The 72,089-nt window shown below is 38.1% G+C and overlaps 3 protein-coding genes and 1 non-coding gene across 6 annotated transcripts; 2 read left to right on the top strand and 2 right to left on the bottom strand.

The window, feature by feature from the left end:
* The first annotated feature begins 12,283 nt into the window (after positions 1 to 12,283).
* On the top strand, positions 12,284 to 16,555 carry LOC143550291 (uncharacterized). Of its 3 annotated transcripts, none has more exons than XM_077040980.1 (4): positions 12,284 to 13,119; positions 13,150 to 14,777; positions 14,925 to 15,428; positions 15,494 to 16,555. In XM_077040980.1, coding segments are annotated over exons 1-4 (2,718 nt in total). In that variant the 5' UTR covers positions 12,284 to 12,534; the 3' UTR covers positions 15,495 to 16,555. The 3 variants fall into 3 exon arrangements, with proteins under 3 accessions (XP_076897095.1, XP_076897084.1, XP_076897090.1); XM_077040975.1 differs by having other exon boundaries at positions 12,304 to 12,370; positions 12,450 to 14,777; XM_077040969.1 differs by having other exon boundaries at positions 12,284 to 14,777.
* A 6,126-nt stretch (positions 16,556 to 22,681) lies between these two features.
* LOC143549800 (LOB domain-containing protein 1-like) lies at positions 22,682 to 24,712 on the top strand. Its single transcript, XM_077040608.1, has 2 exons — positions 22,682 to 22,946; positions 24,132 to 24,712. Exons 1-2 carry the CDS (start codon positions 22,707 to 22,709, stop codon positions 24,456 to 24,458), a joined length of 567 nt encoding a protein of 188 aa, XP_076896723.1. The 5' UTR covers positions 22,682 to 22,706; the 3' UTR covers positions 24,459 to 24,712.
* An 11,759-nt stretch (positions 24,713 to 36,471) lies between these two features.
* On the bottom strand, positions 36,472 to 36,553 carry TRNAS-UGA (transfer RNA serine (anticodon UGA)). Its single transcript has one exon. It is a non-coding gene; the product is annotated as a tRNA-Ser (tRNA).
* Positions 36,554 to 37,554: 1,001 nt separating this feature from the next.
* On the bottom strand, positions 37,555 to 41,164 carry LOC143549195 (protein IQ-DOMAIN 3-like). The gene is made up of 6 exons (XM_077040162.1): positions 40,933 to 41,164; positions 40,531 to 40,843; positions 39,784 to 39,842; positions 39,470 to 39,697; positions 39,255 to 39,374; positions 37,555 to 38,274 (listed from the first exon to the last, which is right to left on the bottom strand). The coding sequence occupies exons 1-6, from the start codon at positions 41,014 to 41,016 to the stop codon at positions 37,555 to 37,557; spliced, it is 1,524 nt and encodes a 507-aa protein (XP_076896277.1). The 5' UTR covers positions 41,017 to 41,164.
* Positions 41,165 to 72,089: the final 30,925 nt, after the last annotated feature.

Here is a 72,089-nt window from a genome sequence, read left to right as displayed (position 1 = left end):
AAATCTTCAATAATTTGTAATTTATTTATTATGTGATATTAATATTAATATTTAATTTTATCATTTCTGGTTATTGATCCCAACTTGATATAACTAATTTCATGTATTGAGGATTGTTTGATAAGCTGTCTTTTATTTTTGTTTAATATTGATGTATATTTCTGTTACTATTCATGTATTTATTTATTTTTAACAATTTATGTAATTCAAATGATTATTATATAATCCAGAAAAGAAATTTAGTTAATTATTATATAAGACATTAAATTATCTATGGTAAGATAATTAATCTTATACTGTTGTTAGTCAAAGTCCAATTAAATCACCAATGTCAACGCAATTAAAACATTATTATACTTTCCAATGTTATCTTACTTTACATTTTTAGATTTATACACATTTAATATGACATTAAAAACCGATTTTCCCCATTCAAATGTCATACATACATATATATATTATATATATATATATCACTTAATATCCAAATTCAATTCTCACCATTTATATGAAATTTATAAAAATATGTTAAAGAGTTTTACTTTTACCATATGTTAAAAAACTGAATTTGAATAAATTAACGATTTGACTCAATTTGACCATTTATATTGAATAGGTTTAAATAACATTTACATATTTAAACATAATTCTCATTTTAATTTGACTAATTTTTTTCAACCCTTTTTAATTTTTTGATTATCATCCATAATTATGAACCCATTTCATAAATATTCAATATCCATGCCTTAAATAAATAAAAAATATTAGTTTATTCTAAATGTTTCAAGTTATTATGAATTTAACGTCAATTTTAACTAAATCCCTTAAGTGAATAATAAAAATTATTTATTTAAACCATTTTGAAATTCGAATTGTTGACCACTTATATGAAGTTCACAAAAATAGGTTATACAGTTAATAATTCAGTGCTCACGTACATTATAGAATCTTTAATATATTTGACCAATTTAATATGTCTTTATTATAAATTTTTTAATTACCACGTTTTAATTAAGGTAACCAATAATTTATTATTATTTTTATTATTATTAATTAATTAATTAATTTACGTTTATATAAAGATTCTTATAATATATATTTTAATCCGGTTAACGAAAAATTAATTAGTCATAAATTAAAGTTTTGTTTTCAGTTTATTCAATTTGATAAGTTTCATTTTAATTTATTTTGTTTGAAATTAAAATTTTGGCTTCTTTTAGTAATCACTATATGTTATGAATTTGATTGTTGATCTATAAAAGTTTAATCACTACATTTCTAATTCTTATTCTTATTTATTTTCATATTATTCTTCTGTTGAACACTTTGTCATCTTGATTTACATAGTTAAAGAAACAAGTTAATGAGTCATTTAATATTTGCACGTTTAATTTTAATTAGTGAGCCTAACATTTAATATGATACCATAATTATGTTAAAATTTCCATATATATTTTGTAATAAGACTAATTGTTTTAAAAGTCTGTACATTCTTAACAAATTAACAAGTCAAATCTATTTATGAATTTTGAATATAAATTTTGAAATGCTAAATGTTGTTAACTTAATTTTGGTTTCCATTTTTGCGGTTACAAACAAGTCAAACCTATTTATGAATTTTGAATATGAATTTTGGAAAGCTAAATGCCGTTGACTCAATTTTGGTTTCCATTTTTGTGGTTTTGTATGCCAACATTAAACATTTATGTTCATATAAAATTTGATGCCAGCACATGAAGGTATTTATAATGTTTATGTTTTTACACTATGATGGCATTATGCTCATAGATATAACTTATTTCATTACTATATTGATGAAGTTACGGTCATCAATTTATCCCATTTCACTTAGAAGATGTATTACTTACATGTCATATATAAGATGTATTTATGTTTGGGCAATTTGGCTTCCATGACAACAGGAGACTCAAAGGAGTGAAAATACGAGTGAATGATAAACCATAGCAACAATAGTAACCACCATTCATGTTAATTCGATTTCACTTCTTATATTTCCAGCCTTGTAGCGCACGGGTTTATGACTTTGACTTATGTTCTTTATGGTCACCATTACTTACAAGATTTATTGGAATTTTTTTAAGTTTTCATAATCATCAACATTTCTGAAATATCGATCTTTGGATTTAATTACATACAATTATATTAATTGAAACTGACAACACAAATAAATTATGCTATGTAATTGGATTTTGTATAATCATGAGTTTTATTCTTGTTTGTATTGTATTTTGAAGGAACAAATTTGAGGATGAATATACAATTAACATAAACATGTAAATACACATTATTAGTGAAAAATTTTATACTTGAATAGTTATATAAATAAAAAAAATACAAATCACTTTTGGATAAATTATAGAATTGAAAATGAACATTGTGCATAACACTTTTGATTCATTGTTATATGTTTTATAATACATAAATTGAGTTCTTTGCAAGTTTATTTTGTTAGATATTATTTTATTGCTTGGACTAAACTATACATTTCTTTTTTATTATCAAGATCATGGTGGTTGTCTCAATGAATTCAAGAATTCTTATTTTACTGAAGATTATATAAACATGCTTGGTTCCTATAATATGCAAGTTATGTTAGATTTCATAAGTAAAAACAATAAGATAATAAGCCCGTTTTTTGCTTTTATTTTTTTACAATGATTCTGTTTTTTCAGCAAATATGAAAGAAAATATGTTGCTTCACACAAGGATGTCATGGAGATAGACGAGACCCAAAGAATCTTAGCACCATGCAACTTATTACAGAATTGAAAATATCACCAAAACTTTGCTAGAAGATGCACCATAAACTAATTTGGCATACGGTACTTATGATAGTGCGTCGATGATATGTCATATGAAACACGCTTAAATATAAATTTTGTTGACAACCTTGACTTGCTTGAGTCCAATTTCAGAGCTTATGGAATTTTAATTAAACTGCCAAAAGCACCAGTGAAGACAAGTGTGCACAAGAGGTATGTAACCATTTGTTTTTATTTTGACATAAAATTTGAACCATCATAATACTTTGTCAACTTTATGTTTATAAAACTTTTCCTATTATTTCGAAAACATTTACATAAGAGGATTATAAAAGTATGTTATCATCATACACTACCTGAATGTTATTGTTACTTGCAGCCATCCAGGACTTGGATAAAATCTATCTCTTGCAACTATTTCAAGATGTTTCTTTTTCAAGCAAGGATTCAGTAGTGTAAGTACCATCTCCAACTTTCTTAGGGGTGGGATAATAGATTTTGGTTTAGAGATCTCATGTTATATTTAAGTACTTAACACATTGGGTGTTTGTCGTATCACATGTATAAATATATGATTTTGCAGTAACATTACTTGAGGAAGATTCAAGATTGGTACAACTTGATAGCCATTTGATATATTGGTAATAGCTATTATAGATTCTACTTTTTTTACAACACGTATACTTAACTTAAATGGTTATTGAGATTGAAGCTCACTGATGAAGATTTTATGATATAAACAAATGTCTTTTATGATTGTTTTCCTTCCCATATATGTTTCTTAAATATACTGTATATCATAAAACACATGACAACCAGCCTAAGACAACAAAAGTTGGGCTAGCTCATGGCAATGGATCGGGTTTGGGACGGGTTTGGGACGGGTTTCCCAAACCCATACACGATTAGTAAAGCCCATCCCAAACTCGACGGGTATTTATCGGGTAACTACCCGTCGGGTTTCGTGGTTTTCAATCGGGTTCGGGTTTCACTGACATCCCTATAACCCATACATTTGAACAACTATGAACTAAAAAATACTCAACCAATTTAACGATAGTTAAATTTTGGAAATTTAATTGCTTCATGGATATAATAAAATTTATAATTTTTGTACCATACATTTATGTTACATCTAAACATTTCTTAATCATCATAGTTATGTAATTATAATTTTCATTGTGTACATCCAGGGTGGCAATTGCGATAGCAAAGTTCTTTGCTACTGTATATGTTAAAGCTTGAGTGTTTTACCTTCAATTTTCTAATATGTCACTTGGGTTGGTTATACTTTTTTCTTCGTCCAATGTAGGAATGGGCGTGGCTTTTGGACTATAATCTTACTTTTCGCATGGAATTTCTTTTATGATACTGTGATGGAAATTGTATTAACACTTGGTGTCAGCTACCTTGCTTATTTTATGGTATGTAGATTCTTAAACTCACTTGCTTTGAAGGTATTTACTGTTACAAACATTAAATTATAATTTGTTCTTCTTTAGTATACAACTTTTAATGTGTATGATATTCATTTATATATTTATTAATAATATGAAATTTATTATCTTATTTATAGGATTCTTCAATTCCTACCGATGACTAGGTCACTCCTATTTTCATTTCTCAAGATGTTGTTGTAGATGTTCCATTGACTGATGAAAATGGTGAATCCGCTTCTGTTAAAGACGCAAAGCTCAAACTAAAGTTAGTTGATACATATGATGCTGATTCTGAAACAAGTATGTCGGCTACAAAAAGCAATAGTGAAGAAGGAAATGGAAGTTTGATTGTGATGAAGGGGTTATTCTTGTTATCCGAAAGTTTGAGAAGTGATGCCTTTTAAATGATGATAATAAAAGGATGCTTTCAAGACAATAATTGTTTTAGGTTTATGTTTGAGTTTGTATTTTGTTTCTTTGATATTTTGTTGATTTTTTTTTGTCATAGCTTTAGAGTTTTCATTAAAATTTTATGTTTTGGTTTGCTTTGATATCATTAAATTATATGAAGTGCAATTAAATATCATGTTGCGGCCAAATAACAAATTCAAAAATATGTTGTTTGAAATTATTTGTCTATTGAACGATTTATATTTTTTCACCCGTGGCGCCCACGGGTCAATAACCTAGTAAAATGATAAAAAAAAAACTTTGAATAAAGAGTATTAAACCTGGCACTACGACGGTTAATTAATAGAATCCCAACTTTGGATCTTTATTTTGTGTGAATCTTCCGTACAAGAAGTGCACTTGACAGATGTTGAAGTTCAAACACGAAAGGCGAACTTAACCCCGCTCGATATATATAGAGATAGAGATAGAGATAGGTAGAGATATAAATATATGACCGAAATGCCCTTGCTAGTTGCTATTGAAACAAGTTATATTATACAAATGTAATATATAATTTTTTAATTGAATACTAGTTAAAACTAAAGTAATATTTTCACATTTTATTTGTTTTTTTCTCTTAGGCACAAGTCATTCTCGTACCAGGCTTGGACCATGTCTCCCGAACAATCTCAGTACATATGGCGCAAGACGATTCCACATATCGAGGTCGGAATGGGATCGGGTGTTTTCACGTCTCATCGTAGTGCCCGTTTTGTCTTGATTTCCGATTGATGAACAAGAAGGAAAATGGAATTCTTGGATTTTCTGACTCGCCCCCGGCTACATGCCCTTTGGACCCTTCACGCATAATCTTTGGGCGGGTTCACGTACAGGCCCGGCTCAAAGGGAGGGCGAAGAGGTTGACGGACCCAGGTCTACTTTCTTGAGAGACCCATAATTGTTAAAAGAATATTTATATTTTATATATCATTTTGTTTTAAAACAAAAACATGAAAAATGACTTATTGGTTGAATGGAAAGAGTTCTAGACTACGGAATCAAATGTTATGGGTTCAATTCCTACAAGTAGTGATATTTTTTTTTATAGACAAACTTTCATTTATGTTTTATATGAGTTATTTTAATAGCTCATTTATTATTTTATTTTTTTGTTTTGTTTAATTTTGAGTTTTAAAAAGATAACCTTATTGATAAAATTATGTATCACATAGGTAGAACACGATTCTAGGGCATCATCTTTTTAGTTGCCCTAGGCCCCAAAATGTTAAGAAGTTTTTGTATTTGATCCTGAAATCATAATCCTATATGTTTAGGTATTTAAAAAGATTGTTGAATTGAAGAATCACAATGCGGGAAATGAAGAAATTGAACTATGTCGGAGTAATCTAATAGGATAAACCCAATTGAAATTGAATTATGTGACATTCGTCATTTTCGGTTTAACTTGTATTTGTATTTGTATCGGAAACCCGACCCATTTTGTCTTTTGGATTCTTCGTTATTAATAAAATATTGGGTTTTATGTTTCATTTATGTTTCGCAATTGTTGGATCAAGAAAACACCATTTATGGTGTCTTAAAACACCCTTTATTATTAAAAACGACTTAAAACGAACTTCAGGGACCCAAATCGGCAAATAAACAAAGCTAAAAGGGTGTTTTAAACTAATGGATAACTCTTACTTTTTCCGCCACCATCCACCTAGTTTGACCATTTTAACCAATCAAAATGCATACATAACTCTTATGGGTAACCTTTGTTTTTTCCACTACAAATGCAAGTCTGATGCACCCATTTTTGTTGCTCATTCTTCCTCAAAACTCTCCCAATCTAGATCTAAGTATTCATCTTTCAAACTCTTGATAGTTTGACTTCTCAGGGTCAAACTAATGCTAATCTTTGTTCTAACTAATTATTGTTAACTAAAGCTTGTTATTATAGTTTGTTTAAAACATATTTCCCTCGTTTCCTTGGCTTTCCCTTCTCCGGCCATGGTCGGTTTAGGTGTATTGATAGGCAAAGCTACATTGAGGACTATTATAGTCCTTGTTAACACTTTAAATTTGTTTAAGCTTATTATAATTGTTTAGTTTCTAGTCATTTTAGTTTCCAAATCATTTTAATAGTTCAATGGTATTTGGGTACGTGACAACCATCCTCGGTTTCATTCTAAGTCAAGAACCGAACCAAAACCGAACTCTTGTTTAAATACTTTATTATTAACATTTTATATGTAAGACTTGAGTATTATCATTTCTAAATTTATTATAAGTTCCATGGTATTGGGTATGTGGTAACCATCGATCTTATTCCGATTCAAGGACCGAACCAAGACCGAAGTAAACCGGGTTCACTCGCTTAAGACACAATAGTTGTGTTTTGGCCACCAAATCTCGTATTTTTCTCTAAAACTATATTATAAACTAATTTTAATTATTTTCTCAAAACACTTGGCATGTTGGATCCAACTTGGTCTTATAGCAAGTTTGGACCAACAAAGCCAAACACCCGCTTAACGGACGTTGAGGTTCTTCCTAACATAACTACACACTTGGTTATGTTATTTTACTTTAAAGCTTTTAAGACGATCTACAAACTCAAGACCCTCTTAATCTAGGTCTTGCTCTTTGAACTTGCATTTCCTTTTATTCGCAACTAATGCTTCAAGTTACTTATACTTACGTGAGTACATTTCATCCCCCGTCTTCACTTTTATACTTTGGGGGTAACATGCATACTTATTCAAAAAAAGAATGATTTAATATACTCGATCCTCAAACCACAAACTCTTGGGTGTATGATACTTAGAATTCTTTCTCTATTGTGTGTTATATGTTTCATATGTTTTACGTGCACAAGTGTTTATTTTGTTGTTGTTGAGATAATACGCACCCCTAACTATTTAGCTTTGTGCTAGTAGAATAGGGCCTTGTTATCCGAGTATATTGGTTGTTACCGATTAGAAAAGATCCTCATTTATTTATGATTTATATACCGCTTTGTTGCTTTTATTTATAGTTTCATATACGAGTTGTGGATTTTGCCTCATATTATATGTACTCAAAACTATGAAATTGCTCACCAACATACGTGCTGACAAATTATATATTATGAATTGTTATAGGTTTGATTATTGGTTGATTGGAGTTTGGAAGACGCTAAGTTATTTTGAGACCATTTAGATTATTAGAAGAATGAACAATTTATTTCTTGCATTTGGTGTTATTTTGTATGAACGATGTTGTGCTACTTTTGATGATTAAATGAAGTGAATGAGTTGTTTAAATATAGTCACTTTAATAGTGTCTTGTGTTATTGAGCAATCCGTTGCACCCCGACATGTTTCGTCACATTTGGTCGGGATGTGACAAATTAGGTAGAGAAATTGATTGAGAGTTGTTGTGGAGTTGTATTCTTCTTCATCAAAGGATTGCAATCATTTATAGAGCCCTCGTATTTAAGTAAAGATGGTAATCTTCCATCAGAACTGATTGGCGAAGGAAGACAATCGTTATTGATGGAGAGGGAGAAAAAAGAAAGAAAGAAAGCAACATCGAGATGGATGTAAGTCATTGTTGATTAGATCCAATTGTAGCTAGCGAACAAGAGAAGCCAGTGGTGGGAAAGATCCAAAGAGAGTGGATGATAAATAGGCAAGCCATTTATGATCAGATTAATAAGTTTTGATTTAGCCAATTGAACGGAGATAGTCCAATGAAGCTCCAAGCAGTCCACATAAGAAGAGGAGCGTGGGAGTAAATAATATTAGAAAATATTATTAGGTATGTTAAATTAAATTGTAATTTGAACATAGGTTTTGTCACACGTTTGTCTTTTAGTTAAACGAATGTTAAAATCAGTTATATGCGTTAATAAAACTAAAACTCTCTTTTTTATGCATTAAACAATAAAAATGCAAATTTTATGAAGAGTGACCACGAAAAACATTTGGATATATTTAAAGCAATACAGTGTAGCATTTCATTTCCAAGTGTAACATACAGTTAAGTATGTGTATTACTGAGTGTGAAAATATTCTACATCAAGTTTTAGGGACTTTTAATATAATAATATGATGAAACGGGGGTGGGTGGAGTTTCCACATTATCAAACTCATTCACTACACTCGAAAGTGTGTTCTTGAAACACATGACGGGAGAATATAAAACACCAAGAATAGGAGCTAATCCGAAAAGTTGGTGGTGAAAAGTCCAAGAATATGAAGTCACATGATCATCCACTAAAAAATTGATAGATATATGATTTCTCGGCGTGAGAAAAAATCGAACAAAAACCGAACCGTTTACCTAAAAAAATGACCGATATTGTCCATAAGCAATCAAGGTTGGCGATTATGGTTACGGTTAATGTATTTCGTTAACCGACATTAACCAAAACTGAACCAAACCTTGTATGTTTATAATCATTCAAAATTTTATAACTACATTTCCATCTTTAACACCATAACCGAACAAAGGAAAAAATATATAAATATATAAAATATGTTGGGAAATTAACCAAACTTAGTCAAAACCGACCCATAACCGATCTCCTGACCATTCAGTTCTGAACTTATGGTTATGGTTATGGTTAAGTCCCCTGATCGAACGATTAAAACATTGCACACCCCTAGAGATGTCTAGCCTTAAAAAGCTAAGTTTAAGTGTTCTTGAGTTCTTTACGAAGATATGACAAATATATAGATAGTTGTTCTTTGGGTTGTCTTTAATTAGTATAAGTACCTTATGAAGACTATAAATTTTAAACTCCATGAATGATGATAATTTCACTAGCTGTGCTTGGGATTTTAAGGTCTTGACGTATATGTGATAACGAGAATGGTTGAGTAAAATACTTGTAACTTGATGCATGATGATTGCTGATTTTGTTTATTGAAAAATACAAGTATTTCCATAGGCACTTTGTAGCAGCAGGTACGTGACTTGAAGTCGCCGATATTGGTTTGATCCGTATGGTATAATTTTGAGGCAAAAGTTTTATCACCAAAGTTGATGAGTGAAAAAGTAAAGATGTAAGTTGAAAGGACAAAAGTTTCATTACCAACATTGAATGACCACAAAGTATATATGTAAAACTTTTGTGACAAAAGTTTAATGAACCAAAATTTGTAACTAAAATTAAGGGACCGGATAGTATATATACCAAACTTTTGTGACCAAAGTTTAAGAAACATAACATAATACATTGCCACTTAATTGGGGACAAATTGTATATTGCCAATAGTATAAATACATAGTAAGGGACCAAATGGTACATATAGCAAACTTTTGTGGTTAAAATCTTGCAAACAAAACTTGGTAACTCCTTTTAAGTATTTATATAATATGGTCAAGACTAATAATTGGGTGATGGAGAATTGGATGTCTTTCAGTCTTTTACCTAGCTTAATGAAATTGCTCATATTAAAATAAGTTTAATCCACTATAAAAGGATGGGCATCTTCGTAAAAAGTATAAAGATGTGTCAATATTAAACAAATAGACTTAAATGAGTGAGTTTTCAGGCAAAAGACATCATCAAAACATGTTAATAAATAAGTCTAGTGTTGATATTAGATGATGGTGAATGAAAATAACCAAGATAAACTGTGAAATCAATAAGTTAACATAAACATGTGTATTGGAATGGTGATGTATGCCAAAAAGCTTGGTTGTTGACATAGGATAAGCTTGACTTCAAAAAGTCTATGTGAGTGGTTTATGTCCTAAATTTAGTAGGCGTAGGTAGAATTTGAAACATGAGCGGTCAATTTATTTATTGTTTAATATTGATTATGAACATGATTATGTCGTTTGGCCATGTTAAAAGATATGTCTTACTAAGTTGGATTTCCTTAATGGAGAACTGGTGGCATCAAAGACAATATATGCATATAAGTAAATTGATGAAAATATACGTATAGAGGGTGTTTGGATTTCTTATACAACTTCAAAAATGTTTTTTTTTTGTTAAAAGTGTTTATTGACTTATAACTTTTTCAAAAGTAATTTAAAAAAAAAGGTGATAAGATTAGCTTTACGTAGTTCTTCTTGAGCGAGTTCTTGCGTGATTGACCAGTGACCACATTCATATGCTATTACCATATAGCGCTTTTGAGAAATTAAATAGCGTTCTTAAGTGGTTTGATTAAAGTAAAAGATGCAATAATTATATAGTTGGAAAATTTTTATAAATACAGGAAAATTATTTTCTTTAACTTTGTGTATAAATAACTGTATTTTCATACCTATGTGGTAAATAATAAATATTTCAGTTTTTTCTGTGCTACTATGTGAGAGCTTCACAACGAATCAAACCAAGTTCAATACGAAACTATTGTAAACACGATATCGATGCTCGAAACTTGTCTAGTTTTTTTTTGAACGGCCAACTAAGTAACGTCGGGTACCCCGTACATGGCCCCCATTGGCTAAAGGTAGCCCGAGCCGGCCACTAGTCCGGACGGACGGAGCCCCTAGCGGTCCACCTGTTGAGGGATTCACCGGATAAAACCCAACCTCCACGCTCGCCAAACGGCACGACAACGAGGAGCCGGTAAAACCGAGTGAGATCAGGACTCGAACCTTGACAAGCCATGGTCATCCCTCATATCTCTCATATAAGTTAGTGGTAGTGAGATTTGATCCCCTACCTCTCACTTGTAAAGTGAGTGCTCTGCCATTGAGCCACAACTAGGGCTGTAAACGAGCCGAGCCAGAGTGTGCTCGAGCTCGAGCTCGAACATAATCGAGCCGTCTCGAGTTCGGCTCGTTTTTCTTATCGAGCTGAAAAATCGAGCTCGAGCTCGGCTCGGCTCGTTTAAAGCTCGAGCCGAGCTCGAGCTCGTCGAGCCAGACTCCTTTAATTTTTTTATTTTTTATTTTACAAATTTTGATATATAAAAGACAAAAAATATAATTTTAACATACATATTATATAAAGATTATAAATTAGAGAATTTATAACTTTATATGATTTATTTTATTATTCTTTTATAAGGTTTTAAATATTGAGGGACATAATATATGTATAAATATGATATTATTATATTGTAGATATTAAAATTTAGGGTTTAATCTAAACGAGCCAACGAGCCGAGCTAACGAGTCGAGCCAAAGCCGAGCCACGAGCCGAGCTGACCCTGGCTCGAGCTCGGCTCGTTTAGAAATCGAGCCGAGTCGAGCCGAGCTCATTTAGAATCGAGCTATTTTCAAGCGAGTTTCAAGCGAGCCGCGGGCTTTTTAAACAGCCCTAGCCACAACCAACTTTGAAACTTGTCTAGTTCACTCTTAACCTAAGACCATGTGTAGTCGTAAAGCTCCACATCCAGGGGTTATGCGCCACGTGGCGCCCAGTCAGAGTTATGGTTTTGTATAAAAACAAGTGTAGTCATAAAGTTGGCATAACTTGGAGGGGGGCGGTGTTTCCAGAGTTATACCCTTGTGTTTTCAGCGTTGTATATGAAACGCTTGGAAATTTGACTTCAACATAACGCAGGGGGGCAGTGTACCCCCCGCTTTATGGCTGCCACCACTACACATGGTCTAACAAGTAAACCAATAAAACATATCATTTTCGATAAAAAATAGTTATTGAAAAAGGAAGCTTTTTGTTGTAAAACTAATTAAAAAAGTAGGATCACTTCACTCCTCACTTCCAAAGTCTAACCCTAAAAAAAACCCATCATCTCAAGTACTCTTTAACAACTTGAGCTTCAGCACAACATCAACAAGGTACGCTACATATATATATATCTCTAGGGTTACGTTTATTTCTCTTACCGATCACTTGATTCTGCTCCGTGCTCCTTAGATTCGTACAATTCCGGTTCATAATTAGGGTTTGCTATTCAATCAGAAGTTAATTGTTGCCGATTATAGCTGATCTGTTGTTAAGTATGAAAGAAAACAAGGCTGATGTTGTTGTTAAGGAGACTGTTGATTGTACAAAAAGTGATGAAAAGATAGAGGCGATTTTTGGTGAGAGAGAGTCCGAGGATATGGTGGTGGATGTCGATACGGTCGATACGGTGCCTTCGGATCGTGTTATGGAAGATGCGGGTGCGGGTAAGGAAGTTGGAGTGGTTGTTGAAGAGGTTAGAGAAGAGAATGTTGTGGTTACGGTTGTTGAAGAGGCGGTTGAAAAGGCGGAAGCTGAAGTTGAGGTGAAAGAATCGGTTGAAGAAGTGGTTGTTGAAGAAACTGAAAAGGAAAGTGAGGTTTTGGATTATTTGAAGAGTACGGAGTCGACGGAAGGTGATGATAAGGTGGTTGGTGTAAGCACGAAAAGTACGGAAGTTGAAGTGAAGGAGAGTTTGGAATCGACGGTTGAAGTTGCGGATTCTCGAGAGGCTGGAAATGTGGACGAAGGTGTGACGGAGAAGGTGGTTACGGAGGTTACGGAGTCTGTTAAAGAAGCGGACAGTGTGGATTGTGTAATGAGTGAAGAAACTAAGAAAGATGAGACTTTGGATGATACGAAGGTTCAAGATGCAGCGTCGAAAGCTGCTGAGGTGGCGGGAAAAGATGAAACTCGAGATGGTGAGTCTGAGGATCAAAGTAAAGGTGTTGCCGAGAATTTGGACCAGAAGAATAAAGAAGAAGGTTTAAAATCGACAATAGATGCTTCGGAATCTGGAAAAGAAACGGAAATAGAAGAGTCTAAGTTGGTTTTTGAACCTGAAATCCTTATAGAAGAAATAGATGTGACCGATAAAGTAGACGATGAACAACCTGTGAAATCTGTTCAAGAAGTGGTAGTTGAAGATCAAGAATCATCAAAGGTTCCACGATCATCAATCATGGCTAGTCTTGGATTAGAGGAAGCTGATGTGGATGTTGTCGACGAGGGTACAGAAGAAAAAACTGAAGATAAAGATTCTGTTTCTGTGGAACCAAGTTTGGTTAATGCTGAGGTAGTTAATGTTGGAACGGGTGAAGTTGACCAGAAAACTGCAGTTGACTCGACAAGCGAAACAGTTAAACCTGATGAAGTGGTAATTGCTGAAAAGGAACCAAGTTCGGATATGCAAGTTTCCAATGAACCTGATGTGGTTGCATATATTGAACCAGAATCCGCCACTGATAAGGTGACAACTGGTGATGAAATCACAACGTCTCAAACCGAACATGTAACTGCAACAAATGCAGAGTTTACATATGAGGATGTTCATATGGAGAGAGCAGAGGATGTGGGGATGGACATAGACGAAGTACTCGGTTGGAAAGATGAAATACCACCCGTGCAAGAACACGAGCACAAGGTGGACCCTGCACATGTTGAAGTTCCATTGCAGCAATCTTGTTATTTCCACCCACCTGTAAACGAAGGCGAGTTTTCGGTTTCTGATTTGGTCTGGGGTAAAGTCAGAACCCATCCATGGTGGCCTGGTCAGATATTTGATCCGTCTGATGCATCAGAAAAAGCAATGAAACATCATAAAAAAGATTGCTTTTTAGTTGCATATTTTGGAGACCGAACTTTCGCGTGGAATGATGCAGCTGTTCTGAAACCGTTTCGTGAAAATTTTTCACAGGTCGTGGACCGTATCGATTCAGAAGCGTTTAATAACGCAGTTCACTGTGCTTTGCAAGAAGTATCCAGACGGGTGGAGTTAGGGCTCACATGTTCTTGTATTCCTCGTGAAATTTTTGAAAATATTAAATGTCAGATTGTGGAAAATTCAGGAATAAAACAAGAATCTAGTAGACGACACGGTGTTGATGAATCTGCAAGTGTGAACTCATTTGAGCCAAATATGCTTGTGGATTATGTTAAGTTATTAGCAAAGTTTCCACACGGTGAAGGTGATAAAATGAAGCTCACAATAGCTAAGGCTCAGTTATCATCGTACGGTCGGTTCAAAGGCCACCGCCAGCTGGCAGAGTTTCAGTTATGTGGTGAGTTGTTGGACACTGATCAACAAGTCGTCAAAGAAGAATCGGATTCAGAAGACGGTTCTAGAAAACGAAAAGCCCTCGATTCTCTTTCTGATACGGTATTCAAAGTCGGTGGAAGCATTCAAAAAGTAGCAACTCAATTGACCGGACCGGTTGACCAAGTGCAGGGTCCGGGACCCACAGGAAATCAAGCGGATATGCTGTCGCAACTCCACCAGACTGCACAAGATCCCATGAAAGGGTACGGTTTCGTTAACAATATAATCCCGTTTTTCAATACTCACCGAGATACTGTTTTGAGCAAGTCTAGAAAGAGAAAAACATCAAACGAAAATGAAAACGAAAATTTTGAATTTGATGATGTTAATGATTCTTACTGGACGGACAGGATTATTCAAAACCACCCGGAAGAGAATCCTGGGCATGACAACAACCAAAACGGAGGCGGATCACATCAAATGATGGATTACGAGCAAGAAAAACAAACCCTGAAACCGGCCCGAAGGTCGAACAAAAAACGGTTTTTTAGTAGTAATCATGAAATAGAGGCGAAGGAGCAGTCAGAGCTTATAGAAAGAAGAAGAAAAAATTTAGCAACCGAAGTTTTGATGAAGTTTACCGAGGGTGTACACTTTCCTTCAGAAATACATTTAAACAAAATGTTTAAACGCTTCGGGCCATTAATGGAATCAGAAACTGAAGTTGATAGGCAGAGTGGGCGGGCCCGTGTGGTTTTTAAAAAATGTTCTGATGCGGAAGTTGCTCGTAATAGTGCTGCAAAGTTCAATATTTTTGGAGCCATTGATGTGAATTATGATATTAATTATACACCATTGATCTCGTATAAGCCTTTGCCGCTTTCGTTGGCACAAGATCCACCGCACGCAGGCTGGTAAGTTTCTGTTTCTGATTTTATTATATTTCTATAAAACAAATATGTAACTTCTGTGTTCTTAGATATTGATAACATGATACACAATGTGAGGGGCTCGTGGATCGGTGCTGAGTGTACATTATGTACTATGATGAAGATTCAAGATGAGAGTTATCATTTTCTGGCTTATTTTCTTCGTGAAGGTAAAGTATCTCTGCTGATGTACCTTGTTTGTGTTTTTAAGTTTTAATAAATTATCAGGACGAGAGACTTTTTTTTATTAAATTTTAGTAAGGGGTCTGTTTGATAGATTGTAAATTGTGGAATGGTAGATGTGTTTGTGCTGTCATCTAGGAAAAACCTGATTATAATTAATTAAGAGTTAAGAGGTAAGACCAGTCATTTTGTTTCAGGATGTGCGGATTTATAATTTGATTTTTATGTCATTAAGTTGATATGCGTGCCCGGCCACCTTTAAGTTTTGTGAAACTTTGAATAATATTATGTGCACCTAGAAAAAAACATGATGTTGAGTATATCTAGTTTTATATATTTTACGCGAATATACCTTTTCTTATGTAAAGATTATGAGGGTTTGAAGCGAAAGGATAAGCTTAAAGGTTATAATGGTCATATTTCTCGCCTGTACATTAACTTATATGAAAATGGAACATCATTTGAGCAAATCTGCTCTATTGAGGTGATATTTTTGATCTGAGTGGCGGTCGCAAAGGTATGAAGGATGAATCGAAACTTATCAAATCCTGGGTGTGTGTTTTGTCCTCAAACTGTATTCAGAATTCTGGGACCTAGGATCACATCTGCTGTCTAAACCTGAACTTTTCTAGTTTGAGGTGCCCTTGGTTTCTTCATTTCATGCTCCAGAAGTCTGGGTTGGGTTTGAATTCACATCTTCATCTTTCACAACTCTAGATTTGTACAAGAAATCCAAAAACCCTAATTACGACTCGCTGTTGGTAACCCTGGATTATCATAATGTAATTTTTATCGTTATTTTTAAAAATCTAGATATGGCTGCACTTTGAAGACCCGATTGAACTGAAAACCTAAACATTTTTCATTGAATGAAGTCGTGTCTTGATTTAAAAAAATAACCATCTAATTTACAATTTGATGATCCGGAGCTGGCAAAGACAAGTTGGGTATTAGGGTGAATAGGGATCAGTTTTGTACACATGTAGAGTAGGGGAAGGAATAGGGTGGGGAGATGAATTCAAACCCATCCTAGCCCGAGCTTGTAAAACTCGGAATGAAGAAACTAAGTATACCCTAGACTTGGGATGTTTGGGCTTTGGCCCGGGGTTGAGAAATACTGTTTGAAGTCAAGTAAACTAACCCTAGACTTGAGAAGTTCGCGTTCATCCTTTGCAACTGACGCACCTAGAAAACAAGCTTAGGTGAACTTACTCCGTACTTGGGAAGTCCGAAGACACTAAACGTGGATTCAATTTAGTTTTAACACCATACGTGAATGAGTATACGTAAATGGGACGATTTTTTCTTTTATAAAACACATGTAGATAGGCACAGCAAATGCAAAAGTGAATGATCTTAATTAGCTAACCTTTTTGGTCAAATATAATATTCTTCCTTTACACTATTCTGGTCAACCATGTGGTTTGTGAGCGCATGAGTGATTAATTGCTAATTTACTACTTGGAAAATACTTAAATGTTGATTATGGTTTAAGCTTATAATTAAAATGGGGTAATTAGTGTTGAAAAGGTGAAAGCATGAGGATTATTATTTTTATACTTTATACTATATATGAATAACTGTTGGGTTGATGCTGCAAGGACCCGATTGGTCAAAGTGGCTGTCCATGGTTAGCCACATCAACATTTTCTTTTTTTCTTTTTCTTATATATTTTTTTGGTTTTAATTTTTTATGTTTTTTTTTGAGTTTACTAGTTTATGTTTAATTGTTTATAATTCACGTTGGTTCACCGTTGCAATGCACGGTTTTTTGTATATTTAATGTGTTGTATTAGGTTGTTGAAGAATTTATTTTTTGGTTTAGTTCTGGTGTTGTAACCCTGCACCTATCGAATAGCATCGACTCATAGTTGCAGTACGCGAGTTTTACTAACCTACTAGTCGTTTTAAATATGTTTCTTATCATAAGTTATATGAATGTCAATATTATTATGTGTTCACTTTTTTTCTTTTTGGGTTTGTTGCCGTCACGAACCTAATCAATACCGATCAAATTCGCGCCGCTTCGTCGCAACATGACGGACTTTGTTTTCTAGTTTATAATTAAAATCGCTCTCAAATCGTTGTTTTGAAAAGGCCGAGATGAAATGGGGACAATAGGTCAGCAAAACTGAGGCGAAGGCGTACATCTTGTTCGTAAGAAGCAAGATTTGCTATTATCATAACGATTACGAATCCTAATTTAGTGATAAGTAACATCTATATGTGATTTGATATATGAATAAGCTTTATGCACAACATAAAAAGCCACATGTGCAACCTCTTGAATGCATAATTTAACATATTAATAGATTGTACAATCTAAAAAGCTATGTATACAATCTCTTGACGTACATATCGATGTGTTATGGATTTAACAATTTAACCTGCCAACCGACATAGCTAATACACTTAATTTTTACATTTGTTTAGTTGAGATTAACGAATTCAAACGTACCGCTTGATTGCTCGTTTAAATGAAGTAATTTATGTGTAGGTCATTGGTTCTAATTTCTAACCCATACAATAAATATAAATTAGCACAAGATATTAAAATTAGCACAAGATATTAGTGGTTAAGATATATGCGTGTATATAAATATATAGATTTGTTTCGCGGCGGGGTTGAGGGTGGTTCATGGCCCTGATTAGTTTAAAAGCCGTGTACTTTATGTCTATGTCCACCAATTGAACTTTGAACCGTAACGTATTTTGTCCCTAATACCGACATGTGCTAAAAAATATTTATTAAAGTAACATACAATGGTGGCTCCTCAAGAAAGGGTATTCGGGGGCGTTCTCGGGTTGGTGCAGCGGTTAGCTCAAGTTCACTTCATCGGTACATTTATATCATATTTATACCTTTTTTTTACTACGTACAAACACTCTAAACGGAATTGAGCAAACAATTGAGAATCGACTCAAGCAAGAAAGTCACTAGTATGATAGGCGGTTCTAGCCAAAATAAACCAAAATTTTGGACAACCACCGGGTTATGCACTCCATCAATCGTATCATTTATTTTATTTACTATGCCGGTGTTTTTAAATACACATATTTAGTTTAATATTAAAAAATAAATAAATAACTTTATGAATCTCCATATACCCGTTTTCAATTTCCATAAATATCCATAAACAGCCTAACTTCGAGGTGTCAAACCCTTGTATATTTATCCATCTACATCCTAGGTCTTCTCGTTCCACCATCTGGCTTATGTTCTTCATGTAGCATTCAGATCGAATGACTCTACGAACACATTCTTCATACAATTAACCCAACTCAGAAGATACGACTCATGCAAAACATACAAATTAACGAACATGTACCGGATAACTTACCTCTTGATGCACAAGATCTAGAACGTGTCCCAATACATATATTGTGTATCTAGTCTAGGGGAGCTCAATGGTTTGGTCAGCTTATCTGGCTTGACCTGAAAACTCGAGTGAAGAAATTTATATAGTTCAAATGGTTTGGTTGGTTTAGTATGATAATGATGTAACAATAAACACTAATTAGTATATACTATCCAATACGTTGGACTAAAATTGTGAGTATTGAGTTAAATGGCAAAAACTTAAATACCATTTTATGTTATTCACGTGGTTTGAACTCAACCAATAAACATAATTGAAAACCGAATATACAGTTGGTTTAAACGGTGCCAGCTCATTTTTCAGTTTAAACGGTATGAAACCTAATATCGGACAACCTTAATACCGGCCAAGAATGCCCCGACAATTACCTATCCATGTGGGTATTGTTGGTAATACCATGTCTCTATACTTGAAGTCAGCCTAGCAAGTTTAGATGAGCGATTTTGTTTTCTCTAGTGTTCATGTGACGGATATTAATTATTTTCACGACAGAGATTGATCACAAGAAGAAATCACTTCTTGCTTTGACGAGACTAACAATTAATTTACAGTTTGAAATGATAATTAACATTTCCTCATTTATGTTTATAATACGCTAGTCGAATACTTCGTTGAGCTCAATCCTAGTTGACGTATATGTGCTTCATCAAGAATCATCTAATAAAAAGTTAACCTAATTAATTTTATTTAAGAAAATCAGAAGATCCCTAGATAATGAAGTAATAAAAGAATATATAATACATTTGGAAATTGTCTACGGTCTCATAATGAAATACACGTGACGTAGGACGTAGATTGTTAGGTATGTAAACGTGGTGGACCTGCATGCTCATGTGGCACAATCGTTTGATTCGATATCAGTGCTCATGGGGTTGTATGTTGTACACTGTCGGCATCCCGACAGTTTTACTCGTGCTAAATATTTCCACATGGCATTCTCAAAAAAAATTTAAATGTCCAAGAAACATACATATTTACTGTAATAATAAAAAAAAAGGTTCACTTACATCCACGATCACAGATAACGCTGATGACCACCAATTCAGGGGATTGAATCCTACTGTACGTAGGCCCACTATGGTAAACTAATGACTAATTACACAGTTGAACACGACAGTTTTATCATAAATGATGAGCTTTCATATAGAAAGTTACCGGATACGTACCACTAGAACACTACTCCTTTAGTTGCCATTCCTTTTAATATCTTCTACATTATTATTATTATAGAAAGATGCTTAAAATAGTTAAATACAATGAGTTTTGCTATTTAAAAAGAGCTTGCGACGCAGCTAGCTTGTTGCCCGTTTGCCCCATGTCTGGATTTAAACTCTTTATATATAGACGAATTCAATCAAGGTGATTGATGAGCTATTTAATGTTTCTTTAAAAACTCTTAATGGTTTAAAAATAAAATAAATCAACGAAACAAATTCTAAAAAGGAAGCTGCATTCCATGGGCTGACATTTGATTTAGCGTGGAGCCTCCTGAACAAGAATATCTAATACTTGTCCCCTCACCCTGTCAAATCCACATATAGCTAGGTTCGTGTTATGTTTATGTATCTGTGTGTTACAAATCTTGGTTTAATTATTTGTAGGGATACATAAATATGATTATGTTTCTTTGTACATCATTTCATTCATGTACGTTGATCAGCTCATTAGGCCTCCATATCTTACCAGTTGCCATGCTTCGGTTGTCCTTCGATCTTCCGAAACTTAACATTTGGTTTTGTTCACATTCATGCCTTGGAGTTAGGGGTGCAAATGAGCCAAGGCGAGCTTGAGCTCGACTAGGCTTGAGTTCGGCTCATTTACCATTAATTAATTATTTAATATATTACATAAAATATATATACAATACGCTTGCATAGACTCGTGAGCCAGCTCAAGATCGATAAGTGAAGCTCAGGAAAGGGCATGCGCGCGCTTATTATAGCAAGCTTAATTTTAAGCTCGAGCTCTACTTTACTTAAGCTTGGCTCGATTGTGCCTTTCCACGAGCCGATACCAAATAGCGCTAAAGCGACTCGGTTTATTTGCACCCCTACTACCATGAGCAGCATTCCCTTAATTGTAGGGGTGAGCAGAAAACCGAATAAACCGAACCGAAACCGACTAACTGTAAAAAACCGAACTGAAAAAACCGAACCGAAGCTTTAATCGAAGGTTAATTTTTTGGTTTTTGAAAAACCGATTTTTCGGTTAATTAAGTTATCCATTTTAAAAAACCGAATAAAACCGAACCAAGCCGATTATGCATTTTCTTTATTCTACAAAGTCAAATCCATCAGTTCATCACTTTACATTCGTTGTTAAGGTAATTGGCTATGCATTTTCTTTATTCTAATCTTTTCTATTTAGAAATTTATTCATGAATAATAATGACTAAAGACTTATTATTTATATTAGTTGAAACGTGAATAATTATTGTAGTTCATTATGTGATTATGACTTTTTTTAATGTACACGCAATTAATCGAAATTGAAAATAACCGAAAACTGAGTAACCGAGTAACCGAAAACCGATTGTTAGAAACTAAAATAACCGATTACTTCGGTTTTGGTTTAGGTTTCACCCAATAACTAAACCGAACTGAACCGTGCTCAGCTCTACTTAACTGTGCAACATTAGTTTGAGAACATACTGATATCTTCAATAATGAAAAAAATCATATGAAATAGGGATGAGCTTGGTACAATATTTGTATCCATACCCGTACATGTACCCGATTATACCCGTACCAAAAATCAATTAAACATGTACCAATACTCGTACCAAATTTTTTAGTATGACATGGGTATTTCGGTACGGTACCCATTTTTGTGCCACTTTGCTTTATTATTTTCAAATCTTCAACGATCTTAAAACCGGTACCAGTACGAGTAGCAAACAACTTGAATTAGTCAGGGTGTCGGTACGTGCACAAGTACGCGACAGGTACCGAATTAGTACAAGTACCAAATTGGTCGTCGATTTAATGATAAGATAGTCTCGAATAACCCTAATTCGGTCGTCGACTTTAAGTGATTTGTTTGCTGGTTCGAGACTTGGATGTTATATTATTTAATATTGAACAAACGTTTGGTAACTATTCAATAATAACATGGTTGTATAATTTATTGTATATATCAAATATGAAGAATTTAAACACCTATATATTCCAAACATGTATAAAATACCAAACGTACTCATACCATACCTATTCCTGTACCAAAATTCACAAAAAATGAATACCAATACCCGTACCAAATAATCTAAATCAGTACCAATACAGACACCACAAGACTACGGGTATTTGAAACAAAAGTTCATTGTAATATGAAATAATGTTTTCTCATAACAGAAAAAAGAACATTATTACTTTTACATATTATTAGCTTTAATTATAATTATTTCATTCATGCCAATGGTGTGAAAATGTAACCAGGTTTTATTTGACATCCATTCGTTTAGTTTAGTTTAGTTTAGTTTAGTTTAGTTGTCCATCCATCATGCATGTAGGTCCCATCATCTTGAATTTATCTTTGACCAACGCCGCAAACACGGTAAAACCCTACCCCTCCTCCTGCTGACATCACCAAAGCACCAAATGACGTCATCACCACCTCTATATATTCCCACTTCATTCTTTTGCAAAGTTAAAGATAACCCTTTTCTCTCTCTACATTTCCTCTCTCTAGAATATATAATAACATGGAAAGCTGCATGAAAACTACCACCACCACTACCACCACTGATCATCAGCTGAGTCCCACCAGTGTTCTTGCTCCTCCTACACCGGTGGTGCTCAGCCCGTGTGCCGCCTGCAAGATCCTCAGAAGGCGGTGCACCGACAAGTGCATGTTGGCACCTTACTTCCCACCCACTGACCCACACAAGTTCACCATTGCACATAGAGTGTTTGGAGCTAGCAACATTATCAAATTGTTGCAGGTAATTATATATTAAAGTTTATGTTAAGTCATACATGACAAAAATAATATGACTATGCATGTATTTGGGATTGTTTATTTTAAAGTTTGATTTTCTTACACTATTGAAACTCTTTTAACTTTTAATTACTTGTGTTCTCTTCGAATAATATTAATCTATAGAATTATTAGTCTCATAAACCATTATTTCATTTTACTCATAATTGTTCAAATAAGCTAGTAATATAATTAGAAATGTATAAAATTAATAAACATAAATTTACTTTATCATATATATTTACTATACCAATATATAATAGCCAGAAAAGTAAATCTAAAAAGTAAAAACACCTGGTAAAGCTTTTACCCTCATATATACCTTTTTAAAAGACAAATTGAATTCTGGTAATCCACAATTTCTCGTAATGTGATAATTATGCTTCTAGCTAATATTTTAACTTTCTTTGTCAAAGTCATGCAGTCTTAACGAAAAAACAAATATGGTTACCCACTTACCCCTAAGGCCCTAATGAATAATTTTCTTAGTATTTATCCCAATTAGATTGATGAAAATTATTTGTAAACGACATAAATAAATGGAGTTACTCTTTAATGGGCTAAAAAGATATTTAGATTGGAATCTGACTTTTCTTGAAGGTGAATCCCAAGATTTTGACTAAAGTTTCAAAAGAACTTATATACTTGATTAACATATAGTTAAAACTTTACTTTCTAATCTCATTGTTTATCTAAAACTTTACTTTATTCATACATAATAAAGAAAAATGGGAATCGCAACGATGGTATGTTTCATATTCATATATATAAAACTAGAAATATATAAAATCCTTTCTTTTTTTTTCTTTTTTTTTTGTTTAATAGTACGGAAAATGAGAATTAATGTTCCTCAAGTATAAAGGTATACAACGAGAGAGCTAGGATGTGACACATTAAACACTAATTGTTTTTGTCAAACCAATCAACTAATAAAGAGAACAAAAACATCTTAATATGATTTAAAATTAAAGTCTTAATGCATGATGTGTTATGAAAATTAAAATACAATTTTATTAGATGACAATAGCTTTTAACAATTGTCATCCGAAAACTGTTTATCATATATCACAAATTCTTGTGGCCTATGAACTAAACATTATTATTAAATATTCTATGTAATAATTAATAGATTATTACTTGTGATGTATAGGAGCTTCCAGAGTTTCGTAGAGCAGATGCAGTTAGCAGTATGGTTTACGAAGCAAATGCAAGGCTTCGAGATCCTATTTATGGTTGTACAGGCACAATTTGCATGCTTCAGAAACAAATCAGTGTGCTCCAAGCAGAGCTAGCGAAAGCACGGGCAGAAAAGGTCAACTTGCAATGCCGAGAATCCCATATTTTAACTCTAATACATATGCAAATGGAACAACATCTACCAGTTTCACCGTCGCCACAACAACAAAATCTTTTTGAGAATTTATGTTTCGTAGATGACAGTGCCGGTATTGGAAGTCCCGAGCCTCTTTGGACATGAATTAAAAGTTGGTCTTGTTCAAAACACGTAAGGAAATGAGTGTTGTGATCAAGATTCAAGAGGACCAAATCTAGTCTACATTAATTTATTAAGCTTAACTAGAGTGTAATGTTTGTAACCCATAAATGGGAATCAACAATATAATACATAAATGATATTAGTCGTATTTTCTTCATCCTTTGCAATCTAAAACTTATATTTACTCAACCTAATTATTGTATTTACCTAATTTTTAATTAAAATTGTAACATAAATATTGTCTTTGTAGCAATTGTTGAAGTAAACTTATTGGTGACCTAACTTTTATTTGATTAATTCTTCAATTTGTTGGGCTTTTTGTCAAACTTGCAATTGACTTGATATAACTAGTATATTGAGTACGTGTAACGATGGTGAAGGATAGACTAGAAATGTAAGTCACATCTTTCACAAAACTTTTGTTGTTTGGTGAAGAATATTTGAAAGGCTTTTGTCTCTTTAATTTAAACTATGCGCTATTAAACCTATTGCAGTTACAATTCGGTTGGTACCGGTTCATTTTGTTATGGTAATTCTTGTTATAACTAATTACCCCCCCCCCCAACCCCCGGTCCCATTAAAATTGTTTATATTTTCTTTTTTATTTGTTCCATTACAAGTGTCCACTTTCAAAATTTATTAGCCAATTTTCAAATTTACCCGTAAACACACACAACTAATTAACATTAACAAACAATACTGATGGACCCAATTTTCAATGGCGTTAATGTCATTTGGTATCAAAAAATGTGAATCATTCAATATACCTTAAAGGCTTAAACTTTGTGTTTCTCAAATTATGACACTTTTAACTGGACGAAGGGAGTATTAGTTTATTTAAAAGTTAAAGTTAACTATTATTCTTATCATATGCTTAATTCTAGACTCTAAGAGATTTAAATATATTGTCAAACCAGCGGGAAAGTTGTAAAAAAAATAAATAAAGGTTTCAAACCAGCTCAAGGTGGATTCGAACATGGATCAGCTTTAACCACGTTAATTACCCCTAATAACTCAACCAAGTTATCTATTTGTTGTTGATCAAATACTTGAAAGTAAACTTAAGGAATCCCAGAAGTAACTAAGGTTGAAAACTAGTTTTGAACCTAAATAAATTTTATAATTGTTAATAAATGGAATCATATTTAAGTTTCACAAATATATTGAGTTTAGGATATGTGTAAACTGAATTGGCATGATTGAAACTGTTTTAGAATTAGGGTTTGAATGCTTGACAATCGTATAATGTATGTACATATGTAGAAGTAAGCCTGGCAACGGTATAATTATAATACTTGTTAATATTATTATTTGAGAGTTTATGTTATTACCACCTTGAATTTTTACATATGAACTAAATAAAGCAAAGTGTCTAGCAGTTGAATCCATCTTATCGGTTACATGCTGGGTGGTTTAAAAATCAAGGAATGATCTCATTTTCGATGGTGTCCCCTTCTCAGTATCTAAAGTGGTGAACAATATAAAAACGGTTTCCTTTTTGTGGGTAAAGTATAGAAGCAAAAGTTCTGGCCTCGATTGGGAAAAGTGATGTAAGTTTAATTTTGTTAATTTTCCATTGTAAATATTCCTTATATTATTTTTGTTTTCCTTGTATGACTTGGGCCTTTGCTTCGTGTAATGGTCCTTTTGTTTTTTTTATTGATATTGGCTTTCCCAAAAAAAAAATAATAATAAATAACAATAGAAATAAGTTGGTGTAGCCATGCAATGGCCAGGGGTGTGATAACTAGTTAAGGCTTGACAAAAAGGAGGTAACCTAGGTTCGAATTCCCTTAGACTGGTTTAATCCCTCTGTTGTTTATTTTCTCAATTTACTTATTTGGTAATTTCAGTCTCAATGGTTTAACAAGTTGGTTAAGTCATTCACAAACTTGAACTAACTATTTAATAAAAATAATCATATCAATCAATCATGCCCAGTAAAATCCCACCGACAGCAAAGCTATAAGTAGGGTCTGGGGAGGGTGGGATGTAGGCACACCGTACCTCTATCCAAAGGAATAGAGAGGTGGCTTCCAGAGAGACCCTCGGCTCTAAGTACATGTGAATGAAGCAAAATAAAGGAAATCAGAGTTTAACAGTTATATAAAAACTACTACTAATTATAATAATATTAATAATAAGATCACAGTTTAACAGCTATATAAAAGCTAATAATAATTATAATAATAATAATAATAATAATAATAATATATGTAAGGGAAATACCATTTAGGTATGTGACCTAAATAAGTTAAGTCTAAGCCCTAAGGTATTCAATTCTCTCTAAAAATCCTTAACTTTAATTCTACTTCTCCACGAATTCCTATCCTCAACCATGTCCTCGGAGAGGTTTAGGTCTATCAAATCATGCCTAATCCTCTCATCCCAAGTCAATTTCGGTCGTCCTCTACCCCTCCTCCCCTCTATAGTAATGTTTTCTACGGATCTAACAGGATTCGTCGTCTGTCTTCTCTTTACATAATTTAATAAAAATAATTTAATAAATAACTTTAAATTTTTAAATAATTTAATAATAACTAATTCCAACAGGACTTAACATAACCGATCAAATTCTCAGTGTTTTTGCATGTAACAAATTTATCTACACTATATAATACACTAAAAAGGGCAAATTAAAACACTTAGATTTTAAGTAATTTATAACTTAATTAACAAATGTTACAATTTATATAATTTCAATTTTTTAAATATAGTTACAATATTGTCCCCTCAACTTTAATCAAATTTTATAAATTTAAGTAATAGTTACAACCTTAGCCCTTTAACTTTTAACCATATATTATTTTTAATTTCACATTTAACATAACTTCCACCTAAAACTTTTAAACGATCATAATTTTTTCATACACTTATATTTTTTTTTAAAACGACACCATAAAAACAAGAATTTTATTCTCTTTAATTAGAGTATGATATCGCCTTAACTTTTTTTAGTTAAAAAAATTAACATTTACGTAGCGGTGTTTGCGATCCGGTTTTGATGCCCTTTTAAATAAATAATTAGTAGTGGTTTTTGATCATGTAAACCGAAACAGAACGGTTAAAAATTGAAACCAAATCACTATCAACGATATGTGTTCCAGCTGCATCGCGCGGGCATCCGTCTAGTTTAATATAACTTAGTTAATATTATTATAGTAAGTATACTATTTGCATACCTAATTAAAATATTTTATCTGGATTTATGTGAACTAAAGTAATATATGAGTGGTTAGTTAATTAAAATAATTTATTTATATGTAAATTAAAATAAGAATAATAATAATTTGGCGGGGAAAAATGTCGGAACATGTGTGGATCTGACCCACAACCGAACGCGTTAGATCCAACAGGGCCCACAACAATATGTACCGCAAAATGGAAACCGTGTGACCGTCACGTGCAAGCCTCTTATTCGTACTGCTAATCTGAAACAGTAATTTGGTTAATTACTTTGCATGATCAAAAATCAATTAATAACAATCAATTACCTAGAGAAATTAAGTTCGTCTAAAATAATTAAGAAGTAAATTACATAGATTATCCTTGTGTTTTTAACTTGAACTGATTGGTAGTGTCGGCTTAACTTTTTTGGAGACCTAAAACAAAACGAGAAATTGATGTACTTTCGAATTTTATTGTTACAACTTGAAACAACTAATCACGAATATTTTTGTCTTTTAAAATAAGTTAAAGGTTTTTTTTTAATTATTTGTAGTTTCAATCAAACTTTAGTTTAAATTGAAGGTATAAAGCCTTTGCTTTGCTTTAGTTTAATTTACTACCCATAAAGGCGGCCCTAAGGCTGTCAATTTATAACACGAACCTGTTAACACGACAGAAGTTTTAACAGGTTTGGGTTTGAGTTTAACATGTTTCGTGTTTTAAACAGATCGACCTGTTTAAGACATGTTAAAATTCGTGTCCCAGCAGGTCAAAGACCTGTTAACATGTTAGTAACCTGTGTAGTTTTTAAAATTTTTAATTTAAAAAATAATATATAAATATACACTCCTAAAGTCCTAAACTTAAAGTTATACTTATATACGGCATTTCACTTTTGTCCGTTAAAACATGTTATTATATTTTTAATGGATGTTATGATTTGCTTCTATGATTTTTTGTTTCAAGTAAGTTATGGATTTGTGGTTTATTGTTTTAGAGCAAGGTTAAAATAAGAAATAGATTTTTCCTAAAAATTGTGTTTTCACAATTAGATATAATAAAACACACCGCATAATAAACACACCACCACTAAAATAAAACACACCGCACAATAAACACACTTTCCATATCCACCATCAGATCAACATATCTAACGGACCAGATTACTTCTTACACTTTTTAGACACACTCCACTTCTTATTTTAACCCCACCCTATTGTTTTATATATGTTAAAGATTGTGGTTTTTTGTTTCAAATTTGCTAAGGAGTTTGTATTAAGCTTGTTTTGAAAATTTTAAGCTTGTTTTGAAAATTTTGTTTTCATTACACATGTATTATTCATAGGGGTGCAAACGAGCCGAGCCCGAGCCCAACCAGGCTCGAGCTCGGCTTGTTTAATTTATACGGAGCTCAAGCTCGAGCTCGGCTCGTTTTGATCTTTATTTATAAAGCTCGAGCTCGACTCGTTTTGTAGTTTTTCAAGCTCGAGCTCGGCTCGGGCTTGGTTCGATTAATATTTATTAATTAATTTTTTATATATTTATAATTATATATGTATGTTTATTTTCATTATAACTTTATATATAAAATAATTTATGTTATTTAGTTATTTTTTTCATAAAATTATATATATCAAATAATAATTATTAAATACACACACACATATATATATATAATATATATATATAAATGACGGGCTCGTTTAGGCTCGCGAGCAGGCTCGAGCTCGATAAGTGAAGCTCGGGCTTTGGCTCGTTTATTAAACGAGCTTTCTTTTAGGCTCGAGCTCAAGCTCGTTTAAGCTCAGCTCGATCGAGTGTTTTCATGAGCCGATCTCGAGTAGCTCCCGAGCAGCTTGGCCCGTTTGCACCCCTAATTATTCATTGTATGTTTAAACAACAACTCCCGCGCGACCTCCAGTAATCATGAAACTAGCTATGATGTACCTTAATAGGTCTTAACATGTTAACCTGTTACTAAACAGGTTCGTGTTCGTGTTTAGAAAAAATGACACGATTAGTTATCGTGTCGTGTTTGTGTTTAGCACAACATGTCATCGTGTTTTATCGTGTCGTGTCCGACATGTTATGACATCCCTAGCCGGGTTGTTGGTCTAGATTTTTCACTCTTTTTTCCTTAGAAAGTTATTTCATGTCTGTAGGGGTATGGTATTAAACCCGGTTTACAATCCTAAATTTATTATATTTGGTTTGTTTTATTATATGGGCTAATACATTTGTTATTGGGCTGAGGAGGTTTGTGGAGGTAGCCCTAATTGGGCTAGGCCCATTAGGGTATCATGATGGTGGCCATGAGACTCTATATAAGGAGGTCTTCACCTCCTTATCAGGGGGTCATGCTCAGTAGGTGCCACCACCAGTTTTTGTGTCTGTGAACAAGAGATCTTGAAGATCTCTTAGCGGTCACCTCCACACCCCCAAAACGCCACTGCAGATCGCGAGCAGCCGGAGGAGAGGATCAGCAGACCAGGATGCGGTTCATTCATCTCGAAATCCGTGGAAGCTCCGTCATGAGTCAGGTCAGATTCCATTTCGTGCTTCGACATTGGCGCCATCCGTGGGACGGCAATGAACCACACTGGCCTCTCTTCTCGGCCCTCCGATCCGTTCATCAAAATCTCAGGAAGAACCACCGAGCTCTTGGGGAAAACCCTTAGATCTATGTTTTCAGATCTGGAAAATACTTCCAGATCTGGAAGATGCAGGAGGAAACCACCAAGCTTTTGGGGAAAATCCTTAGATCTGTGTTTTCAGACCTGGAAAATACCTCCAGATCTGGAAGAAACAGGAAGAAAATGAGCTTTTGAGGAAAACCCTCAGATCTGGGTTTTCAGATCTGGGTTCGTCCGAGCAGCAGCCACACCTCATATTCATAGGTTTATAAACCCTATCAGATCTGTTGGTTTTACATAAAACCTACCTGATGTGGATATTCAAAACCTTTGGGTCGCGCGCGCGCCCAGGCAATTACTCTGCGCCTCAGCGGGTCGCGCGCGCGCGCCCAGGCAATTACTCTGCGCCACAGCGCGCGCGCGCGCCCCAGGCGATTACTCCGCGCCACAGCGGGTCGCGCGCGCTCCAGGCGATTACTCCGCGCCACAGCGGGTCGCGCGCGCGCCCAGGCAATTACTCCGCGCCACAGCGGGTCGCGCGCGCGAGCCCAGGCATGAAGGCAGAGCATGCTCAAGCAATAAGCATGCTCAAGCAATAAGCATGCTCAAGCATCAAGCATGCTCAAGCAGCAAGCATGCTCAAGCAATCAAGCATGCCCAAGCAATAAGCATGCCCAAGCAATAAGCATGCCCAAGCATCAAGCATGCTCAAGCAGCAAGCATGCTCAAGCATCAAGCATGCTCAAGCAATAAGCATGCCCAAGCATCAAGCATGCCCAAGCATCAAGCATGCTCAAGCAGCAAGCATGCTCAAGCATCAAGCATGCTCAAGCAATAAGCATGCCCAAGCATCAAGCATGCCCAAGCATCAAGCATGCTCAAGCAGCAAGCATGCTCAAGCATCAAGCATGCTCAAGCAATAAGCATGCTCAAGCAGCAAGCAAGCTCAAGCATCAAGCATGCTCAAGCATCAAGTACGCTATCAGATCTGTTGGTTTTACATAAAACCTACCTGATGTGGATATTCAAAATCTTTGGGTCGCGCGCGCGCCCAGGCAATTACTCTGCGCCTCAGGGGTCGCGCGCGCGCGCCCAGGCAATTACTCTGCGCCACAGCGCGCGCGCGCGCCTTAGGCGATTACTCCGCGCCACAGCGGGTCGCGCGCGCTCCAGGCGATTACTCAGCGCCACAGCGGGTCGCGCGCGCGCGCCCAGGCATGAAGGCAGAGCATGCTCAAGCAATAAGCATGCTCAAGCAATAAGCATGCTCAAGCATCAAGCATGCTCAAGCAGCAAGCATGCTCAAGCATCAAGCATGCTCAAGCAATAAGCATGCCCAAGCAATAAGCATGCTTAAGCATCAAGCATGCTCAAGCAATAAGCATGCCCAAGCATCAAGCATGCTCAAGCAGCAAGCATGCTCAAGCATCAAGCATGCTCAAGCAATAAGCATGCTCAAGCAGCAAGCAAGCTCAAGCATCAAGCATGCTCAAGCATCAAGTACGCTATCAGATCTGTTGGTTTTACATAAAACCTACCTGATGTGGATATTCAAAATCTTTGGGTCGCGCGCGCGCCCAGGCAATTACTCTGCGCCTCAGGGGTCGCGCGCGCGCGCCCAGGCAATTACTCTGCGCCACAGCGCGCTGCGCGCGCCTTAGGCGATTACTCCGCGCCACAGCGGGTCGCGCGCGCTCCAGGCGATTACTCAGCGCCACAGCGGGTCGCGCGCGCGCGCCCAGGCATGAAGGCAGAGCATGCTCAAGCAATAAGCATGCTCAAGCAATAAGCATGCTCAAGCATCAAGCATGCTCAAGCAGCAAGCATGCTCAAGCATCAAGCATGCTCAAGCAATAAGCATGCCCAAGCAATAAGCATGCTTAAGCATCAAGCATGCTCAAGCAATAAGCATGCCCAAGCATCAAGCATGCTCAAGCAGCAAGCATGCTCAAGCATCAAGCATGCTCAAGCAATAAGCATGCTCAAGCAGCAAGCAAGCTCAAGCATCAAGCATGCTCAAGCATCAAGTACGCTATCAGATCTGTTGGTTTTACATAAAACCTACCTGATGTGGATATTCAAAACCTTTGGGTCGCGCGCTGCGCTCAGGCAATTACTCTGCGCCTCAGTTGGTCGCGCGCGCGCGCCCAGGCAACTACTCTGCGCCACAGCAAGTCGGTCGCGCGCGCGCCCAGGCAATTACTCTGCGCCTCAGCGGGTCGCGCGCGCGCGCCCAGGCAACTACTCTGCGCCTCAGCGGGTCGCGCGCGCGCGCCCAGGCAACTACTCTGCGCCACAGCGGGTCGCGCGCGCGCCCAGGCAAGTACTCTGCGCCTCAGCGGGTCGCGAGGCAACTACTCTGCGCCTCAGCGGGTAGCGCGCGCGCCCCAGGCAACTACTCTGCGCCTCAGCGGGTCGCGCGTTCGCTCAGGCAATTACTCTGCGCCTCAGCGGGTCGCGCGTTCGCTCAGGCAATTACTCTGCGCTACAGCGCGCAGCAGTTTTGCATTCGCGCCACCGCATACAAGTTTTCGCATACATGTTTCGCACTTCCTTTTACTAATTTGAGCAATATGACAACATTATATTGACATCAAATTAAAAAGAAAGCGAAGTAAAACATACATGCGTGAGCTCCAAGCTCAAACGCGTTGACGAGTCTTAACTCTAAAACGTCAGGGCCTTAGCCCAAAAATATGAGTCTTAGCTCAAACTTGAAGGCTGGGAATCCTCACAATTTCCCATACGGCTCCGCGCCATAGGCTGGGAATCTTCACAATTTCCCATACGGCTCCGCGCCATACTTAAAGGTTGGGAATCCTCAATTTCCCATACGGCTCCCCGCCATACTTGAAGGTTGGGAATCCTCATAAACCCGTCGGCCACGCGCCAGCTTTTATTATCATTACTTTCATTGCCCGTAAGACGCCCCGCGCGCAGGTTTCCATTATTATTACAGCCCGTAAGACGCCCCGCACGCAGGTTTACATTATTATTACAACCCGTAAGACGCTTCGCGCGCAGGCTACTGTTATTATTACAGCTTGTAAGTCGCCTCATGCGCCAGCTCAGTTATTACTCTTAGCTCGTAAGACGCCTCTCGCGCGCAGGCTTTATTATTTTCAGCTCGTAAGACGCCTCTCGCGCGCAGGCTTTATTATTTTCAGCTCGTAAGACGCCTCTCGCGCGCAGGCTTTATTATTTTCAGCTCGTAAGACGCCTCTCGCGCGCAGGCTTTATTATTTTTAGCTCGTAAGACGCCTCTCGCGCGCAGGCTTTATTATTCTCATCTCGTAAGATGCCACTCGCGCGCAGGCTTCATTGCTCAGCTTGTAAGACGCCTCTCGCGCGCATGCTTTATTACCCAGCTTGTAAGACGCCTCTCGCGCGCAGGCTTTATTTCTCAGCTCGTAAGACGCCTCTCGCGCGCAAAGCTTTATTATCCTTATAACTCGACACCACCATTATCTTAAGGATCACAACGCGTCACCATCATGGAGAAAATCTCCCAGACTCAAGACAATAAAGATAAGGCCGAATAAAAGGGAAAAAACCGCCCTAACACCTTATAAAGTCCAACGCTCCACCTAAGCGTTTGCGCGCCCAGGAGCAACGCTGGACTTGGGGGGGCTTGTAGGGGTATGGTATTAAACCCGGTTTACAATCCTAAATTTATTATATTTGGTTTGTTTTATTATATGGGCTAATACATTTGTTATTGGGCTGAGGAGGTTTGTGGAGGTAGCCCTAATTGGGCTAGGCCCATTAGGGTATCATGATGGTGGCCATGAGACTCTATATAAGGAGGTCTTCACCTCCTTATCAGGGGGTCATGCTCAGTAGGTGCCACCACCAGTTTTTGTGTCTGTGAACAAGAGATCTTGAAGATCTCTTAGCGGTCACCTCCACACCCCCAAAACGCCACTGCAGATCGCGAGCAGCCGGAGGAGAGGATCAGCAGACCAGGATGCGGTTCATTCATCTCGAAATCCGTGGAAGCTCCGTCATGAGTCAGGTCAGATTCCATTATTAAACCCGGTTTACAATCCTAAATTTATTATATTTGGTTTGTTTTATTATATGGGCTAATACATTTGTTATTGGGCTGAGGAGGTTTGTGGAGGTAGCCCTAATTGGGCTAGGCCCATTAGGGTATCATGATGGTGGCCATGAGACTCTATATAAGGAGGTCTTCACCTCCTTATCAGGGGGTCATGCTCAGTAGGTGCCACCACCAGTTTTTGTGTCTGTGAACAAGAGATCTTGAAGATCTCTTAGCGGTCACCTCCACACCCCCAAAACGCCACTGCAGATCGCGAGCAGCCGGAGGAGAGGATCAGCAGACCAGGATGCGGTTCATTCATCTCGAAATCCGTGGAAGCTCCGTCATGAGTCAGGTCAGATTCCATTTCGTGCTTCGACAATGTCAGGTGATTATTATCCCTCAATTCGATTTGTACAACAAATTGAGAGATTAATAAAAATAAATCTCTTTATTAACTTTCTTGTTTTATCTCTTTAATCATTGTTGTTGACTTTGAAGTTTGATATGAATTATTTTCAATCTTAAGATTGTATAAAACGACAGATAAAATTTTGTGTACTTATAAGAAAATGTTTGAATCAGTCCAAAAATTAAAATAATCACTTCTTTATATTTTAAATGGTTTAACCTTTTTCAATTGTAGAAGTAATTAACCAATCTATTTGACTTTTAGTCCAATTGACATTTGCTCTTGCTTTCTAACTTGAAAACTGAAAGGGTTCTATCAAAAGGTTGCGCTCTTTGATACATTCACATTTTATATTACAAAGTTATGGTTGTTCACATTTTATGTAGCTTTGATAAGGCGAAAAGGCGAAAACCATTGATCATGTATGCTTTTTAGATAGTGGAAGCGGAATGTGGTCGAAAATGAAACCGGCTAAGTTGTAGGTGATGTGAATATGTTTAACATTTCACATTTGACTATCCAAATGGTTTTGGTTTGTTTTTAGTGTCTTATGTCTAAAAGTCTATATGCTACAGTGATATAAAACTATAAAACAAGAAAGAATAAAGAACGTTATGCAAAATCGTTTTATTTTCCATCAGAAAAATGTATTTCAACTACATTTACAAAAATTGTCTTAAAGACCGGTTTAAACCGGTTTAAACCAGTGTTTTAAAAACCGGTTTAAACCGGCTGGTTGAACCGGTTAAACCGGATTTCTCACAGTAGGCCGGTATTTTGAATCCGGTATTTGTGACCGGTTTGCTAGAACATTGTATCGGCGGTTTTTGTCTAAAATACCGGTTTTTACCGGCAAACCGGTTTTAAGCCCGATAAATTTTTGATATTTGCGGTCCATATTTTTTCAAAATTACTTTTAACCCAACAATTACCATTCAAACGTGTAAACTTTAGGACTATTTTATTTAAAACTGAGAGCTTTTGCATTATTTTTTTAATATGGATTAACTTTTGGATCATTTTTTGTTATATGAATCATTTAGTTTTGAGTTATTTTTGAATTGAAGTTAAAATTGTAGGAAATTATAGGTAAACTATTCAACCGGTTGAACCTCCTGATACAATTCGGTTCAACCGGTTGTACCATTTTTAGTCTAATTCGATACAAGTAAAATACCGGTTTTTAAAACATTGCTTAAAACCAAATGCATTTCAGATTTTCCACACATATGTATTTAATATATGTTACTTATTAAAGTATTATTACAAAAATTAAAAAATAAACGGGTGAGGATTCTTAAGAATCCTTTTTCATTAAATAAAATGCTTTTTAAACTATCGTATTTTATATGTTTTAAAACTAACTTAATCTTCCGAAAAGAAAAACTTAATCAGTTAGCAACTATATCAACTATATTTCGTCAATAACTTGAATCCGGGGTCGCTGATGAGGATTATGTTGCTTTAGAGATATGAAAAAACAGAAAACAATAGATTTAGAAAATTTTGTTGAAAAGAGTCCGTACGTTAAACATCATACCCTGATAAATAACGCATATTTGATAATATTAGCAAAATGAATAATATGCCAAATTTATATATTTTATATGCTTATAATTTCAAATTTTTGTATGAAAGTTTGAAACAGAGTTTTCTTTTTTACTGGTTTTGGATGTTCTATAAACTGAAGGAACGATATATATAAAAAATTTGCTGGCGTAAAAAAACAAAAAAATATTACGTCGACAGCAGGGTTCGAACCTGCGCGGGCGAAGCCCAACAGATTTCAAGTATGTCTCCTTAACCACTCGGACATATCGACTTTTTGTTATTCATATTCATCCTATATATTTATATTTGTATCTGTAAAGTCATCATATCTATATAGATGGTACAATACAAAAACGTTTACTTATTGTTTAGCTTGCATTTGCAATACATATTATGGTTATGTAACTTTCATTATAGATGAAACACTTTATGAAAGAGTTTATACAGTTCTTGCATAACTCTCTACTTGAATTTGGTTTTGTAATCAAATTTTACCATATTATGTTAAAGTTTAATAAAAGGGGCGCTAATTTAAGAACCAATAATATGTTAAGAATTACGATAACCGCTTTAACCTTGTACAATTTATTATTATATAAGCTAATGTAATACATGTAGATTTCAATATATTTAAGATTTATTAACAAAGACACGGTATTTACCGTCTTTAGTCTAAGTGGATATGTTCATTACATTGGACCACATGGCTATGTTTATATACCATTTATTTTTCAATCTTACTCTTTTCATTGAAGAATTGTGCACATGTATATACAGTTCTTTACACTAAATTGATTCTAAAATGAACACACCCTAAAATACAAAGTTCTTACTTAAGTCAAATACATGTACAATGTGATGGTCTACTACACATCATCGTCATCATCGTCATCATCGTCATCATCATCATCATCATCATCGTACTCAGTATATCCCACCAATAGTAATGCTATGGTAGGGTCTGAGGAGGGTAAGATGTAGACAATCCTACCTCTATCCCATAGGGATATAGAGAGGCTGCTTCCGGTGAGACCCCCGGCTCGATAGTAGTTTTGCATCAAGCCTTGGACATAAGGCACATAGCACTCAATCATCAGGGACACCGGCTGATTGGTGCATGTGCCCTTGTCTTTCGGCTATCAACGCCACCACATGATGCCTGATTAACCTTCCGCCACTTTTAACGTTATTTTCACGAGATTAGTAAAATAACGTCAAAATTAGTGCACTTTTACTTTTGTTATACCATGAAACCTTTTTACAAGTTAGACGCTAACGAGTACCGCCTTTGGATGATAAGGATAACCTACGATTGCTGCCACCACCACCGCCACCCCTAGATGATATAGATAACCTACGATTGCCAGCACTATCACTGCTGCTAGTGGATGGTGTGCCTGCTAACGACATTCGTCTCGTGGATGGTGTGGATGTCGTGGATGGTGTGCCAGATAAAGACATCCGTCTGTTGGCGGGCCCCAACGATGTTTTCTTTTCCAAGGTTCCTTTCTTTGCAGACCCTAATGGGCTCGGGCTTGGGCTACGGTTCGTGCTCTTACTCTGGCTCAGGGTAGGAATAACGGACTTGGTTTTAGTCGGCCTTTGGGAGCTAACACGAGTTGAAGTAACACGAGCCGTAGTTTCACGGAACGTTGAATTTGCAATGCTATGCCTCCGGTTCAGCGGGGACGGTGCATAGTCATTTATGCCTTTCGGGCTTGATTGTGTAAGCCGCCGGCTTGATACAGATGGTGACCGTGGTGATGACACAGAGGGAGGCCGGTCCAGTTTTATGCTCACGTCACCATCAGATGATGAACGGATTAGTTTTGATGGCGATGATGGTTCGGATTCAACCGGGACTTCAGTTTGGGATGGGGATTCCCATGGCCGGGCTGCCATCCACCGATCTAACCAACTCCAGCCCCATTGTGGATTGTTTGGGTCCATAAATGTTGGATTTGCAGACTTTGATGGGTTCTTCCACATTTGCTGTTTATAAACACCATAAAGATATAATCAATTTATATAATATGAAAAAGAATTGGCTTTATAAATCATTTGCATGTTATTGTATGAATCTTTGTTCTTGCTCAAATGCGCAGCTTTTGTTTTTTTGATTTCAGACCACTATGCCTGTAAACAAACCGAACATGCAGCGAACTGTTCATTAACTCTTCTTCAGGAAGTTAGTGAACCGTTCATGAACTTTCCAGCAGGAAGTTCGTTTACTTAATACACGAATGAACATGAACAAAACTTTTTTTTTTCGTTCAGTTAAACGAACTAACATAAAGACATGTCTCGTTTGTTCATTTATGTTTGCAAACGTCCTTTTACGTTCGTACATTTTAATTTGTTAGTTTACGTTCGTTCAAGTTCTTTCGTTAGCGTTCGTTTATAAATTTACTTAAATTGTTTAGGGACATTAAATTATGTCTATTTTTACGCAATTAAAATACCAGCCATTACAACTTAATCTAGTTTTATTAACTTTAGACCTAATAGATTGATGTTGACGTTTACTTTTAATTGATGTTTGTCCGTGAACCGTTCGTTTATGTTCGTGAACCGTTTGTTTATACTATTAACGAACATAAATGTACACGAACATGAGCATTTAGTCATTTTATTAAAGAACAGACATGAACAAGAAAATCTTGTTTTTTTAATTGTTCATGTTTGATCAAACAAACGAACACACCATGTTCGTAATCGTCACAAATTCGTTTAAAGCCCTACAAACCCCCCAAAGTTTATACACGAAATCACTGATTTACGAGATTCAACCATTTTTTTAGGCGTATGATAACCTATTAACAAAACTCACTGGGCCCCACCAATACCCACTAACCAGTGAAACCAGGTAAAGTAAAATGACAAACTTTACATTTATGCTTTCAACTTTAACCAGATTTACTCAATCTTAGAACAGTATTTCTTAGTTTACAATTTTATGATAGTCAACCAACCTGTTGAGTCTGTGCATAAGCCAACGCCCGCTCTCTTCGTGCAGCAGCACTTTCTTTATGTTGCATTGTTGCCACGATTTGCTCTTTAGATCTTCGACTATTATCCCACCCGTTTCCCAACTAATCAAACATTTAAACCCGAAAAGATTCAATCATCAAACAACAACACATAAACACATAGACAAACAAAATTACACAAAACATGAAAAACTTACATATGATTTGATGTGGCCCGTCTCCCGCTCACGTTTCTGCATAAGTTGTCTTTGAAGGGCTTGGTTTTCTTCAGCCATTCGGATCCTGCGGGTCCGAACCTGAGACTGCACACGGGCCAGAGTCTGCATACATCTTAAAGTGGTTATTGCTTGTCTTTTGACAGATTGACTTTGAACCAACACTTTTAACCTCACAAGCCCTTTCAAAGCCTTTAACTTTTTTCTTGCCTTTAAACAACCAGAATCTTTGTATTAGTGCATCATACATTACAATAATAAACGGTTTTAAGTAGATGTTACATTAAAAACACTACCATAAAACGTCTGAAAGCTGTCTGAACCTTAACTGCAGCTATTTCTTCCTTGGATTTACCTGTAAACGGAGCGAACGAACACTTAAAATTGTAAACGAACTGAACGAACACGAACAGAGCGTGTTCGTGTTCATTCGTTTAACTTTAACTGAACTAACGGTCGAACACGAACAAACTAAACAAACGGGTTTTCTTGTTCATGTTCATTTGTTAAGAAATGAACATATCCATTTCGTTTATGTTCATTCGTTCATTAACAGTATAAAGAACGGTTCACGAACCTAAATTTAATGAACAAAACTAAACATAGATGAACTAACATAACTGAGCTAAAACAATTTAAAAGTAATGTGAAAAACAATGTCTTGGGCCTAAAAAGTTATAAAAACTAGACTAAGTTGTGATGTGCCAAAAAAATGTTAATGCTCGCATTAACGAACGTAAATGAACAAACATAAACGAAAGAACTTAAAAGCGTATGCAAATGAACTTAAGCAAATGTAAACTAACGAACATAAATGAATTTAAATGTATAAACATGAACGAATCGTTCACTTAACTAAATGAACAAAATCTTTTATTCTTGTCTGTTCGTTTATTACATAAACAAACATAAATGAACTCCTCACCTAACAGTTCACGAAAAATAAACCCTAGAGAAACCTAACTCGGGCCAGTGGGCTAAACACAATATTACTTAAACCCTAATACTATTACACTAATAATCTAATATGCATTAAAGATTACCTAAAATACGTCTAAAAGCTGCTGCTACCCTTGAGGGCTTCTTCTGCTCAAATTCCGGTTGTTTTGCAGGTCTGATCGGGGGATCATATTCAACCTTTGCAGGCCCAGTTGCCTCACGTTCTGGTATCGTCTCATTACTTGTCTCATTTTCCAGTTCAACGGGCTCACTTGTTTCGGCTTGTTGTTCCGCAGGGTCATCTTCACGTTCCTGTGGTGGCGAACCGACTGCAGAGGTGTCGGGAACTTCTGATGATTCAGTTTCATTCGTTTGTTTCCCAAACCACGATTTGCTAGAATTAGTTTTTTGAAGTTTCTGCAACAAAATTTAAAAAACAACCCACATTGGCATTTCGTCGAACACGTTGTGTGCATAAACTAAACAACAAGAAAATCGAACAAAACCTTTTCTTTATTATTATCTTTCGGATCGTTTGCGGTGTAAAAAGCCTTCTTTACTGCAGATAACCAACCCCCTTTCTTCCCCATTAACTCGTTCAATCATCTCTGAAACAATAATAATAATAATAATAATTATAAAATTGGTTATAATTAAGATTCTAAAAACCCAATTGAAATTGAAAATGAGGCAAATGGTGGGCATGATTAATCAATTGAAATGAAAATGAAACAAGATGTTAATGTGGATTGAAGGATAAACAAATACCTGATTAGAAGAACATAAAGTTGCAATTTTTGTATCAATTGTTGTTGAGAAGATGATAGGCTTTTGCTATTTTGGGTAACGGTTAAGCCTTTTGTATTTGAGCCAATATGTTTCATATTGAAATAATATTATTAAACTAAACAGGTTTCTGAACCGAACTGGCAACCGAAACTGAACCGGTACTCTATGAAACTTGTTTGGAACTGACTAACACCGAAGGCATGGGCGAAGCTTATATAGGGACCGCGTCCGCCTCCTCATTTATGAAAGTTTTTGTCCAAGCTTCGCCACTGATCATAGGTTAGGGACTGGATTGCAATGCTGTCCATTCAAACAGGTTAAACCGAACGAGCCAGTCAACATCTTTGCCACTTTGGCATCCTATTTTTCATTAAAAACAACCAAACGATTTACAATAAAGTGGCGGGTAAGCGCGCAACAAGCTGCGCTGCAACCCCCTTTTGGACAACAAACTCAATCCTACTAAAAACAAAGTTTCAGTTCTTATGGGCCGATAATAACCGGTTCAACATCCGGTCAAAAACCGATCATAACCAGTTCAAGAATTACATGCTTTAAACCGAACCGGTTTTCACTCAATTGGTTTTGACTTTTTGCTGACAAGCCCGAATCGGTTTTTAATTTGGAACTAGTTAGTGCACGTCTAGTTTAACGACTTGACAAATGGTTTGAAGTTTGGAATCGGTCGTCTGAAAGCAACCTTTGCTATTTGTTCTTTTCATTTTTGTGTCATGTTGTACATATTATGTATTTATGAATCAACCTTATTATTTTAAAGCTTCTGATACGAGCTTATTAATATTTTGAAATAAAAAAAATCGATTCAAGTCGTAAAACCCCAGCTGCCTATCGGTGGTCCCGTCAAGCCAACAATCTGGCCGGTTTGGTTTGTCATTTCTCGAAACCATCATGGTTTAGAACATAGCTTTTGCCAAATCCGACCAAGTCATCAAACCAAAACGAAAACAACCCCTGAGTATGATTCGAAACGTTAACTGGTATCTAGGGGTGGCAATCTTGACCAAAACCCTTTCAAATGAGTCAATTTGAGTTGTTTTAAAAGTTAAATGAGTTGGTTTGGGTAAAAGGTTTTATATAAATGGGTCAAAATGAGTCATTTGAAATTCCATCCTTTTATTTTCGGGTCAAAATGGGTCGACAAGTTCAAAGAAATGGGTCGATATGAGTTAGTCTCCTAAGGAAATGTGACAGGTTTCGGATCGGAACGGGTTTTCATACAAGACAGATTTCAGTATGAAACGGGTTTCAGATCGGGACGGGTTCGGTTCAGGTTTCAAGTCAACACGAGTTTTCTCCCGTGACGTGTTAGGTTTTGGTTTCTTTTGTTTCTTTCTGGTCGATCCCGGACTCGTTTTTGTTCGTTTTTCAGTTTTGTTTTTGTTCGGTTTGAATTCTTTTAGTTTCGTTTGATTGATTTTTTCGATTTTGATTGATGTGGTCCAGTTTTGGCTTTTTGTTTCTTTGTTTCATTTTCGTCGATTCTTTAGGTTTCGGTTCGATTCTAGATGTTTTTTTTATTCTTTATTTTTTGTTTTATCTGAAAAATGACCGTGGCATCCTTGACGTACCTTATTTGTTGTGAAAAGTTGGCCAATAATCCTTTGCTCAGATCGTCGAAGCTTCGAACGCTTTGAGCAGGAAGGTCATTGAACCATATCCTGGCTAATCCGACTAGTGTTTGCATGAACATCAAACAACATTCAGCGTGTGACCATTTTTCAATACTGGCCGCCCCAGTGAAGACCTGGAGGTGGTCTTCGGGATCTTCAGTCCCATCATATGTTTTTATATGGGGTGGCATCTTGATTTTTGTTTGAAAGTCATAATCAGCGATTTGTTGAGAGAAACAAGATAGGTTACCGGGCTTGTAAGGTTTTGCCAGATCTTCATCTAGCCTTACAGCAGGATTATGACTTGTTGTTCCTTGGTGAGTACCCAACGCCTGGTTGATGAGTTGGGTCCAAGGGAAGTGTGCCATCATTTAAGCCATCATCTGAGGCATGAGGTTAAAGCCTTGAAGGCTTTCAGGGGTTGCTGCTGCTTGGTTTGTTCCCATGGGAGTGTTCATTGTTGCACTTCGAGCCAAGGGCAAGACCGACACGGCCTGCTCCCACGTAGTGGCTGTAGGAGGAACACTTGAAGCCGGTGACTGCCATATTTGGTCGAGAGTGGTCTCGTGTCCAAGGGGTTGTGGAGTGAACAGAGGGAAAGCCATTGGGCTTGGTCTCCCATAGGTGTAAGGAGAGGGGTAAAAAGGTTGACAGGTTACACTTGGACCAGCTTCAAAAAGAGAAGCAGCCGGTCGTGAGCTGGTTGGAGGGGAAGGTGGACGTCCGAGCGACAACGAGGGCTCAGATTCGTCATATTCCAGCCTTATTCTTATCCCCTTTTTTCTTTCTTGGCTCACGTGTTGGTTGAGAAGGTGTCTTAGTTGCAAGAAATGCCATGACACTCCCTCCATTGTCAAGTCCACACGCTCCGGGGTGTTCGTGACTCCTGCATGAGGAGAAGGAACTCCGGATCGTGAAGGGGTTGGAGTTCGAAAATGTGAAAACTCGAGGAACAAAGGTTCCGTCGAAGTTCCTCCCTGGGTGGAAAAGGTGAGGTTGTCGCCGGAGTTTCTTGGCCGGCGCTGGGTGTCGGTGTTCTTGACACTTGGTCGACTTCATCGGGGATTCACCTTCTGTCATGATGATTCTGATGAGAATGGAGCTACACTACTGGTCTTTATGATAAAGTAAGCGGCGTAGCCCCACGGTGGGCGCCAACTTGTTGCTACAACAAATAAGACCAATGATAGTGAATGGACTAGTTAGGCTAACAGGCTTCAAGGGTTCAGGTTAACCTAACGCAGGTCGTGGTGTCCCTCTACGTTTGCAAAACGTAGAAGGAGGTTCACTAGTTTGTTGTTTGATTGTTGTAGTTCACCGAAGATCCAGAACCGTGATGTTTGGAATCAGTTCTTGGATGACGTTCTTGGTGAAGCTATGATGTTTGTGAAGTAAGAAAGGAATAAGCAAAGTGTGTATTCCTTAAGGGAGAAGAGAAGATGAAGGAGTATGTATTAACTCCAGATCTGTTGATTCCCTTGTTTATGGCTGGGTTATCTTTATATAGAAGGAGAGACCAAGCCTTTTGTCTAGTGTACACACTACTTCACCTCTAGTTTGCTTAGAGAGTTGATCTTATGGGCGGGAAGCTTTGGACCGTTGGTTCATGATTAAAATAATAATACTTTATATGAGCATGTCCCTTGCTCAGAGGGAACAGTGATGTGAATAGTGAGTTGACATTGTACTGTAGCACGTGGGTACTTGTTTACATAAGTTTGGGCGAGAAACGAAACTTTTAACCTTTTAACCTTTTTAGCGTTAATATGTGAAAGCCATTTTATTATTTCCTAGGGCTACCCCGTCATCAGTTTTCTTCACACAAAATTAAAGGAAAAATGTGTGAAAGATAGGGAGAATATACATATATGTAACAACTAACAAACAGTAAGCAAGCTTATGCTTGTATGTGGGCAAGATATATAAATAACCATATTGCTAGGATAAACAATGTTTTTAGAATCAGACGGGCATTAAAAAATCGTCCGATAACTTTGCTGGTTTAATCGGTCCAGCTGGTTAGACCGACCTCACATAATAGTTTAGTTTGAAGCTAATTTAGTCGGGTCGGCTTAGTTTATTGTTTTCTGAAAATATAATTGACGGTACTAATATGAATTTATAGTAAACCGATCTAACAAGACAGAAAGCATCCTTTGGATATGATTTAAGCCATTAAAATTATTATCAATCTGAATTTGTGTTTTTATATTCTAAGATTTTTCAGACGATCCTTCCTAAACACAAAATAATATATTGGAATTTTGGGCCGAGGAGTTTTATCTTGGGTTTAATGTTAATCGGCTCACACAATTAAGGAAGCAATATTAACTAGGCCGAGCCCATGGTCTATGGTGTCACGTAGAGATGCAAAAATCAGGTTTTTCAAATAGTCGGTTTTGGGTATGGAACCGGGTTCGGGTATTGGAAAATCGGGTATTGGTAATACCCGGGTCGGGTTTGGGTCCAGGTATTGTCTCTAAAAACGACACCCTATGCATCGGGTTCGGGTCGGGTTTAGAACCGGATATTTTAAAACCGGGTATTTGAATACCCTATTTTCGTGTATTGAAAAAAAAGCATGTTTTCGAGTTTTTTCGGGCTTTTTTCCAGGTATAGATTAGATTTTTTTAGACGTTGCACTTTTTAGGGGTATTTTTCGGGCACAGATCGGATATTTGAAATAACCGGTTTTGGGTATTGGAAAAACCCGGTTCCGGGCATGGAATCGGTTCGGGTTTTCGGGTATTACCGGGTACAAATTGGGTCCGGTTCGGGTTCGGATTCTAGTACCGAAAGCATACCCTATCCGTACCCTCGGGTTTTCCGAATCAATATTTTTAAATACCCGACCCTTTTCGATGTTCGGAAGTTTTATCACATTTATCGAGTGTAATTTATTATTATGATAGTACTGTTTAATTATTTACCCAATATATATTTATAACTTTTAATCATTGTCAAATTTAACCCCAAACCAAGGTTGTCCCTAAAGATGTTTCCATCTCCAAATTTCAGGGGGCTAAACTGCAAATTTGATCAATTAATATTATTATATTTAAAACCCGTTTCCTTGATACCTGACCCGTTAACACCCGAATTTTTTTCTGAAACCCGTTTGTAACTGTAATTACTTGGACCTCAATTCTCGTTGCAAGCTTGGAAACCAAATCAATGTGTACGTAATTCTTACCATAAACTACTTGCAAATCGGCTAACCAAAAGAAACAACAATGATATTATCATAGTGCCCTACAATATAGGGTCTGAAGTTTCATTTAAATAACTGTTCGAAAGAAATTAGGACTATGATATTTGAACTTATTTGGTTTTTGGTTTTTGTAGAAAACACTGGCTGTTGGCTGTATTAGACATGAAAACTACTACTTGTTATTATCTGAATTCGTTAAGACCTATCGATGTAAATCCGTAGCTGAAGGAAATTATTGATGCGTAAGTAATACAAATTATTAGCACATTATATATCATATTATTTGAATACTTTCATTATTTTGTTTGTAGGGCAATGATATTGTATGCTGTAAAAACCGGATCCAATATGCGGGCAAATGTCAACTTGGTCAACTGTATGGTGAGAACTTAATACGTTTTGTATTTTTGGTAGCATGTTATAAGCTTAAAATATGAACATATTAATTAAATTATGTTTTCTTGATTAAGGCTATTAAATTATATATATATCAAAAACCATTTTATTGTCATCCTCTAAAATTTACTATTCATGAAAAACTCACGTAACACTACTTTTTCAATTTTCAGCCACACACTCTCCTTTGTCTCAGACTCATCTCATTTCACTCATTAATTTTCATCTTCTCTATTTCTTTTGTTTCCCCCACCATGTCATCACACGCCCACGGGTTAGTCGGAACCCTTGATGGTTGCGAACGGGATATGGCGATGGTGTGTTTATGTTAAGAAGATGCATGACACAATCAATCTTACTATTATTTTGTTATTGCATGTTTGTACACCTTATAAGTGGCGTACGTTTCATTAAATGTATGTATTATAAACACTCAAAAACCAAAACACACCTAGAAAAAATGAAAATGAAAAACTTGCACACACACACACATAAAACATGATCTTATATACGCCGGGATCTACTTCACTTCACCCAATTGAACATGAGTGTGAATCTCAATGCTTCATGGTTTCCTCCACGGTACTCCATATCACTAAAATAAGGAGCACCAAACCCGCAAAAGCTGTGGCGCTCACCGTGAGGTAGTTCGCTGCCACTCGCATCCATTTCTTTCTTTGTGAGGCGAGATACATGTCAAATACTCCAAAGCAAGCACCATGGAGGAAAAGGGCTATGAATATTAGGCCACCCGTAGTGGGCGTGGTCTTGGCCCTTGGGGCGATTTTGGGCGAAGTTCGGCGAGAACACCGCCCCCGGCGAATTGTGGGGCGATAGAGGGGGGGGGGAGGTATTTGTCGCCGTTGTTTGTGTGAAAATAATAAAAAAATAATAATATGACCGTTGGGAACGGTCAAATGTAAAAACAAAAAAAAACAAATTTAATTTAAACAATCTATATTTAATAAATAAAAGTTTACTTACGCCACATGTTGTGACAATCGTCAATTTCAGGTTAACCTCGTTAACTCAACTCCGTTAATTCAAACTTTAAGATCGTTGAATCTATAACGCATACTTCATTACATTTAAACTAGGGTTTAAATGACGCTTAACACTTACTACATGTGTAGTAGTCTTTCGGGATTTGCACCGAAACGCAAACGATTGAGGAATAAACGAAGCACACTAAAACACTAATGATGTGATAACTATGTGTTAGGATTATGTGTTATATTATTGTCATGATTATGTGCAAGTTAGGATAGAATGTTCTAGAAAAACAACACTTGAAAGTAGAAGGACTAGAGTGTAACTTGTTTGTTTATAAATATATCACTAATAAACAAACCCTAACCTATTATTCTAAACCTACAACACCACCGATCGGCTCTCTCTCCCTCTCTTGACCCACGGCTGCCGTCCACCATCACACACATATACACATCAAATCAAGAGATTAATCCAAGAACTAGGTGCTAGGAAGGTATACTTGATCATCTCTTACCTCTTTGTTGTTTAATTTTGATGTTTGATGGGTTGTGTGAAAACCCTAAATCGGCCGATCTTGTATGTATGTGATTGTTATGATTCTTGTTAGTTGGATAATAGATTGATAACTAGATTGATATTGATACATGATTGATTGTTGTTCTTGATTTGAATTAAAACACAAACCCTAATCTTGTATGTATGGTGTGATTGATATGCATGGATAGTAGTTATAGTGTCTAGAGGGTTATATGGATGCATGATAGTTCATAGATTGTTATTATGATGAGTTTTGATGTGAACAGATTCTGGACAGAACGTATATACGATGTTTAACTGACTGTAACGAAGTGTAAACGTGAAAATTGATTGAGATTGTGGGTACTGCAGTAAACTAGGTTGAGTCTAGTTTCTATGAAGTATAAATTCGTAATTTTTGGATAAGTGGAAGTATACTTTTATGATTTTACAAAAACGTGATGCAAAGCTGAGCTGTTAGACCTGCTGTTAGGTTATGTTGTAAATGTTATATCTCATGAACTACGAGACCAATTGGGTTGGTTCCACTTCTGGAGGTTGACTCACTGAGTTAGGAACCAAACCCAAGTGGTCTTGCATTTATTGGATTTTTCGTTTAACGGGAATTGCAAATAACATTCTGATGTGCATGAATCTGACTGATATAAGTTAGCTGTAATGTTTTGATCATTATGAACAATCTATATGGAATAAAAATAAGATAAAAGATGTTCTGGAAACCTAAGATATGTATGCTCCTGTGGTAATTTTTGGTAAATTAATTGAGACGTTATAATCGGTAAACTAGTGCAATCTTTCAAGTAGAAATTCTGTCATAACGAAACTAGCTGCTGAGTTGTATAGGAATGCATGAAATATGATAGTTTTTATATAATTGTTGTATTTTGACCAAAATACCCTTGCGGGGAATAGTTGCTAGTTGATTGCCATGAATTGACCAAATTTCCCTTATGGGGAATAATGGTTAGTTAGTCTTTGTTTGTTGACCAAAATGCCCCTACGGGAATAATTGCTAATAAGTATGTTATTAATACGTGACACGAAAGTAATTGCTCACTCATGTATCGTATCACAATTTTACTTGTTTAAGTCACACACGATTCACAAACGAAACACGAAACATGTTACGTGCATAGGTATTATGTGCCGAGTCTAGAGACTCGTTAAACATTCCGATACTTAGAAAATCTCTTTGTTATTTTAGAACGCTAGAGAGTTTTCTACGACGCGCATCACTAGGTGATCTAGATCGGATATTCTTCGCAAACAGTGAGTTCACTTACCCCACTCTTAAACTGTTTTCAAACGTTTTTCACTTGGGGGAGATAACATACTCCGATAAACATATTTTCTGAGATAAACGCATATGAAAGATTTTGTTATAAATTATATATCACTTGTAAAGGCTAAGCGGCATACGTAACATTTGAAGTCCCACACATCGGACCGGTTAATATTTGGAATAGCGAGTCACTTTTGGGTAGTACTACTGGGTTTGACAAACCCCACCCGACGCTAAGCTCAACTGGAGGTTGAGTGGGTGTAAATTTTGGCTAACACTTACCATGGTCTGGAGGACCTGGTGACGGGCACTTGATAAACAGTCAGCTTCGGTCGCGAACCACTTAGCGATACTTGTTGTATAGATTAGCTACCTATCGATATATAATTTGACATAACACTATCTGGTAATGCAAAACACTTAAACGCTGTAACGTGGTTACACACTTAAACGCTGTAACGTGGTTACACACTTAAACACTGTAACGTGGTTACACACTCAAACGCTGTAACGTGGTTACACACTCAAACGTCGTAACGGGGTTACGCAACATTTAAACGTCGTAACGAGGTTACGCAAAACGCTAAACGATTTATCTTATTTTACTTGTGAACTCACCAACCTTGTGTTGACACTTTTAGTATGTTATTCTCAGGTAGCCGAGGCGGGCGCGCGGTTTAGGAGCATGCATTAATGAAAACACTTTTATTCTGCAAACTTAATTTTAACAGTTACATTTGGTTTTAAGTCGTCCTGCGTGACGCAACTTTTGAATTAAGGTTTTACGCTTCCGCACTTACTTTCATTTAAACGTTTTTCTTTGGTTTGGTTATAACTAATGATTCCGATCCTGCCAGTTCACACCCTCTGACGGTAAAACTCCGTTAGTGGATTTTGAGGGTGTGACAGATTGGTATCAGAGCCATTGGTTATAGCGAACTAGAAACTGCATGCATACTAGACTATAACCGCGACGACCCATTAGTTATAATGATACGCACTGCATAGGTTTGTGTAGTCTTGAAATCTTATTTCCTTATCTCCTTCACTCATACGCGCGCATATACCCGGCTTACCTGTAGGAATGTCGACGCCACCCTCATCATCATCCGATTCGATGACGCATGCTCACGGGAAGGAACCGCAGTTACCTACTGCCTCGCCACCCCGTGTAGTCCCGGAACTCGAAGCTCCTGCACCAAAGAGGTACCGCCTATCCGGAGGCTTGTATGACAACAACGTTAGCTGGGAATGGTACCCCAACATGATCAGACGTATGGTCTACCGTGAACAAGTTCCCCCATTGCCTCACCCGAACCACCCTGCTTACCCTAACACTCTACCACCTATAACCGAACCTGTAGAGCGAGTTCTCGCAGCTGTCGTTTCTTGTTTGGAGCGTGATGTGGGTTACATGCGCTACACTAGAGAAAATGTTGCCAGACTGTTTAAAGATGGAACCGAGACTCAGGAGGAGATTGCCCGCATGGCAGCGGCAATGAAAGAAATGCAAGAGACTAGTGAGCAACAAACCAAGGTTATGATGAAGATGCAAGCCGAGATGATAGACTTGCAAGAGCAACTCCAAGAAGCAAGGACCCGAACCGAAATAGCATTAGAACGTTGCGATATCCTACAAATGCAACTTGCCCAGAACGTAGCAGAACCTGAGGCAGAGCCCGAGGCAGAGCCTGATGTAGAACCTGAAGAAGATCCCGAAGAGGAGCCTGAGGAGGATCCCGAGGAAGATCCCGAAGAGGAGCCCGAGGAGGAACCTGAAGAAGAACCGGAGGAGGAACCGGCTGAGGAGGAGGCACATTCAGAGGTGTCCTCAGATGACGACATCTAGTGAGGATGACACTTAGATGGAGGGGTTGTCTCCATCCGAACTATTATTTTTCTATGATTTTAAGGATTGATTGGAAATACTTTGTAGCGAATACAATGGTTTTAATCATGAATTTTTAATTAGACTAATAAGTGGTTGTGATGTGATGTTGTTTTTTTTTTTCTTACCTATCTTTTATTACATGTATGGTGTGTTGTATATGAAAGAAAAATTCACGTTTTATACTATGATTCTAGGAAATGGCCTGAAGAAACGCTGGACGAGGACGTGGTAACATCAGCATGACTGCAGCTGAACTCCAAACCCTGCTGAATGACCATGTTGCTGCCGCTTTAGCTGCACACGTTCAAAATCAAACAGGAGGTCCGAATGGAGCATGTACCTTCAAGAACTACTTAGACTGCAAGCCCAGTACGTTTAAGGGCACTGAGGGAGCTATAGGCTTCCTGCGTTGGGCTGAGAAGGCCGAGTCGGCCTTTGAGATGTGTAATTGTCCCCCTGCCAGTAGGGTCAAATTCGCTGCTGGGACACTTGAGGATTCCGCCCTCACTTGGTGGAATTCGAACGTCCAGATCCTTGGATTGGAACTGGCTAACGCGATGAACTGGGGGGAGTTCAAAAACATGATGCGAGAGGAGTACTGTCCGAGGGAAGAAATTTCGAAGTTAGAGTCGGAGTTTTGGTCGTTGAAAATGGTGGGTTCAGAGATTGAAAGCTACACTACTCGTTCGCACGAGTTGGCAGTGATGTGTCCGCGGATGGTGGATCCGCCGAGCAAGAGAATAGAGATGTACATTGATGGGTTAGCACCACAGATTCAGGGTATGGTGACGTCTTCCAGACCAGCCACGATCCAACAAGCGATCCTTTTGGCTCACAAACTGACGGATCAGGCTGTGACCCAGGGTGCGTTACCACCGAGGGGTTCGACTGTTAAAGCCCGTGACAACCCAACTAATGACCACGTCAGCAACAGTAACAACAACAGCAACCCGAACAGCGGGAAGAGAAAGTTTGACAACACCAGATCTTCATCCTCAAACCTCCCACCGCAACACCACTACCGTAAGCCCGAATTTACTCGGAGTTTCAACACTCAGAATCACAACAACAACAACGATAGCGGGCAGGTTTCGAGCGGATATGTTGGGAAATATCCAAAGTGCAACAGGTGCAACTTTCATCATGTTGGTCAATGTGACCGTGTCAAGTGTCAAAGATGCGGAAAGATAGGTCATCAAGCGAAGGAATGTAGAGGAGACCTTGCGGCGAAGGGTGCTCCTAAGCCACCGATGACGACTAAGGGATGTTTTGAATGTGGACAGGAAGGTCATTTCTGGAAGGATTGCCCCAAGCTGAAACATAATGACAACAATGGGGGCAATGGAAGTGGCAGTAATGGTGGAGGAAATGGCAAAGGAAGAGCGTTTGTGATTGGATCAGGTCAAGCCCGCAGAGATCCGCATGTGGTGTCTGGTAAGTTCCCTGTAAACGATTGTTTTGCTTCTGTTTTGTTTGACACTGGAGCTGATAGGAGTTTTGTGTCAAAGGCCTTTAGCCAACTTTTAAACCTTACTCCAACCCCGTTAGACGCTAAGTTTCCTGTTGAATTAGCTAACGGTAAAACTGTAATAACAACTTATATACTTGCGGGATGTAAGCTGAAACTGTCAGGTCATGTCTTTGACATCGACTTTATTCCTTTTACGCTTAGTAGTTTCGATGTCGTTGTCGGCATGGACTGGTTATCCGAGAACCGAGCGGAGATTATATGCCATGATAAGATAGTCCATATTACCACCCCTTCTGGCTAGATCATTTCGGTCCGAGGCGAGAGAAGCGGCATGACCACCAGCGTCATTACCCTTATGAAGGCACAGAAGTATTTACGAAAGGGTCATCCGGCAATTTTGGCGCAGATTGTTGAGAAACCCGCGGAGGAGAAACGAATTGAAGACATACCGGTTGTGCGAGACTTCCCGGAAGTTTTCCCGGAGGATTTACCTGGACTCCCTCCTATTCGTCAAGTCGAATTTCAGATCGAGTTGACACCCGGTGCAGCACCCATAGCACGAGCCCCGTATCGGCTCGCACCGGCGGAACTTCAGGAGTTGTCCACCCAGTTGCAAGATTTGTTGGATAAAGGTTTTATCCGACCTAGCTCATCGCCATGGGGAGCCCCTGTCTTGTTTGTCCGAAAGAAAGACGGGACTTTCCGAATGTGCATCGACTACCGGGAGTTGAACAAGATGACGGTCAAGAACCGTTATCCTTTACCCCGAATTGATGATTTGTTTGACCAGCTTCAGGGATCGAGTTACTACTCGAAGATCGATCTACGATCCGGTTATCACCAGCTGAGAGTGCGCGAAGAAGATATTTCAAAAACGGCTTTCAGAACACGGTATGGTCACTACGAGTTTTCGGTTATGCCTTTTGGCCTAACCAACGCACCAGCCGTATTTATGGATCTCATGAATCGAGTATGCAAGGCGTACCTCGACAAGTTCGTGATTGTTTTCATCGATGATATTCTCGTCTATTCCAAGAACGAGACTGACCACGAAGAGCACTTAAGGATAATTCTGGAACTACTGAAGAAGGAACAACTGTATGCTAAACTCTCGAAATGTGAATTTTGGCTTCGCGAGGTTCACTTTTTAGGACATGTGATCAACGAGAATGGTATCCATGTCGATCCCGGTAAGGTAGAGGCCATCAAAAACTGAGAAGCACCTACGACTCCGACTGAGGTGCGACAATTCCTAGGACTGGCCGGCTACTATCGGCGTTTCATCGAGGGATTTTCAAAGATTGCTCAACCCCTCACCGCTTTGACTCACAAGGGCACTAAGTACAACTGGAGTGACGCGCAAGAATCCGCTTTTCAACTGTTGAAAACCAAGCTTTGTAGCGCCCCTATTTTAGCTCTCCCCGAGGGAACGGAAAACTTTGAGGTACACTGTGACGCATCTATACAAGGTCTCGGTTGTGTGCTGATGCAACTCGAGAAGGTTATAGCCTACGCCTCTAGACAACTACGGGTTCACGAGAAGAACTACACGACCCACGATTTGGAACTCGGAGCTGTAGTGTTTGCTCTTAAGATATGGAGGCATTACTTGTACGGTACCAAGTTTACCATTTACACCGACCACAAGAGTCTCCAACATATCTTCGATCAGAAGGAGCTGAACATGCGACAGCGTCGTTGGGTCGAGCTGCTTAAAGATTACGATTGTGCCATCAAGTACCACCCTGGCAAGGCCAATGTGGTGGCCGACGCCCTCAGCAGAAAAGAAACAGATAAACCCAGACGGGTGAGAGCATTGCAACTTACGATTCATGCCAGCTTACCCGATCAGATTCGCGATGCGCAACTGGAAGCGTTGAAAGATGATAATCTTCCATCGGAACTCATGCGGGGCATGAGCAAGCAACTTGAAACCAGATCGGACGGGGTCCGATATTTTGAGAACCGGATTTGGGTTCCACGATACGGAGAATTGAGAACTCTAGTGATGGACGAAGCTCACAAGTCCCGATATTCTATCCACCCTGGCTCAGATAAAATGTATCATGATTTAAAGGAACTTTACTGGTGGCCGAACATGAAAGCCGACATTGCCACCTACGTGAGCAAATGCTTGACTTGTGCCAGAGTCAAGATAGAATACCAGAAACCATCTGGTCTACTGCAACAACCGGAACTCCCAATGTGGAAATGGGAACACATCTCAATGGACTTTATTACGGGTTTGCCTAAAACACCGACGGGATGCGATACCATCTGGGTGATCGTTGACCGGTTGACTAAATCGGCGCACTTCCTAGCGATTAAGGAAACAGACAAAATGGAAAGACTGACTCGTGTCTACATGAAGGAAGTAGTGTCGAGACACGGAGTGCCTGTCTCGATCATTTCCGATCGAGATTCTCGTTTTACCTCACACTTTTGGAAGTCGCTGCAAAGCGCACTGGGCACACGTCTCGATATGAGTACCGCATACCATCCTCAGACGGATGGGCAAAGTGAACGGACTATTCAGACCCTGGAGGATATGTTGCGTGTATGCGTCTTAGATTTCGGAAAAAGTTGGGAACCCCACTTACCCTTGGTAGAGTTTTCGTATAATAACAGCTACCACGCAAGTATTAAGGTAGCGCCGTTTGAAGCGCTGTACGGACGGAAGTGTCGATCACCACTCTGCTGGACAGAGGTGGGTGATAGCCAAATCACTGGTCCGGAACTGGTACTCGAAACATCGGAAAAGATTGTTCAAATCCGAAATCGCATGGCAGCAGCACGTGATCGCCAAAAGAGTTACGCCGACAAGCGCCGAAAACCTCTCGAATTTCAAGTAAACGATCGAGTGTTACTCAAAGTCTCACCCTGGAAAGGTGTGGTTCGCTTTGGTAAGCGAAACAAACTCAACCCACGATATGTTGGTCCGTACCGGATAACTGAGCGCATTGGTCCGGTGGCGTACCGACTGGACCTACCAACAGAACTCAGTGGCGTACACGATGTATTCCACGTATCAAATTTGAAGAAATGCCTATCTGATGAAACCCAAGTAGTCCCTTTGGAGGAACTACAAGTTGATGAACAGTTACGGTTCATTGAGGAACCAGTCGAGGTTTTGGATTGGGAAACCAAAACGCTCAAACACAGCAAAATTCCAATTGTTAAGGTTCGTTGGAACTCGAGACGTGGACCGGAGTTCACATGGGAACGCGAGGATCACATGATGAAAAAGTATCCTCACCTTTTTGAAGGGCTAACCAAACACCGAAAACCGCGAAACCCGGCAAACCGTCAAACATCACCGGAGGTATGAACTAAATTTTGGGACGAAATTTCTTTCTACTAGGGGATGATATGACAAACTGAAAATCTTTCTTACTTTTTCAGGCTCTCATCACGACTTGAATCAAATTTTCGGGACGAAAATTCTTTAACATGGGAATGATGTGACAATCGTCAATTTCAGGTTAACCTCGTTAACTCAACTCCGTTAATTCAAACTTTAAGATCGTTGAATCTATAACGCATACTTTATTACATTTAAACTAGGGTTTAAATGACGCTTAACACTTACTACATGTGTAGTAGTCTTTCGGGATTTGCACCGAAACGCAAACGATTGAGGAATAAACGAAGCACACTAAAACACTAATGATGTGATAACTATGTGTTAGGATTATGTGTTATATTATTGTCATGATTATGTGCAAGTTAGGATAGAATGTTCTAGAAAAATAACACTTGAAAGTAGAAGGACTAGAGTGTAACTTGTTTGTTTATAAATATATCACTAATAAACAAACCCTAACCTATTATTCTAAACCTACAACACCACCGATCGGCTCTCTCTCCCTCTCTTGACCCACGGCTGCCGTCCACCATCACACACATATACACATCAAATCAAGAGATTAATCCAAGAACTAGGTGCTAGGAAGGTATACTTGATCATCTCTTACCTCTTTGTTGTTTAATTTTGATGTTTGATGGGTTGTGTGAAAACCCTAAATCGGCCGATCTTGTATGTATGTGATTGTTATGATTCTTGTTAGTTGGATAATAGATTGATAACTAGATTGATATTGATACATGATTGATTGTTGTTCTTGATTTGAATTAAAACACAAACCCTAATCTTGTATGTATGGTGTGATTGATATGCATGGATAGTAGTTATAGTGTCTAGAGGGTTATATGGATGCATGATAGTTCATAGATTGTTATTATGATGAGTTTTGATGTGAACAGATTCTGGACAGAACGTATATACGATGTTTAACTGACTGTAACGAAGTGTAAACGTGAAAATTGATTGAGATTGTGGGTACTGCAGTAAACTAGGTTGAGTCTAGTTTCTATGAAGTATAAATTCGTAATTTTTGGATAAGTGGAAGTATACTTTTATGATTTTACAAAAACGTGATGCAAAGCTGAGCTGTTAGACCTGCTGTTAGGTTATGTTGTAAATGTTATATCTCATGAACTACGAGACCAATTGGGTTGGTTCCACTTCTGGAGGTTGACTCACTGAGTTAGGAACCAAACCCAAGTGGTCTTGCATTTATTGGATTTTTCGTTTAACGGGAATTGCAAATAACATTCTGATGTGCATGAATCTGACTGATATAAGTTAGCTGTAATGTTTTGATCATTATGAACAATCTATATGGAATAAAAATAAGATAAAAGATGTTCTGGAAACCTAAGATATGTATGCTCCTGTGGTAATTTTTGGTAAATTAATTGAGACGTTATAATCGGTAAACTAGTGCAATCTTTCAAGTAGAAATTCTGTCATAACGAAACTAGCTGCTGAGTTGTATAGGAATGCATGAAATATGATAGTTTTTATATAATTGTTGTATTTTGACCAAAATACCCTTGCGGGGAATAGTTGCTAGTTGATTGCCATGAATTGACCAAATTTCCCTTATGGGGAATAATGGTTAGTTAGTCTTTGTTTGTTGACCAAAATGCCCCTACGGGAATAATTGCTAATAAGTATGTTATTAATACGTGACACGAAAGTAATTGCTCACTCATGTATCGTATCACAATTTTACTTGTTTAAGTCACACACGATTCACAAACGAAACACGAAACATGTTACGTGCATAGGTATTATGTGCCGAGTCTAGAGACTCGTTAAACATTCCGATACTTAGAAAATCTCTTTGTTATTTTAGAACGCTAGAGAGTTTTCTACGACGCGCATCACTCGGTGATCTAGATCGGATATTCTTCGCAAACAGTGAGTTCACTTACCCCACTCTTAAACTGTTTTCAAACGTTTTTCACTTGGGGGAGATAACATACTCCGATAAACATATTTTCTGAGATAAACGCATATGAAAGATTTTGTTATAAATTATATATCACTTGTAAAGGCTAAGCGGCATACGTAACATTTGAAGTCCCACACATCGGACCGGTTAATATTTGGAATAGCGAGTCACTTTTGGGTAGTACTACTGGGTTTGACAAACCCCACCCGACGCTAAGCTCAACTGGAGGTTGAGTGGGTGTAAATTTTGGCTAACACTTACCATGGTCTGGAGGACCTGGTGACGGGCACTTGATAAACAGTCAGCTTCGGTCGCGAACCACTTAGCGATACTTGTTGTATAGATTAGCTACCTATCGATATATAATTTGACATAACACTATCTGGTAATGCAAAACACTTAAACGCTGTAACGTGGTTACACACTTAAACGCTGTAACGTGGTTACACACTTAAACGCTGTAACGTGGTTACACACTCAAACGCTGTAACGTGGTTACACACTCAAACGTCGTAACGGGGTTACGCAACATTTAAACGTCGTAACGAGGTTACGCAAAACGCTAAACGATTTATCTTATTTTACTTGTGAACTCACCAACCTTGTGTTGACACTTTTAGTATGTTATTCTCAGGTAGCCGAGGCGGGCGCGCGGTTTAGGAGCATGCATTAATGAAAACACTTTTATTCTGCAAACTTAATTTTAACAGTTACATTTGGTTTTAAGTCGTCCTGCGTGACGCAACTTTTGAATTAAGGTTTTACGCTTCCGCACTTACTTTCATTTAAACGTTTTTCTTTGGTTTGGTTATAACTAATGATTCCGATCCTGCCAGTTCACACCCTCTGACGGTAAAACTCCGTTAGTGGATTTTGAGGGTGTGACAGATTGGTATCAGAGCCATTGGTTATAGCGAACTAGAAACTGCATGCATACTAGACTATAACCGCGACGACCCATTAGTTATAATGATACGCACTGCATAGGTTTGTGTAGTCTTGAAATCTTATTTCCTTATCTCCTTCACTCATACGCGCGCATATACCCGGCTTACCTGTAGGAATGTCGACGCCACCCTCATCATCATCCGATTCGATGACGCATGCTCACGGGAAGGAACCGCAGTTACCTACTGCCTCGCCACCCCGTGTAGTCCCGGAACTCGAAGCTCCTGCACCAAAGAGGTACCGCCTATCCGGAGGCTTGTATGACAACAACGTTAGCTGGGAATGGTACCCCAACATGATCAGACGTATGGTCTACCGTGAACAAGTTCCCCCATTGCCTCACCCGAACCACCCTGCTTACCCTAACACTCTACCACCTATAACCGAACCTGTAGAGCGAGTTCTCGCAGCTGTCGTTTCTTGTTTGGAGCGTGATGTGGGTTACATGCGCTACACTAGAGAAAATGTTGCCAGACTGTTTAAAGATGGAACCGAGACTCAGGAGGAGATTGCCCGCATGGCAGCGGCAATGAAAGAAATGCAAGAGACTAGTGAGCAACAAACCAAGGTTATGATGAAGATGCAAGCCGAGATGATAGACTTGCAAGAGCAACTCCAAGAAGCAAGGACCCGAACCGAAATAGCATTAGAACGTTGCGATATCCTACAAATGCAACTTGCCCAGAACGTAGCAGAACCTGAGGCAGAGCCCGAGGCAGAGCCTGATGTAGAACCTGAAGAAGATCCCGAAGAGGAGCCTGAGGAGGATCCCGAGGAAGATCCCGAAGAGGGGCCCGAGGAGGAACCTGAAGAAGAACCGGAGGAGGAACCGGCTGAGGAGGAGGCACATTCAGAGGTGTCCTCAGATGACGACATCTAGTGAGGATGACACTTAGATGGAGGGGTTGTCTCCATCCGAACTATTATTTTTCTATGATTTTAAGGATTGATTGGAAATACTTTGTAGCGAATACAATGGTTTTAATCATGAATTTTTAATTAGACTAATAAGTGGTTGTGATGTGATGTTGTTTTTTTTTTCTTACCTATCTTTTATTACATGTATGGTGTGTTGTATATGAAAGAAAAATTCACGTTTTATACTATGATTCTAGGAAATGGCCTGAAGAAACGCTGGACGAGGACGTGGTAACATCAGCATGACTGCAGCTGAACTCCAAACCCTGCTGAATGACCATGTTGCTGCCGCTTTAGCTGCACACGTTCAAAATCAAACAGGAGGTCCGAATGGAGCATGTACCTTCAAGAACTACTTAGACTGCAAGCCCAGTACGTTTAAGGGCACTGAGGGAGCTATAGGCTTCCTGCGTTGGGCTGAGAAGGCCGAGTCGGCCTTTGAGATGTGTAATTGTCCCCCTGCCAGTAGGGTCAAATTCGCTGCTGGGACACTTGAGGATTCCGCCCTCACTTGGTGGAATTTGAACGTCCAGATCCTTGGATTGTAACTGGCTAACGCGATGAACTGGGAGGAGTTCAAAAACATGATGCGAGAGGAGTACTGTCCGAGGGAAGAAATTTCGAAGTTAGAGTCGGAGTTTTGGTCGTTGAAAATGGTGGGTTCAGAGATTGAAAGCTACACTACTCGTTCGCACGAGTTGGCAGTGATGTGTCCGCGGATGGTGGATCCGCCGAGCAAGAGAATAGAGATGTACATTGATGGGTTAGCACCACAGATTCAGGGTATGGTGACGTCTTCCAGACCAGCCACGATCCAACAAGCGATCCGTTTGGCTCACAAACTGACGGATCAGGCTGTGACCCAGGGTGCGTTACCACCGAGGGGTTCGACTGTTAAAGCCCGTGACAACCCAAGTAATGACCACGTCAGCAACAGTAACAACAACAGCAACCCGAACAGCGGGAAGAGAAAGTTTGACAACACCAGATCTTCATCCTCAAACCTCCCACCGCAACACCACTACCGTAAGCCCGAATTTACTCGGAGTTTCAACACTCAGAATCACAACAACAACAACAACGGTAGCGGGCAGGTTTCGAGCGGATATGTTGGGAAATATCCAAAGTGCAACAGGTGCAACTTTCATCATGTTGGTCAATGTGACCGTGTCAAGTGTCAAAGATGCGGAAAGATAGGTCATCAAGCGAAGGAATGTAGAGGAGACCTTGCGGCGAAGGGTGCTCCTAAGCCACCGATGACGACTAAGGGATGTTTTGAATGTGGACAGGAAGGTCATTTCCGGAAGGATTGCCCCAAGCTGAAACATAATGACAACAATGGGGGCAATGGAAGTGGCAGTAATGGTGGAGGAAATGGCAAAGGAAGAGCGTTTGTGATTGGATCAGGTCAAGCCCGCAGAGATCCGCATGTGGTGTCTGGTAAGTTCCCTGTAAACGATTGTTTTGCTTCTGTTTTGTTTGACACTGGAGCTGATAGGAGTTTTGTGTCAAAGGCCTTTAGCCAACTTTTAAACCTTACTCCAACCCCGTTAGACGCTAAGTTTTCTGTTGAATTAGCTAACGGTAAAACTGTAATAACAACTCATATACTTGCGGGATGTAAGTTGAAACTGTCAGGTCATGTCTTTGACATCGACTTTATTCCTTTTACGCTTAGTAGTTTCGATGTCGTTGTCGGCATGGACTGGTTATCCGAGAACCGAGCGGAGATTATATGCCATGATAAGATAGTCCATATTACCACCCCTTCTGGCGAGATCATTTCGGTCCGAGGCGAGAGAAGCGGCATGACCACCAGCGTCATTACCCTTATGAAGGCACAGAAGTATTTACGAAAGGGTCATCCGGCAATTTTGGCGCAGATTGTTGAGAAACCCGCGGAGGAGAAACGAATTGAAGACATACCGGTTGTGCGAGGCTTCCCGGAAGTTTTCCCGGAGGATTTACCTGGACTCCCTCCTATTCGTCAAGTCGAATTTCAGATCGAGTTGACACCCGGTGCAGCACCCATAGCACGAGCCCCGTATCGGCTCGCACCGGCGGAACTTCAGGAGTTGTCCACCCAGTTGCAAGATTTGTTGGATAAAGGTTTTATCCGACCTAGCTCATCGCCATGGGGAGCCCCTGTCTTGTTTGTCCGAAAGAAAGACGGGACTTTCCGAATGTGCATCGACTACCGGGAGTTGAACAAGATGACGGTCAAGAACCGTTATCCTTTACCCCGAATTGATGATTTGTTTGACCAGCTTCAGGGATCGAGTTACTACTCGAAGATCGATCTACGATCCGGTTATCACCAGCTGAGAGTGCGCGAAGAAGATATTTCAAAAACGGCTTTCAGAACACGGTATGGTCACTACGAGTTTTCGGTTATGCCTTTTGGCCTAACCAACGCACCAGCCGTATTTATGGATCTCATGAATCGAGTATGCAAGGCGTACCTCGACAAGTTCGTGATTGTTTTCATCGATGATATTCTCGTCTATTCCAAGAACGAGACTGACCACGAAGAGCACTTAAGGATAATTCTGGAACTACTGAAGAAGGAACAACTGTATGCTAAACTCTCGAAATGTGAATTTTGGCTTCGCGAGGTTCACTTTTTAGGACATGTGATCAACGAGAATGGTATCCATGTCGATCCCGGTAAGGTAGAGGCCATCAAAAACTGAGAAGCACCTACGACTCCGACTGAGGTGCGACAATTCCTAGGACTGGCCGGCTACTATCGGCGTTTCATCGAGGGATTTTCAAAGATTGCTCAACCCCTCACCGCTTTGACTCACAAGGGCACTAAGTACAACTGGAGTGACGCGCAAGAATCCGCTTTTCAACTGTTGAAAACCAAGCTTTGTAGCGCCCCTATTTTAGCTCTCCCCGAGGGAACGGAAAACTTTGAGGTACACTGTGACGCATCTATACAAGGTCTCGGTTGTGTGCTGATGCAACTCGAGAAGGTTATAGCCTACGCCTCTAGACAACTACGGGTTCACGAGAAGAACTACACGACCCACGATTTGGAACTCGGAGCTGTAGTGTTTGCTCTTAAGATATGGAGGCATTACTTGTACGGTACCAAGTTTACCATTTACACCGACCACAAGAGTCTCCAACATATCTACGATCAGAAGGAGCTGAACATGCGACAGCGTCGTTGGGTCGAGCTGCTTAAAGATTACGATTGTGCCATCAAGTACCACCCTGGCAAGGCCAATGTGGTGGCCGACGCCCTCAGCAGAAAAGAAACAGATAAACCCAGACGGGTGAGAGCATTGCAACTTACGATTCATGCCAGCTTACCCGATCAGATTCGCGATGCGCAACTGGAAGCGTTGAAAGATGATAATCTTCCATCGGAACTCATGCGGGGCATGAGCAAGCAACTTGAAACCAGATCGGACGGGGTCCGATATTTTGAGAACCGGATTTGGGTTCCACGATACGGAGAATTGAGAACTCTAGTGATGGACGAAGCTCACAAGTCCCGATATTCTATCCACCCTGGCTCAGATAAAATGTATCATGATTTAAAGGAACTTTACTGGTGGCCGAACATGAAAGCCGACATTGCCACCTACGTGAGCAAATGCTTGACTTGTGCCAGAGTCAAGATAGAATACCAGAAACCATCTGGTCTACTGCAACAACCGGAACTCCCAATGTGGAAATGGGAACACATCTCAATGGACTTTATTACGGGTTTGCCTAAAACACCGACGGGATGCGATACCATCTGGGTGATCGTTGACCGGTTGACTAAATCGGCGCACTTCCTAGCGATTAAGGAAACAGACAAAATGGAAAGACTGACTCGTGTCTACATGAAGGAAGTAGTGTCGAGACACGGAGTGCCTGTCTCGATCATTTCCGATCGAGATTCTCGTTTTACCTCACACTTTTGGAAGTCGCTGCAAAGCGCACTGGGCACACGTCTCGATATGAGTACCGCATACCATCCTCAGACGGATGGGCAAAGTGAACGGACTATTCAGACCCTGGAGGATATGTTGCGTGTATGCGTCTTAGATTTCGGAAAAAGTTGGGAACCCCACTTACCCTTGGTAGAGTTTTCGTATAATAACAGCTACCACGCAAGTATTAAGGTAGCGCCGTTTGAAGCGCTGTACGGACGGAAGTGTCGATCACCACTCTGCTGGACAGAGGTGGGTGATAGCCAAATCACTGGTCCGGAACTGGTACTCGAAACCTCGGAAAAGATTGTTCAAATCCGAAATCGCATGGCAGCAGCACGTGATCGCCAAAAGAGTTACGCCGACAAGCGCCGAAAACCTCTCGAATTTCAAGTAAACGATCGAGTGTTACTCAAAGTCTCACCCTGGAAAGGTGTGGTTCGCTTTGGTAAGCGAAACAAACTCAACCCACGATATGTTGGTCCGTACCGGATAACTGAGCGCATTGGTCCGGTGGTGTACCGACTGGACCTACCAACAGAACTCAGTGGCGTACACGATGTATTCCACGTATCAAATTTGAAGAAATGCCTATCTGATGAAACCCAAGTAGTCCCTTTGGAGGAACTACAAGTTGATGAACAGTTACGGTTCATTGAGGAACCAGTCGAGGTTTTGGATTGGGAAACCAAAACGCTCAAACACAGCAAAATTCCAATTGTTAAGGTTCGTTGGAACTCGAGACGTGGACCGGAGTTCACATGGGAACGCGAGGATCACATGATGAAAAAGTATCCTCACCTTTTTGAAGGGCTAACCAAACACCGAAAACCGCGAAACCCGGCAAACCGTCAAACATCACCGGAGGTATGAACAAAATTTTGGGACGAAATTTCTTTCTACTAGGGGATGATATGACAAACTGAAAATCTTTCTTACTTTTTCAGGCTCTCATCACGACTTGACTCAAATTTTCGGGACGAAAATTCTTTAACATGGGAATGATGTGACAATCGTCAATTTCAGGTTAACCTCGTTAACTCAACTCCGTTAATTCAAACTTTAAGATCGTTGAATCTATAACGCATACTTCATTACATTTAAACTAGGGTTTAAATGACGCTTAACACTTACTACATGTGTAGTAGTCTTTCGGGATTTGCACCGAAACGCAAACGATTGAGGAATAAACGAAGCACACTAAAACACTAATGATGTGATAACTATGTGTTAGGATTATGTGTTATATTATTGTCATGATTATGTGCAAGTTAGGATAGAATGTTCTAGAAAAACAACACTTGAAAGTAGAAGGACTAGAGTGTAACTTGTTTGTTTATAAATATATCACTAATAAACAAACCCTAACCTATTATTCTAAACCTACAACACCACCGATCGGCTCTCTCTCCCTCTCTTGACCCACGGCTGCCGTCCACCATCACACACATATACACATCAAATCAAGAGATTAATCCAAGAACTAGGTGCTAGGAAGGTATACTTGATCATCTCTTACCTCTTTGTTGTTTAATTTTGATGTTTGATGGGTTGTGTGAAAACCCTAAATCGGCCGATCTTGTATGTATGTGATTGTTATGATTCTTGTTAGTTGGATAATAGATTGATAACTAGATTGATATTGATACATGATTGATTGTTGTTCTTGATTTGAATTAAAACACAAACCCTAATCTTGTATGTATGGTGTGATTGATATGCATGGATAGTAGTTATAGTGTCTAGAGGGTTATATGGATGCATGATAGTTCATAGATTGTTATTATGATGAGTTTTGATGTGAACAGATTCTGGACAGAACGTATATACGATGTTTAACTGACTGTAACGAAGTGTAAACGTGAAAATTGATTGAGATTGTGGGTACTGCAGTAAACTAGGTTGAGTCTAGTTTCTATGAAGTATAAATTCGTAATTTTTGGATAAGTGGAAGTATACTTTTATGATTTTACAAAAACGTGATGCAAAGCTGAGCTGTTAGACCTGCTGTTAGGTTATGTTGTAAATGTTATATCTCATGAACTACGAGACCAATTGGGTTGGTTCCACTTCTGGAGGTTGACTCACTGAGTTAGGAACCAAACCCAAGTGGTCTTGTATTTATTGGATTTTTCGTTTAACGGGAATTGCAAATAACATTCTGATGTGCATGAATCTGACTGATATAAGTTAGCTGTAATGTTTTGATCATTATGAACAATCTATATGGAATAAAAATAAGATAAAAGATGTTCTGGAAACCTAAGATATGTATGCTCCTGTGGTAATTTTTGGTAAATTAATTGAGACGTTATAATCGGTAAACTAGTGCAATCTTTCAAGTAGAAATTCTGTCATAACGAAACTAGCTGCTGAGTTGTATAGGAATGCATGAAATATGATAGTTTTTATATAATTGTTGTATTTTGACCAAAATACCCTTGCGGGGAATAGTTGCTAGTTGATTGCCATGAATTGACCAAATTGCCCTTATGGGGAATAATGGTTAGTTAGTCTTTGTTTGTTGACCAAAATGCCCCTACGGGAATAATTGCTAATAAGTATGTTATTAATACGTGACACGAAAGTAATTGCTCACTCATGTATCGTATCACAATTTTACTTGTTTAAGTCACACACGATTCACAAACGAAACACGAAACATGTTACGTGCATAGGTATTATGTACCGAGTCTAGAGACTCGTTAAACATTCCGATACTTAGAAAATCTCTTTGTTATTTTAGAACGCTAGAGAGTTTTCTACGACGCGCATCACTCGGTGATCTAGATCGGATATTCTTCGCAAACAGTGAGTTCACTTACCCCACTCTTAAACTGTTTTCAAACGTTTTTCACTTGGGGGAGATAACATACTCCGATAAACATATTTTCTGAGATAAACGCATATGAAAGATTTTGTTATAAATTATATATCACTTGTAAAGGCTAAGCGGCATACGTAACATTTGAAGTCCCACACATCGGACCGGTTAATATTTGGAATAGCGAGTCACTTTTGGGTAGTACTACTGGGTTTGACAAACCCCACCCGACGCTAAGCTCAACTGGAGGTTGAGTGGGTGTAAATTTTGGCTAACACTTACCATGGTCTGGAGGACCTGGTGACGGGCACTTGATAAACAGTCAGCTTCGGTCGCGAACCACTTAGCGATACTTGTTGTATAGATTAGCTACCTATCGATATATAATTTGACATAACACTATCTGGTAATGCAAAACACTTAAACGCTGTAACGTGGTTACACACTTAAACGCTGTAACGTGGTTACACACTCAAACGCTGTAACGTGGTTACACACTCAAACGTCGTAACGGGGTTACGCAACATTTAAACGTCGTAACGAGGTTACGCAAAACGCTAAACGATTTATCTTATTTTACTTGTGAACTCACCAACCTTGTGTTGACACTTTTAGTATGTTATTCTCAGGTAGCCGAGGCGGGCGCGCGGTTTAGGAGCATGCATTAATGAAAACACTTTTATTCTGCAAACTTAATTTTAACAGTTACATTTGGTTTTAAGTCGTCCTGCGTTACGCAACTTTTGAATTAAGGTTTTACGCTTCCGCACTTACTTTCATTTAAACGTTTTTCTTTGGTTTGGTTATAACTAATGATTCCGATCCTGCCAGTTCACACCCTCTGACGGTAAAACTCCGTTAGTGGATTTTGAGGGTGTGACACATGTCCTCTTTTCAGCCCATCATTTCTCTTAAATTCCCGCCTCCCACCACATTCCTTTTACAAACCCCATAAGGAAACATCTATTTATAGATGATACATTTTGGATTCGAAATTTATAACCAATTATTATAATTGTTGATTATTGATAGATGCATTAGTGAAATAAACTGTAAAAGTAATTAAAATAAGTTATAAATTTACAGATTGGTTACATATTAAATATAGTTGTTAATTGTCGTATGTATTGCCCCAATGGCCATGAACATGATGGATGACCCGGATGTCCCGGGTTAGAATCCTGATTCCGACCGGATTTTACCAGAGCATTAAAACTTGTCGTGCCTTCGGGCGGGTGAGCCAACTGGGTTTTACCAGGAACGCCAAGCCAAACTCGGATGCCAGCGTGGATCCGGATCATGTCAACATAGTTGGCCTGAGTGGGGTGGCGGGGCGCGATGTGTTCGCGCAATGAGATTGCTTAACTGTGAAAGTCACCGTTCGAAAAAAAAGGAGCAGGTAGTGTAATTTTATTATTATTATTATTATTATTATTATTATTATTATTATTATTATGTCATAGAATTTGGTAGTAGCAGGTAGCGTAAACTGAACTAATTTTTTATTAAATGCAAAAATATGTATAGCTAAATATATGGTATCTAACTTCACCTATTTAAATCTATACTTTTATGCAAACAATTATCACATAGTATTTTTATTATCAACATGAATGATTTAAATCACTTTTAAATCAATAAATGCATATGCATTATAACTAATTTGGGAGATCATAAACCAGGAATTGATGATATCTAACTTATACATAGAGAGATTGGTATTACCATTATATGATCTCCAACATTTGGAGATAAAAATAAAAAAGAGAAGATAGATAGCGATCCAGTGGATACCTTACTATGGCTTTCACCACTTCTAAAAATCACTTAATCATCATGCAGACTATTTTAGTATCTTATCATTCTACACCTTAGTTATAGTCAACTAATTTAAACATCAATGTAGCTTATTTATTTAAGCATACAATACTGTTAGAACGCATCAATGTTAATATGAAGCGCCTTTGAAGATGTATTAAACATTGACGACTCATTTGCTCTATCGTCAACTTAATAAACGAGGATTCACTCAAAGTATGTGTTCGATGCAACTTGGATTAACAAATTGTTGATTCCAAAAATAGAGAAGTAGAAGTTTTTTAATCGATACAAACAATTTATTTTTTATTATTCTTTTTCACTATTTGCTCATATTATATTATATTTCTTTACAAAATTTTTATGCATACACATTATGGATTTTGAATAATAAAGGAACATTATTCAAATATATATTAAAAATTTAAACTTTAGAATCATTAAATTTTGGATTAGTATATGCACATACTATAACTATTTTTTGGATTTTTTTGAACGATGACTTTCATTTTTGTGTTTAAGGACTCTCAAATTTGAAGAGCTCTCTTGCCCCACTTCTCACAAACTATGTTTTCTTAACCGGGTCTACGATGACTTTAGAGTTTGGTTTGGGCGTTCCCCGGAAAACCATACCACCAGATGCATGCCACTTGACAGTCGTCATAAGAGCAGAACTTTCTAACGTAACCCACGATGAGACGAAAACCCAAGTGGGCTTGGGATCCAAGCCGACTACCTCGCAAGGCCTACCTCAAATCCTTCATTGCCAATATCCACCCAAAGTAACACAAGTAATGATCGAACTAGAATCTCCACTGAAGAACCCAAACCTTCTTATCACTAGGCCACATGTGATGGATTATATATTCCAATTTAGATCCATGAACACAGGATATTTATAATTAAAAAATATTTACCTATTATTAATTACAATTTCAATTTTAAGATTAGCTAAATACTATATACATTATGTTCAACTAGACAAATTGAATTATAAGTTCACGTATTTTTTCTTTATTTTAACTCATGACATGAATAATTTGTATTATATATTATATATGTTCAATAATATAATAATTTACATGTCTTATGATAAATTTATTAGTAAAAAAATTATATTATGTAACAGTAATGCATGTTTCTACTTTTTAAATTTTATACCCAAATTTTCTTATCATGAGTTTTTATTATTGATATTTCGAATAATTGAACTTATAAAATTAAATTTTTTAAACCTGAGTTATACACGGGTAGTTAACCTAGTATATATATATACATATACCCTTCTACTCCAAACCCATATCCATTTCATATACTACACATAACCAAATTCTTCAAAAATACAACAAAAATGAATCCTAGAAACAATCCGAACCAACCGAAACACTCATTCCCTCCTTTCGGTCAAGTCCACGGATTGCAAAACCAACCGAACATAAACATGCAATGAAACCCGGACACCCGAAACCAACCGAACCAAAATTTTCCATTTAGTTTTGCTGACCCGAACCTAAACATGTATGCCAACTACCTCATACCCCAAAATCTCATGCCGGCGTTCGGGTCTACCCAACCGAGTCGGAGACGGTGCCGGAGACTCAGACGGCATGGGCCTCTGGTTCAAGCCAAAAGCAAACCCATAAACACAAAAAAAACCGGGTTAGACGATGGCGCAACATGATCCATACAAGCAATGGACTGAGGAGGAGGAAGTAGCTCTCGCAAGGGCTTGGATCGTCGTTTCGGAGGATCCTGACGTCGGTAAGTTTTTTAATATTAACTATTTATATAACTTTATTCAGTGTATTAAAATGTATACTAATTGTGACAAATAATTTTAATTTGTAGCTAACTTTCAAGCCGCCGGGTTATTTTGGAGGAAAGTTTTTGAAGCTTGGCTTTCGCTAACGGGTAAACCCGAAGACTACCGGGGTAAATAAGCGGTTCAAGCCCACTATATAGGCCTTAATTCGGATTGCCAAAAATTTGCCGGGATATACAACCGCATGGGCAGGGCCGATTGGTGTAGCGGGTAAAACGACGCCGACTTCCAATCCCAAGCGTTAAGCGACTTTCATTCTCAAGGGCACACCGAAGGGCGGCTCGGGAAAGCGTTCAAACAAGTAAAATGTTGGGAAAAACTAAGGCTATGCGGGAAATGGAACGGGGCACCCACCGTTCCGGTCGCTCGACGAGCCGACTCATCATCCCGACCTTTAAAAAAGTCGAGGACATTGTCCTCGACAAATCCGAGCACACCAAACACACAATCATATGCTCGTAACTTTAACCTCGTTAACGAACACGACGCGGTTAATTTAGACGACGAAGACGACCAAGTCCCTGAGTTGGCTCGACCACGCGGGAAAGCAATAAAAAATAATACAAATAAAGGGGAGGGTTCGCCGTCGTCACGATTCAACCTCGCGGCCAGTGAAGAAGTCGAACATCAAAACGAGGTGTTTAGTCGTTTCGAAACACATGCCGTGAATATGGGAAACGACATAAAAGCAACCAATGAATATCACGGAATGCTAGCCCAGACGCTTCAACAACGACAAATGAAAGAAGACTACGAATCCCTCAAAACGGACGGGTTACACGAAGAGGCCGCATTATTGCAACAACGACGAGTTCAAAAAATGCACGAATATTATGTATATGAGTTTTATATGAGTTTTTTTTGTTATGTATTTTTTTAATGTTTCTTTTCTAATTTTAATGTATTTTTATTTAATTATTTAATTTAATGAGTTTTTATTTGTTTAATTTAATTATTAAAAGAAAATTAAAAAAATGGTGACGTGGCACTCGAGGGGGCTACAACTCCATTACACCCCAAAAACAAATTCCTACAATTTGCTGACCGGGCGGCACGTGTCGCAACTCGCCCAATTTGCAGCCTCTCCACTACATATAGCCTTAGTAGCGGTATACTCTTAGCTAAAAACAAACGGTTATAGGCTATAAGTGCCATAAAAGGGAAGTATAGTTTTCCAAAAGGTAGAAGTACCCTATAGTAAATGCCTCTTCCGTGGTTGGAACTGCGGCTTTTATTGCCGACGATAGTTTCATAAGAGGATTGCTTATTGGCGTTGCCGGTGGCGCCGAAAGACCGAAGAAAATTATAAAATGCGATGGTACGTCCATCCGCCAACCCACGGGACGAGCGGTAATGTCTGTGGATGATCGAGTAAGTTGTGTATTAAGGTTGTTAGAGGCCATAGCATATGATGCTAGAGTAAGTTGTGTATTAAGGTTGTTAAAGGCTATGATGATGATGTGTGAGGATGTGAATGCGTGATTCTATATGATCTTGTTTGAGGTATTTATAAGGGGAAGCGAATAGACGTATGGACCCTCACTACAAATAAAAAGCCAATTAATGGCACACAAAAAGTGTCACAATAAACCAAAAAATGCCACTAAAGAACCCTACTAGAATGAGTGAAACACAAAAAAAAGTGCCACTAGAAGCGCTACTACTAAAGCCTTTTAGTGGCACTTTCTTCGTGTTCCACACAAAATTTTGGGATTTTTAGTGGCACTTTTTTTCGTTTGCCACTAAACATTTTTAGACTTTTAGTGACACTTTTTTCGGGGTGCCACTACAACTTTTAATGGCAATTTTTTTTTCTACCACTAAAACTTTCTGCCTTTAGCAACACTTTTTTTACTGCCATTAAAAACTTTTTGAGGAGTGACACATTTTAAAGTGCCAC

Source organism: Bidens hawaiensis, unplaced genomic scaffold, assembly GCF_021521415.1.
Source record: "Bidens hawaiensis isolate Kalapana, Puna unplaced genomic scaffold, B.hawaiensis_p1.1 tig00000978_1, whole genome shotgun sequence".
Classification (NCBI taxonomy): domain Eukaryota; kingdom Viridiplantae; phylum Streptophyta; class Magnoliopsida; order Asterales; family Asteraceae; genus Bidens; species Bidens hawaiensis.
This window is presented reverse-complemented; position numbering and strand designations above follow the sequence as displayed.

Coding starts and splice junctions, on each gene's coding strand:
- LOC143549195 (XM_077040162.1), bottom strand. CDS start 41,016: ATGGGGAAGAAAGGGGGTTGGTTATCTGCAGTAAAGAAGGCTTTTTAC. Junction 39,375..39,469: donor CGGGCCACATCAAATCATAT/GTAAGTTTTTCA, acceptor ATGTTTGATTAG/TTGGGAAACGGGTGGGATAA. Junction 38,275..39,254: donor CTTATGCACAGACTCAACAG/GTTGGTTGACTA, acceptor GTTTATAAACAG/CAAATGTGGAAGAACCCATC.
- LOC143550291 (XM_077040969.1), top strand. CDS start 12,535: ATGAAAGAAAACAAGGCTGATGTTGTTGTTAAGGAGACTGTTGATTGT. Junction 14,778..14,924: donor GCACAAGATCCCATGAAAGG/GTACGGTTTCGT, acceptor CTGGACGGACAG/GATTATTCAAAACCACCCGG.
- LOC143549800 (XM_077040608.1), top strand. CDS start 22,707: ATGGAAAGCTGCATGAAAACTACCACCACCACTACCACCACTGATCAT. Junction 22,947..24,131: donor ACATTATCAAATTGTTGCAG/GTAATTATATAT, acceptor TGTGATGTATAG/GAGCTTCCAGAGTTTCGTAG.